A 72,089-nucleotide genomic window follows, 5' to 3' on the forward strand; every position below is an offset into this window, starting at 1 on the left:
AGCCCTCTACAAGTTGAGAGAGGCCTCAGGAGAAACCAACCCTGCTGGCATCTTGATCTTGGACTTACAGCCTCTAGAACTGTGAGAAAATCAATTCCCATCATTTAAGCCACCCAGTCTGCAGAATTTTGATATGTGAGCCCTTGCAAGCTAATGCAGATTTTGATACTGAGAAGTGGAGTGCTGATGTAGCAAATATCTAAAAATGTGGAAGTGGTGGAATTGGGTAATGGGTGGAGACCGGAAGAGTTTTTCAGGTGCATATTAGAAAAAAGCCTAAATTGCCTTGAAGAGATTGTTGGTAGGAATATAGATGTTAAAGATGATTCTGATGAGTTCTCCAGTGGAAATGCGGAAAACGTTATTGGAAACCAGAGGCAAGATGATTCTTGTTATAAAATGGCAAAGAACTAGGTTGAATTGTGTTCTAGTATTTTGAAAGGTAGAAATTGTAAGTAATAAACTTGAATATTTAGCTGAGAAGATTTCTAAGAAAAATGTTGAAGGTGAAATAGTTTCTTCTCGCTGCTTATAGTAAAATGCAAGAGGAGAAAGAGAAATTTGAGAGAAAGGAATCAGAACTTGAAGATTTGGAAAATTCTTACTCCTCTCAACAAAAGCTAGGAATAGAGATAGAATTATAGCAGCAGAAACACTGACCATTTGGATTAAAGGGGATAGAGATGGAACAAAAGGGTGTAAGGCTGTTGGCCTTCTGGGATTCTACAGGCTGGGATAAAAGAGCGATTTGGTTGTACACATGTGTTATCTTTCAGGAAAAGTGAAGAATGACCCCAGAGAGAATTCAGAGATCAACAGGGCTGCCATTCCTACCACAGGCCCAGCGTGCATAGGCTTGAGGTAGACAGGCAAAGGTTCTCTCCTCTTCAGTTTCAAAGGGTGAGACCACCTCTTTGGTTTCAGCAGGCCAGGTTAACCCTGCCCAGGGCTTTAGCGGCAAGGCTACTACCCAGAGCTGAGGGGAAAGGACCACTGCCTGTGGCTGAGGGGGCCACACTGCAGACACATGGGCCTAGAAGGCAGAACTGACCCCCCAATGGATCCAGATGCAGAACATCAAGCCAAAAAGGATTATTCTGAATCTTTAAAATCTAATAGCATTTGTCTTGGTAGGTTTTGGATTTGCTTGGAATCCACTATCCCTTTACTCTTTCTACTTTCTTGCTTTTGGAATAGGATGTCTGTCTTATGCGTGTTCTGCCATTGTATCTTGGAAGCATAAAGTTGCGTGGTTTCACAAGTTCACAAGTGGAGGAGAATTTTGCCTCGGGATGGATCATAGCTTGAGTCTCACCCATACCTGATTTAGATGATATATACATATACATATATATATTTATTTTTTTGGTGAGGAAGATTGACCCTGAGCTAACATCTGTTGCCCATCTTCCTCTTTTTGCCTGAGGAAGATTGTTGCTGAGCTAACGTCTGTGGCAATATCCCTCTATTTTGTATGTGGCACACAGCCACAGCATGGTGTGATGAGGGGCGCATAGTTCCATGCCTGGGATCTGAACCTGTGAACCACAGGCCTCCAAAGTAGAGTAGATGAACTCAACCACTACTCCACTAGGCCGGGCCTATGATTTAGATGATAATTACATGATGCTTCAGACTAGGAGTTGATGCTGGAAAGAGTTAAGACTTTCGGAGCTGTTGGGATGGTGAATGTATTTTCTGTGTGAGAAGAGCATGGATTTTGGGAGTGCAGAGGACAGAGTGTGATGGAAACAACTGTATCCTCCCAAAATTTGTAGGTTGAAGCCCTAAGCTTACCCAATGTGACTGTATTGGGATATAGGATCTTTAAAAAGGTAACTAAGGTTAAATCAGGTCACCAAGTGAGGCCCTAATCCAATGTGACTGGTGTCCTTACAACAAGAGGAGGAGACACCAGGTGTGTGAGCACATGAATAAAAGGCCACATGAGGACACAGAGAGAAAGCAACCATTTCTAAGGCAGGAAGAGAGGCCTCAGGAGAAACCAACTCAGTACCTTGGTCTTGGACTTCTAGTCTCCAGAGCTATGAAAAATAAATTTCTGTTGTTTAAGGCACCCAATGTGTAGTATTTTGTTACAGTAGTCCAATTAGACCAATGCAGCATGATAATTTGACTTATGAGATTTCCCTGGAAGGTTTGCAAGAGGAAACTAGCCATCAAAAAAGTTCAAAGAGGGACAAAAATAGATGGAATACATTATCCTTTTTTCTTCAGCTTCCTATGGGTTATTATTTACCCTGTGGGGTGCTAATTGCCACACATATCTGGGTTTCAACACATAAACTCTTTACCTGGAAGCTAGACTCCCTTGCCCCACCTTGTGACATTTCATCAATGTGCAAAAGTGAGTGACTAATTTGGTACAAGATTGGCACTGAGCAAAAGAGGAAAATGAGTAAACAGTGGAGGAATCTGAGAAGGCTCATAAGGATTGTGTCTAATACAAGACGTGAATGTGTTAAACAGATATGCCATTTACATGAATAAGACTCAGTATTGGAAAGATGTCATTATTCACCAATGGGATTCATGAACTTTAGCAGAATTTCTTAAAAGAAACATAAGAAATTAATTTACATTTCAAAGGAAAATATAAATAGCCACAAAAATTTGAGGAGAAAGTATGAGAAGGATAAAAAGCACACATTTTATATTGTTTAATTTAATAAATTTATTTGGAAATTTGGTTTAGTTACTTAGGTTTTAATTACTGTTAATTAGGTTTTAGGATAAATTAAGGTAAATTAGGTTTTAATTACTGATAATCAATAAATGAGTAAAGCAGAAAGGAGATAAAAATACCTATCAGATCGGTTTAATTAGTATCTAAAATAAACAAAGTGTTTAATATGGGAAAGGCTATTTCTCACATATTCCTACAAAGGGTGTATGTTTGTACAACCAACTTGAACAGCAATTTGGTAATATTCAGAAAATTTGCAAGTGTTCAGAACTCATAACCAAAAATTCTAATGTAAGTATATAAGAGAAACTTGCACATGTGTGTACACACTTGCGTGTTCTGATAGAAAATATTATTGGAAACAACCTAATTGTCCCCTCAAACAGTAATTAATAAATTATTTGTGCATGTTCTGAAAAAGAGTGTTAGATAGCAGGTTTTAAAAAGGTATGCATGTATGTATGGACAAGACAAAGTTCAAAAACATAATAAGTGAGACAAAAAGTTTCAAAATATACTATTCAACTACATTTTAAAAACCCATAAAGCATTACTATATGTCACTTGTGAACACATAATATGTCATATAATAATACAAATTATTGGGAGGGGAACACATCAACTTCAGGATAACAGTTGCTCTGGGGGACACTGTCAGAGAATGGGATCTGGGAGTGATACAAAGAGGACTTTCATCGTCTCTGTGATGGTTCACTTTTAAAAAGATATTTGGATCCAAAACAATGATAACATTTATTATATTTGACAATGAGTCCACGGATTTTTGCTATTTCTGCATATTTAAAAATTTCATAATTTAAAGAAAAAATATATAATATGTAAACAGATGTTTCTCTATTTGCTGAAAAACTACATGAAAACTAAATTTTACCCTGATATAGCGTATCATAAATATATTAATGAGCCACAGGTAGAATTAAAGTTATTGCCTTTTTGCCAGGTTATTACCTTTAAAGACACATTTATTTCCATTTAAAAGTAATAAATCTTCATTATACAGAATCTGGAAAATAAAAATGGTGCAAATAGACTCAATTACATGCCGCCGATATAAGTAATTTGCATTTTTCCTCTCAGAGTGATAACTAGATGATCTCTTTTCGTTCTCCCTCTTTCTTCTTCTTTCTCTCTCAGGTTTCCGAAAACGAGAAAATATTATATAATCCATTTTACATTTTGTATGCTGAGTTTTGGAAACCAGAATTCAGGTATATACTATTTATCATTTAACTTTTCCTGAACTTTTAAGAATGACGATCGTTATCCATAACAATCATGCTAAACCTCATTGCACTTCAATTCCATATGCATTACTCCTACATGGCATGGTTATGGTTCAAAGATCCGAAACCAGGAACTCCTAGGACTACTTGTTAACTGGTTCATATTCTTTCATCAGTGTTTTCTACAAGTTTCCCATACTTCAATAGCTAGTTTTTAGGACATCCCTGTCTAAAAGACGTTAACAGTCTAGATTTTCAATCTTCATTTGCCTTCTTCTGGCCTGTTAATTTATGTCTCAATTTGAGTCAATCAGATTCTTCATAGAAAAAAAATCTTTGATATTATACAGTTAATTGCATTGATTTTTAAAAAAATTTTATGTTTTTCTCATTTTATATTTCATTTACTTTAATGATTTATATTTATGTTTTATTCATTTTTTTATTTTATATTTATGCATTGTACTTTACTTTTCATACCTTGCTCCAGAAAACTTTCCTCATTCTAAGTACACAAAGATAATTTGCTTCATTTCCTCCTGTTGGCTTTACATTTATGTCTTTCAAATGCAGTTCTTAACTTATGGAAACTGTGAGATGAGGATACAACATTTTTTTTTTTTTTTGATGAGGAAGATTGGCACTGAGCTAACATCTGTGCCAATCTTCCTTTATTTTATATGTCGGACACTGCCACAACATGGCTTGATAAGTGGTGTGTAGGTCTGCACCTGGGATATGAATCCATGAAGTCCGGGCCAGTGAAACAGACCGGGTGAACTTAACCACTATGCCACTGAGCCAGCCCACAACTTTTTTCTTTTTATATATAATTAGCTAATATTCCTAAAAGCAAAGCTTTGTGTCCTGATTACAATCACTACGTCTGTTTTGGGTTTTCTACTCTATCCTACTAGCCATTAAGCTTTTCCTACACTAGCATCATTACTATGTTTTTATTATGTGACTTTGCAGCATTTAATAATATCTGGCAAAGTCCATCTTTTTATTTCTTTCAAAGTAAACTGCATATGAATATTTATTATTCCACACAAATTTTGATATAAGCTTGCTGAGTTGCTCAACAATTCTACAGAAATTTTTATTGGAATTGTATCGTATTTATTATTTTGTTGAGAATTCTCATCTTGAAAAAGGCTAGATTGCCCCATACTTGAAAAAGTATATGACTATATGATTATAGCAGTTGTCTAATGCACTCCTTTGAATTTTAAAATGTTCTCTTTAAGGTCTCGGCTTTATTTGTTTTCCCAGTTTCTAGATGCTTTTAATTATTAATTAGTATGGTGGATACATCTTCTTTTCTGTTACATTCTCTAATTGGTTCCAGAATATTTGAAAAAATAGAAAACCTCATTGTTACAAGACCATCATTACACTGATGCTAAAGCTGCCAAACTAGTTCAAATATACAAATAGAGTCTAAATCTTTCATATGACTTGTATAATCTACACAAATCATGATGGAAATATATTATATGAAATTCAAGATAAGTTAAAAGAAAAATATGCCCTAGCTAAATGAAATTTATTTGAGAAATTCAAGATAGTTTCAATAGATCACTATTCTTATTGATGAAAAGATGGGAAAAAATTCAGTCAATAGCATTGATTAAAATTCAAAGTATCTTATTGAGTTTTAGAAATGCTCGATGATAGTAGGGAACAGTAGAGGAACTTACAAAGTAAAGCAAAAATTTTTATCTCAAAACAAAATCTACTCTCTGGTTAATTAGAGAAATTCTAGAAAAACCCTAACATCGAGAACGAATGAAGATTTCCCACATTCATCACAGCTATTTACTCTTCTTTTGGATTTACTATCAAGTACAATTTTAAAAACAGTAATTGGGGGGCCCAACTGGTAGCACAGTGGTTAAGTTTGATGGCTCTGCTTTGGCGGTCCGGGGTTTGCAGCTCGGTATCCTGGGCACGGACCTAGCAGCACTCAAGTCACGCTGTGATGGCATCCTGCATAACATAGAGGAAGACTGGCACAGATGTTAGCTCAGTAACAATCTTCCTCAAGCAAAAAGAGGAAGATTAGCAACCGATGTTAGCTCAGGGCCAATCTTCCTCACAAGGAAAAAAAACCCCAAAAGAAACAGTAATTGGATATGATTTGTGAAGAGAGGACATGCATACGTTTTTTAAGTTGTGTGATATTAAAACATAGAAAAAGTGACAGTAGTAAAAGCAATATAAAAATTTGCGTGAATAGATACAATCAGTGCGTATATCTCTGGCACATATTTCTGTAAGTGTCATAAACTTTGAATACATGTACAATTATCAGAACTAATTTAATATGCCATAAAGCTAACATTTCAAATTGGTGAAAAATTATTATATTACTTAATGAATCAAATGATGATCCATTAAAATAATGATAGTATTAGATCTCTGACTCACCAGTTTAATCAAAATCTACATAAAAGGATTAAATATGTAAAAATTTCACTGTGAAATAGTAATTTTACTTGGGTAAGGGGAGAAAATATAGATAAATACTTGCATAAACTTGGGATTTGGAAGGTTTTTATAAAGGCAAATTAAAAGTCATAATGATACGTAAATTTTTTACCTAGCAGATTCTAAGACAGAAATAATCACTGAATTTGAATGAGTTGGGAGCACTCTTGTGCACTGACATTATGAGAAATAGGATTTTTTCCAACTCTTTTAAATATAACAATGTTATATCTGTGACTCATAACATATATAGTCCCTAATTAAGTACATAATATTATGGGAATATATTTAATTATAAAGCCAATAGTTGATTATTAAAAAAAAACGCTTCATTACTGCAGATTTTAGTTTGTGGGAAAATTATAAATTTAATGACCTATAATATGGAACATATTCAAATAATTTGGTGCATCCTTATAATGAAGTATTTTTTGGGCATTGCTTTTATAGATAATATTTATTGGCATTGAAAAATGTTTATACTTTTTAATAAAAATAATTGGTTACAAAAGAGAAACAAGACATTTATCTAATTACGTAGCTAATTTCTAATATCAAAGACATTGTTTTCTTTGTCTTCACCCACAGCAAAGAATATAAGAACATATACACTTGAGGGGTTTAGGTACGGGTGAGAGAAATTGTCTATGATATTGTCTGGCTGGAGATACAGCAATGTCCAGTTGAGAAATATGTTTCTTCATGCTTCTTCCCTGAGACAGCTTGTTCTGGACACTATACAATTGCATGTTAATTAACAATTTGGCAACGGAGATCTCCAAGGTACTGAGAGAATCTATATCCTGTGTACTTCTCATTTTTTCTAATCTGATTTTCTCTGGGGACTATTGCTCAAGACATATTTACTTTCACCTAGCTTTTAGGTATTGGGCAGTTATGTTCGCTTCAGGGGAGAAATTCTAATGTGCTAAAGTCATGTCACCAATCTTCTGTTCTGCATATGGACAAAGATAAAAGTCGGAAGAGGGATGACTTAGACGATGTAAGCAACCTGTCTTAATTTCTCATGTCACCACATCTTTCTCCCTCTTGATTTGCCTCTAGTTACATTAGTCAGCGTTGACTGATGAGGCTACTTGAATGAATCACTTTGTCTCTTCTATAGATTCCCTTTCAGGAGTCCTTTTTGAGGTTTGACGTCTATGCATCCATATGTAATCACTGTTCATACCACAAGAAGAGTCAGTAAAATGAAATGGGAAAGACAGTTCTTGAACTTTTTGCCAAAAAGAAAGGAATTTTCCTCTAGATATTTCTTCCTTTTCCAAATGGCACTTAATGGACTTTGTTTTGGAAAGAGTCTTTTAAAATCCTATTTGGGGGTTGAAATTATATGTATTTATGTTTATATACAAACACTAATCTCTGATTATTCTCCTTCTCGGATCCTGTTCAGAGACTCCATTCAAGCTACACACACACACACACACACACACATATATTTATGTCTATATGTATGTTCAGACTTTAATCTCTGATCGCTCTCCTTCTCAGATCCTGTTCAGACCCTTCAAGCCACACATTTCAGATTTGAACTGCAGAGAAGGCAAATGCCTACACATCTCATCTCCAATTTATATGCTGGTTCACAGTGGATGGGAGAGAGTAGAGTTATTCTTCTACACATCTCATCTCCAATTTATATGCTGGTTCACAGTGGATGGGAGAGAGTAGAGTTATTCTTCAACTTAATCAGGACAGAAAGTTAGTATTTAAGTAATGGGTGGGAGTGGAAAGCCCTCCTTAAAGGATTTGTTGTAATCCAAAGGTTTTAAAAACACTTTTGAATTTAGAATAGAAAAAATATGAGAGGAATAATTAGATGGTTTATGATTCTTATATAAGTAGCATACTCATATGCACTTACATTAATGTTATTCTCCTTCATAAATTTGAAAATTAAAAATTTGTTTCTAAGTCTAATATCCTATTAAATTATGTGATTTTGAATTTTAATACCAAATTAAAAAATTGGTAATTCCTAAATTTTTGTGTATATAGGTCAGGAAACATAAATTCATATTTAGGAAGACAGATTCTGAAAGAATTCAATTTTAAGATGAATTCTAAATTTTTTGAAGTATGTAAATTACATTATGTTCTGAAAGTGATGAGAGTAACTTCTTATGCTTGTATTTGATCTGCATATTTGTTGAAATAACTGAAATATGACTTTTAGTGATTAAAATTAAAACACATCCATCTGGGATAAATTAGTATTTTACGTAAAGCAGCATTAGGAATATGCAGAATATGGGAATCTACATAGCATGATTTTCAGGTTTTCTGAGTAGAATTATTTATTTTCTATACAGATTTATACATTTAGCTCTAGAATTTCAAATTTTAAAGTTTAGGGAACTTTATACACTATTGATGGGAATTTAAACTGGTGCAACCATTATGGAAAACAGTATGACATCTCCTCAAAAAATTGAAAATTGAGCTACCATATGATCCAGCAATGGCATTCCTGGGTATATATCTGAAGGAATAGAAATTGAAGGGCTATCTGAACACTGTGTTCATTGCAGCGTTATTCACAAGAGCTAAGATATGGAAATAACTTAAATGTCCTTCACTTGATGAATGGATAAAGAATAATGTGGTATATATAGCAATACAGTGGAATATTATTCAGTTATGAAAAAGCAGGAAATCCTACCATTTGCTACAACATGTATGAATCAGGAGGGCATTATGAAAAGTGAAATAAGCAAGACAGAGAATGACAAATATTATATGGTATCACTTACATATGAGATCTAAAAAAGCTGATATCATAGAAGCAGAGAATAGAACAGTGTTTCCAGGGGCTGGGGTGAGGGGTAAATGGGGTGATGTAGGTCAAAGGGTAGAAATTTTCAGTTATGAGAATAAGTTCTGAAGAGCTAATGTAGAGTGTGGTCACTATAGTTAATAACACAATATTGTATACTTAAAAGTTGCTGAGAGTGGATCTTGAGCATTCTTACCACACGCACAAAAGAGATAACTATGTTCACTATGTGAGGTAATGGATAAGTCAATTTTCTTGATCTTGGTAATAATTCCACAAATTATATGTATATCAAGTCATTACATTGTACACTTTAAATATATGCAATTATATTTGTCAATTACTCCTTAATAAAGTTAAAAAATAAAATTTTAAAATATTCACCCCATTTAAGATGCAATTTTACTTGTTGAAATATAAACATACCTGAATAAAATGACAAATTTAGCTTTCATTATTCCCAAAAGTAAATGATTCAATAAGATACTGACATAACAGAAGAAAATTTGGGGGAATAGATGATGATATTATAAAAAAATATTAAGTAAAGTATTATGGTGGAATATTATAATCCAGACAGTTTTTATTGTGAAGAACAATGTAAAATGGGTAACAAATATGTATTTTGCCTTTTCACGACTTTACCAAATGCCAATACCTTGTCTTTAACTAAATGAGAGTGTGTCTGTGAATTTTTACCTTATTTTTATCTAAATGTTTTTAATAAAAACATTTTGTGCTATCAGTCTGGACAAGTGTGTGCACATCTGTGTGTGTGTTTTTATGTCCATGTATCATAAATATCTTTTTTTCCATAAACCTTAAGAGAGATAAAATTTTTTGGTAAATAATCATGTAATAGTTAAAGAAGTTATAAAATCATTTAGCTTCCCTCTACATTGAAATTCACCTGTTTCTGACCCTTTATCACCCTCTGATCTAATAATTAGGTAGAAAAATTATCATAACCTATCTTCTCTATGAGTCACAGAAGACATAAAATACGTTCCATTTATTTTCCTGACCCACCACCTGACTGTTATCCCTTATTTTTACATTATAATTTTTGTTAGAATGGACAATGACCACATAATCCATTTCATACTGGATATTTAAATTTACCTCAACATTCCTCTTCTCTTTCCCTCTTACTTCTACTAACAGAACTGTATAGCCACCAAAACTGGAAGCTTTTCTTTTCTTCTTTAAGCAAGTTATCTTTAATAATAATTATCAAGAAATGGGGAAAAGAGGATGGTTACATGAAAAAAAGGAGGATGGGTCAAATGTTATTTGAGACAAATAAATGATACAAAAGAATGCTTTTATTTTTAGAAATGCCTTTTTAATAATAACCTTTTTTCTTTCTCTGTGAAACCTCATTAGTTAAAAAAAAAAATATCCATCTAAGATTTTACCTAAAATATTGTAAGTAAATAGTAGTAATGATATTTTCCTTGATTGAACTCCCTGTGTCCATTCTTCTCTTTTATTCTAACAGACAGATGGAACACAACAATAAAACGTCTGGGGGAGATTTTATTTTGCTTGGATTCTCAGACCAGCCCCAATTGGAAGTCCTCCTTTTTGTGGTAGTTTTGATATCCTACCTTCTGACCCTCGTGGGCAACACAACCATCATCCTGGTCTCCTGTCTGGACTCCAAACTCCACACACCGATGTATTTCTTCCTCACAAATCTCTCCTTTCTTGACCTTTGCTTCACTACCAGCATTGTCCCCCAGCTATTGTGGAACCTGAAGGGACCAAACAAGACCATTACACTGACTGGCTGTGCCATACAACTCTATGTTTCCCTCTCATTGGGTTCTACAGAATGTGTTCTCCTTACGATCATGGCATTTGACCGCTATGTAGCAGTCTGCAGACCTCTCAATTACACTGCTGTCATGCACCCTTCATTTTGCAAGGTCTTAGCAGGAATAGCATGGCTAAGTGGAGTAGGAAACACTCTCATCCAAGGAACTATCACCCTTCGGCTTCCTCGATGTGGACATCACCATCTGCACCACTTCTTATGTGAAGTGCCCGCCATGATCAAGTTGGCGTGTGTTGACATCCATGCAAATGAAGTCCAGCTTTTTGTGGCCACATTAGTTCTCCTCCTTCTTCCTATGGCATTGATCTTGGTCTCCTATGGATTAATTTTGCACTCAGTGATAAAAATTAACTCAATACAAGCTTGGCGCAAGGCCCTAGGGACATGTGGTTCCCATATACTAGTGGTGTCTCTTTTCTTTGGGACCAGCTCAGCCATATACATTCAACCAAAGAGATCCTATGGCCATAGCCAGGGAAAGTTCCTTACACTCTTTTACACCATCATAACTCCCACCCTCAACCCCCTCATATATACTCTGAGGAACAAGGATATGAAAGGAGCCCTGAGGAGATTGCTGAGAAAAGAACAAAACTACTGAGGAAAAATTAAAGAAACAATGCCTTTCGGGGCTGGAAAGTTATTTGAGAGACAAAATATTAGACAACTACTCCCAAGTATACAGTATATATGTTACTTGCCTCTCTGTCTGTATTTACATACAATATGGCTAACATGGTTTGGAAAAAGAAGCATATTTTGACTCAACTTGTAAGCTCATGGAGGCTTGTGTGTGTATGTGTTTTAAACATTTTCACACTCTCTCTTACTAAACGTCTTTGAAGGACTGAAGCATATACTAAGACTGAGAGATTTTGTGATCTACCAAACACATATGTGCTAAATATATGATTAGGGAATTAAAATAATGTTGAATATTCAAACAGAAGATTGAAGAGTATATATTAGTGTGTGGAAATTACTGTAGTATTTCCTTTGTAAAGAGCCCTGATGTAATATTGTTTAAAACATTTTGTGCACAGTATCGCAATTCTTTCAAAAAACAAGTACAACAAAACAAAAAAATGTATTTTTTTGTAGTGAAGGACTAGGTCTGTAAATTGAGTTAAAATGCTATTAAGAAAAAATAAAAAATTTTTAAAATAAAAGCAATATAAATAATTGTTAAATAATTATAAATAATTGCTTAGTAATTAATGAAATACTAAAAATTCATGTAATTTCGTTTCAGATGGGCCCAGGGCCTACTGGGTGAAAGCTTGTATTCAATGTTATTTGATGTTTTGTCACTTCCCCCAGCGTCTTTGTGGTTGTTAAACACATGGACTCTGGAGCTAGACTGCCTTGGCTTGAAATTTTGTTCTTCTACTCACTAGCTACACATAACCCTCTGCTCTTTACCCAAACTAAATGTTCCTCAGTTCAATCACTTCATAGCTTTGTAGTGGGGCTTAAATAAATTAATTCATGCAAAGTACTTAAAAATCACTGGTGACACTGGTAAGTGCTGTGTAAATCTTAAGGATTATTTAAAATATTTTTCAAAAATAGTATGTTGTTCTAAAACTCCAAATTCTTCTCACTATTCCTCCATCATTCTCAACATGTGCTTGGTTTCTTTGTTTTGTGTTTTGTGTTGTTGATGCAAATAATCTATAATTAATCTATAAATCAAAATTGGGATGAGTTTATTATGAACCAACCCTAAGGACGATATAGCCTAGGAGAGTACCTTCACAAAAGAAGGAAGCATTCCAGAGAAGTGGGGTGTAGAGAGTGGTTATACACCATCTTGGAACAAAGAGCATATATCACATATGATAGGAATCTCTCTTTTACAATAGTCAGGAGATTGCTTTGCTGACACGGTATGTAAGTGGTCATAAGGTGAACACAGCAAGTCCGCGGTGAGCAGATTATTGAACACAGTAAGCCAGGGATTAATCCTTAGTTCCTAGGAAGAGATGCTTATCCTTAGGGAAATGATGATATGGCTGGAAGCTACATCCCTATCTTTAAGGGCAGTGTTCATGTCTCTGGAACATTGTAAATGTTTAAAGCAGATGCACAATACATGCTCAACAGGACACATCAAGACTTTTGGAAAACAAGATCAGGCCAAATTAGTTTTAAACCAAATGATTTCCTCATATACTCCAATATATCCTATTGCTTGTCATTTATTCATTAGTATTTTACTGTACTTTGTATTTTTTTTTCACTTTGCTGGAAACACTAAGACCAGCAATAATCACTTTTCTTTACTTCACACCTTTTTGGATCAGCACCAATCTTCACTTCTTAAATGCAAGTTTTGACTGTGTAATCTGTGCTCTAAATAACGTGGTTGAAAATTTGAGTCAATGCAATTGAGTTCAAAGCCCAGTACTATCAAGCTGATTAACTAGGGCAGAACTTAAGTACTTGAGTGTGCTATGTCAGGTCACAGTGTCCTCATCTGTACAAGAGTGGTAACAATAGTTCATAATTCACTTGGCTGTTTTGAAAAGTAAATTTGAGTTTAGCCCACAGCCTGTACATACTTAGTAGAAACCACCCAATTATTAAGGCTACTTCTACGTCACTTATGTTATTCCAAACCTCATCATAACATGATAGTCTTTAGCCATTTAATGATCTCCCACATATCTTTAATCACTTTCTAAGATTATTCCAATAACCTTTAAATGTACCAAAGTACCTGCATTCTTTTTGATAACTCTTCTAATTAAGCATAAGATCTAAATGTGGGTCCTGCATTATATTTAGGCCTATATGACCCTCACATACATATAAAAGTCTTCTTAGTCTTATCCCCTATTGTTTTCCTAACTCAGTCCCTCCATCTCATTTGCCTTCCCCTGCCCTGGTTAAGATCCTCTAAGTTGCTCCTAACAAAGTTTGCAAATGTGTGGCCCTGAGTTGAAATGGGTTATGAGCACGTTTGGTTTGATGATCAGAGTTTAATTTAATAACTCTGAATGCCCTCAGTTGTGTAAGAGGCACTCTGCTTTGTAGCAGAACTTCACTTCTGGTCCAAAGAGCTCCTTTGAGACACTTAAAGTCTTGGCATCTGTGACCAAATTTCTAAAATTTCCAAACTGTTTTCTTCCTATCTTATTTTCTTTCCCCATGATAAGTTTGATTATTCTACAAGAATTATTTTCCATAAATTGTTACACTATTCTACTTTAGGTGGCTCAGAACGATTACAGAATAAAGTCCAAATGGCATAAAATTCCAGGTTGTCCACCTTCTTCATCTAATTTATCACTTATCTTCCACATGTCCTCATTCATCCCATGTTCAATTAATATTTAAACACCCAACAGTTCCTGAAAATTTTTTCCTTTTACTAACTTTATGAACTTTACACCATATTTACTTCTCAAAGTCCAACTTAAATTTCATCTTCCAAAAATGTGCCCTGATTGCCCAATTATAACTTCTCCCTCTGCATTGCAATGACATCTTTCATGTACTAGTTAATAAATATATGACAAAAAGGTATCTTCCAAGGAATTCAAATACTCTCTTATAGCTAGGTGAGATAGACTATAATAGGAAATGACAGGAGATACACATGGAAGAGTAAAAAAGGACCAAATCACCAAAGGACCTGTATATTATGCCAAGGAGGTTCGACTTGTCTATGAGCTCTAGGAGAGTATCTTGTATTGTATACGGTCATGGACCCTAGAGTCAGACCAACCAAGGTTCTGATTCCCAGGGCAAGTTATTTAACCCCTAGAAGAAAGTTTCCAGACCTATAGTGAGTGGAATAATAGTGCTAACTTCATAGAGTGGTGAGCCATAAGTGAGATAATTCATGTAACATGCTTGGTAGAGTGCCTGGCACCTGACAAAGCTCAATCCATGTTTACCTATGGATATGTTAACAGTGAGACTACCCATTGAATATCAATAAAACAGAAGAGCAATAACTTTATTTTTTTTTACCCATCCTGCCCATACCATGTAGTGGTTCTTTCCCTGCTCCTAGGTTACATCATTAGAATACTCCATGACCTTTCTGATCATTTACAAGTGGTAAAAATGTCCACTTTTAATAATAAAATATTCTCATACCAGTAATTAAGATTTCCATTGTCAGACAATACTTCTATTTACAGTTAAAGATTCTGTGCTCCTCCAACTTAAGTCTGTTTCAGTCAGAGACCTTGCAGTGGGGATTTGAGAGTTGTAAGGGTGTCTACTTTCCACCTTAGCCTGTTTCTCTATGCCTCTAGCTTGATAAGTAGTTTCTGAACTTGCCAGGGTGAAACTCTGCAGATGGGAAAAGGAGAAGTTAAGCAGCAAGATTTACTTTACTCTGCGGCTAAAGATTGCTTCGTTCAGTTTCTCACATTTGTGTATTTTTAGGCAGTTATTATAAATCCATTCATTCTGTTTACCAAATAGCCATAAACACCTACCAAATCCCCTACAGTTGTCCTATTGAATACCTTTTACTTGATTTGAGGTGAGAAGGAAGAATCCATAACACAATCCTCATCAAACAAATTCTCTCTTCGTTTATCAAACCACGTCTTTCATTTTCCTGAATCTGAATAGGGATAATCAGCTAAGGGCCACCTTAGTAAGTATTCGTGATGTTTTACATGGATTTCCAGCTCTCTGGGTACATAATAGGATTGTGTCCCCTGCCACACACACACCATTTGAGGTGGAGTGGGCCCTGTGACTAGTCTGACTAATGAGTTGTGACCAAAAGTGACCTGTGTTAATTCCAGGCCATAACATTTAATTTCCGGTGCAAGATCTCCTGGAACCATCTTTTCCTTCTTCCAGAATTACCAACAATGTCAGGAATGGTGTCAACTCTGTCAGACTGTGATCCTGAGAGAGGAGACATATGGCAGAGCCCCTAGCTAAACTTAATAGACATATAATATGAGTGAGAAGTAAATATAAACATGGTTTATATTTATTATATAAAATAAGATAAATATTGAACTTAAATATTGAGCTATGGAGATTTTTGCATCTTTTATTACTATAACATCTCCTAGCTTTCTAAATATAGTCACAAAACCAGTTGTCAGTCCACCTCCTTTCAAAGTCCTAGCTAAGTGTGACAGCATCGTCATTTGAAATGTGGAAGTACTTGCTAACTGCTGTTTCATTTTGAGCTTTTTGATGGAGTTTTTAGGATTTTCTATATATAAGAACATATCTGCAAACAGAGACAGTTTTATTTCTTCCTTTCTGATTTGGATGTGTTTTATTTCTTTTTCTTGGTTAATACTCTAGCCACGACTTCCAGTACTATGTTGGATGAAGTGGTGAGAGTAGGCATCTTTGTCTTGTTCCTGATCTTAGAGGAAAAGCTTTAAGCTTTTTAATGTTGACTATGATGTTGCTGTGGGCTTCACATATATGGCCTTTATTATATTGAGGTACATTCCTTCTATACCTAATCTGTTGTGAGTTTTATTTTTATCATGAAAAGATGTTGAATTTTATCAAATTTTTTTATCTACTGAAATGATCATATGATTTTTATTTATTCTGTTAATGTGGTGTATTATATTTATTGATTTGAATATGTGAAACCACCCTTGCATCTAAGTGATGGATTTCCACTTGATCATGTTGTGTGGTCCTTTTATTGTGCTGTTCAATTCAGTTTGCTATCATTTTGTTTAGGATGTTTGCATCTATATCATTAGGGATATTGGTCTATTGTTTTGTCTTCTTATAGCATCTTTGGTTATGGTATCAGGGTGATGCTGGCCTCACAGAATGAATTTGGAAGTGTTTTCTCTTCTATTTTTTGGAGAGTCTAAGAAAGATTGGTATCAATTCTTCTGAGAATATTTGGTAGAATTCATCAGTGAAACCATCTGATTCTTCTTTGTTGGGAAATTTTTAATTCATGATTCAACCTCTTTATTTGATATTGGTTTGTTTAGGCATTATATTTTTTCTTAATTCAGTTTCAGAAAGTTGTCTGTTTCTAGGGATTTACCCAGTTATTCTAGGTTATCCACCTCAGTGGCATATGATTGTTCATAGTAGTCTTTTATAATCCATTTTATTTCTGAAGCATCTGTTGTAATTTCTCTTCTTTCACTTTTTATTTTATTTGTTTGAATTTTCTTTTTATTTTAGTTATTCTAGCTACAGGTTTATTGTTTTGCTGATGTTTTCAATAAAACCAGCTCAGTTTTGTTGATTTTTTAATTGTTTTTTTTTTCTCTATTTGGCTCCTTTCTCCTCTAATTTTTCTTATTTCTTTCCTTCTGCTAACTTTGTGCTTAGTTTGCTCTTCTTTTCCTAGTTCTTTGAGATGTAAAGCTATATTGTTTATTTGAGATTTTTCTCTGTTTTAAATGCAGTTGTTATCACTATAAACTTCCCTCTTAGTGCTGCTTTTGCTATACCTGTTAGTCTTTGGTATATCGTGTTTTCATTTTCCTTTGTATTGACATACTTTTAAAATTTCCTGTTGATTTCCTCTTTGACGCAATGGTTGTTCAAGTGTGTAGTTTATTTTCCACGTGTTTGTGAATTTTCCACTTTCTTGCTGTTATTGATTTCCGGTTTCACATCATTGTGGTCAGAAAAGATACTTGGAGTGATTTCTATGTTCTTAAATTTGTTAAGATATTTTTGTAAACTAGCATATGATCTATCCTGGAGAATGTTCTATGTGCACTTGAGAAGAATGTGTATTCTTCTACTGTTGGGTGGAAAGTTCTGTGTATGTCTTTGGGACCATTTGTTCTATAGTGTTATTCAAATCAGCTGTTTCTTTACTGATTTTCTGTCTGGGTGTTCTATCTATTACTCTAAGTGTGGTATTGAGGTCCCCTACTATTACTGTATTTCTATCAGTTTACGTCTTCAGATCTGTCAATATTTGCTTTATATATTTAGATGCTCTGATGTTGGATGTGTATATATTTTAAAATCTTATATATTCTCATTAAATTGACCCTCTTCCCATTATATAATGACCTTATTTTTCTCTAAAGACACTTTTAGACTCAAAATCTATTTTGTCTAAATATAGCCACTCCTTTCTTTTGCTTACCATTTGCACGAAATGTCTTTTTTTATTCCTTCATTTTCAGCCCATGTGTCTCTTTAAATTTAAAGTGGGTCTCTTTCCATAACATGTTGCTAAGTCTTGCTTTTTGCTCCATTCAACCATTCTATTCCTTTTGATATGTGTGTTTTACCCATTTACATTTAAGGCAGTTCTTGATAAGTGAGTGCTGTACTGATTATTGGCTTTTAGTTAATTGTGTTTTATCTCTATAGGAATTGTTTTGTCCCTCTCCTCCTCTCTTACTATCTTTCTTTGGTTTTTGATGATTTTTTGGTAGTGATTTGTTTTGATTCTCTTCCCTTTATTTCCTTAAATAAGCTGTCTGTTCCTTTCTCTCTTCGTTTTCTGGCATTTCTGTAATGCATATATTGTTCTGTTGTTGGTGTCCCATTTATTCCATAGGCTTTCTTTACTCATGTTCATTCTTTTATCTTTTTATTCCTCTAATTGGTAATTTCAAATCACCCATGTTCAAGTCTGCAGATTCTTTCTTCTGTTTGATCAAGCCTACTGTCAACGTTCTCCTTTGAATTTTTTTAGTAACAATTTTTTTAGAGCAGTTTTAGGTTTACAACAAAATTGAGAGGTGAGGTACTGAGATTTCTCATGTATCCCCTGCCCCTACACATGCAGAGCCTCCTGCATTATTAACATCACTCACCAGAATGGTACATTTGCTACCAAAGGTGAATCTACATTGACACATCATAACCACTCAAAGTCCATAGTTTACCTTAGAGTTCACTTTCGGTGTTGTACATTCTCGGGCTTTGGACAAATGAATAATGACATATATCCACCATTACAATATCACACAGAGTATTTTCACTGCCTTAGAAATCCTCTGGCTTCTGCCTATTCCTCCCTCCATCTCATGAAGCACTGAATTTTCATAGTCTGCATAGCTTTGTTTTTGCCAGAATGTCATATAGGTGTAATCATGCACTATATATATCCTTCTCAGATTGGCTACTTTCACTTAATAATATGCATTTAAATTTTCTCCATGTCTTTTCATGGCTTGTTAGCTCATTTCTTTTTAGCACTGAATAATATTCCATTGTCTGGATGTATCACAGTCTATTTATCTATTCACCTACTAAAGGGCATCTTGGGTTCTTCTAAGTTTTGGTCATTATGAATAAAGCTGTTATAAGTATCTATGTGCAGGTTTTTGTGTGAATATAGGTTTTCAACCCCTTTGCATAAATACCAAGGAGTATGATTGCTGGATCATATGATAAGAATATGTTCAGTTCTGTAAGCTCCAAACTGTCTTCCAAAGTGGCTGTACCTTTTTGCATTCCCACCAGAAATACGTGAGAGTTCCTGCTGCTCCAGGTTTTCACCAGCATTTGGTATTGTCAGTTTTTCAGATTTGGGCCTTTCTAATAATATGTGATGGTATCTTATTGTTTTAATTTGCATTTCCCTGATGACATATGACATTGAACATCTTTTCATAAGCTTAGTTTCGATCTGCATGTCATTTTTGGTGAGTTATCGGTAACGTCACTAGCCCATTTTTAATTGGATTGTTTGTTTTCTTATTGTTGAGTTTTAATAGTTTTTTGTATATTTTGTATAACAGTTCTTTATCATATAGGTCTTTTGCAAATATATTCCCCCACTCTGTGCCAAGTCTTCTCATTCTCTTGTATCTTTTACAGACAGGATTTTTAACTTGAGTAAAGTCCACTTTATCAATTATTTCTTTCATCGATTGTGCCGTTGATGTTGTATCTAAAAAGTCACTACCATATCTAAGGTCATCTAGATTTCTCCTTTGTTATCTTCTAGGAGTTTTATAGTTTTGCTTTTACATTTAGGTATATGATCCATTTTGAGTTAATTTTTGTCAAAGGCATAATGTCTATGTCTAGATTCATTTTTGTGTATGTGGATGTCTAGTTGTTCCAGCACCATTTGTTTTAAAGGAAAAGATCGAATAGTTAAGAAGTTGATTAATTAAAAAATCATTCTTATTATGAGATCATGAAGACATATTTTTTCCTTTCATGACCAGATCTTGATTCATTCAGAAACTGTGTTTGTGGATGATGTGAGGCAGTGGTCAGATTTTACCTTTTTGATATGAGCAATTAATTATTTCAGTACCGTTTATTGAAAAAAAAGTATGCCTTCTCCATTGCCCTGAAATGCCAAATTTGTTTTAAATGAAGGGTCCATACATATGTTGATTTTTTTTCAGGCTTTCTATTCTACACCATTAATTTATGTATCTCTCCTTGTGCTGATATCACACTTTCTTATATAATGAAGCTTTGTTGTTATATCTTGATTGACAGTAGAGCAGGTCTTCATATTTTGTACTTTTCATTCAAGAGTGTCTTGGTATTAGTGGTGCCTTACTTTTCTACATAAAATTTTAGAATAATCTTACTAATTTCCAGAAATAAATTTGTTGGAATTTTAAGTTTGCGCTAAATACAGAGATCAAAGTTGTAATTAATACCTCTAAAATTTTGAATTTTTGAATCCTTGAATGATTGCAATCTCCCTACTATGTCATTTTACATTTTTCTCAATAATGTTCTAAAAAGTTTTGTGTAGATATCCTACACATATTTCTTAATATGTACTCCTACTATTTTATTTACTGATAACATCATAAATTATATCTTTACAAAATAATACCTTCTGACTATTGCTGGTATGTAGAAATGCAAATTGAATTTGTCATACTTACCTTTGTAAACATTTTAATGTTAATTTACATTTTGATCCCCTTGGATTTTCTACGTACAGAATCGTATTATCTGTATTAATGACATTTTTATTTCTACTCCAATCTAGTGTCTTTTTTCCTATCTCATCTTACCCTACTGGTTGTAATCTCTAGAATAATGTTGATTGAATGGAAGTGGTGATGGAAGGTATCATTGTCTTTTCCTCAATTTCAAAGGAAAATTTTTCAATGTAATGTACAATCTTTGTGGAAAGATATTTTAGGTCCTATTTAATCAAAAGTATAGGGTTTTTATTCTATCACTAGTTTGCTAACTGATTATATTGGTTTGTTTTGTGACCTAGAGTTTTATCAAATACTTTATGTCAAATCTAGTGAGATGATTATGTAATTTTCCTGCCTTATTCTATTATTGTGGTGAATTACATTGACTTTTTGGTTCTGGAATAAATTCCATTTGGCTATGTGTCTTACTTTTTTATAACTGACTGACCTGATAATATTTTCATAAGATTTTAAAACCTATGTTAATTAGTGAGACTATTCTGTAATTTCCTTTCTTATTTATTTTCCATAGCTATACTTGATTAAAAAAGAACTTGAAACTTACCTTTTATTTTTCAAACACCTAGAACATAAAAAGATTTCCTACAAATCAACTAAGAAAAAGCCTACAGACTTGAACACATACTACACATAAGATCTCTCAGTGACCTACAAATGTAAGATAATCTAGTCAAATTCAATAGTTATCAGGGAAGCACAAATTAAATTCGTGAGATACCCACTATATGCCACCAGAATGGCTAAAATTAAAAGGAAGGAATACACTGAACTAGCATAGATGTGGATAATTGAAACTCTCACACTACTTGTGGAGTGTAACTTTGTACAACCAATTTTCAGTCAGTGGTTCCTAATAAATCTGAATATGTGCACACTATATGACTGAGCAATTCCACTCCAAAGTATAGTCCTAAAAGAAATGTTTCCATATGCTTACTTGTTCATGAACAGACATGGACAAATATATTCACGGCAGCATCATTCATAAAAGACAAAGAGTAGAAACAACTCAAATGTCCATCAAACTGCAATGGATAGATAACTTGTGACATACTTATGCAATGAAATACAATGCAGTGATAAAACTTGTGCTCTACTGTTACACAGACCAACATGAATGAATCTTATAAACTTAATGTTGAATGAATGAAGGTAGAAACAGCAGAAATAATGCTGTATGATTTCATTTATATATAGCTCAAAAACAATCAAAATAATGGTTCCATGTCCAGGTAGAAATAGTATATGGAAACGGACTTGAGGGTTGGTTTACAGTGTTCCTTATATTTTATTTCTTGATCAAGATGTATTTACTTTGTAATAGTTCATCAAGCTAAATCTTTATAAATTGCTTACTTTTTTGTATATAAAAATTTTATTTAAAAAAATCAGTAGACTTGCATAAGAATCCAAATTGTCTCAAAGATTCTGAATATATTGCAGTTCTTGGACTTAACGTATAGTAATCGGATTAACTGGAGCTGAACAGTTTTTTCCTCTAGATGGGGCCTCTGCTGTGAAATTTGTCAAGTCACCAACACTCTTTTTTTTAACTGAATATAGACCTTAGCTAAACACTTATTGCCATTCATTCTGACATTACTGCAATTGTTTTTCTTATACTTGAGTCGTTATTATCACCCATCTGGAATTTGTATGTGCATGTGTTTTTACCTGGACTCTAAAATATTGGAAGAAGGATTAGCCTTAGACAAACAGAGCTTCTCTTCTTCTATTGAGACATGAAGAAAAGTATGAAGAATGGCTATGAATGCAGATTGGTTTATAGGTGGCGGGAAGGAAATCAATGTAGTTTCCTCTTGGGGCTTCTGTTCTTTCCTGGAAGTTACAAGCAAGATAATCTGCTTGGAAGGATGTAAGACATAGGGAGGGATGATTCAAAAATTTGTTGAACGTTTGCTATGGAGATGGAAGAGACAAACAAAAGGGGACATATAGAAAGATTTCTGGGCAGAACTAAGAGTTCATCTGAAATGAAGAGGTGAGGAATTTTTTGTTTTTCTTCTCCCCAGAGCCACTCCAGTACATAGTTGTAAATTCTAGTTGTGGATCCTTCTAGTTCTGCTATGCGGGATGCCACCTCAGCATGGCTGGATGAGTGGTGCTAGGTCCATGCTCAGGATCCGAACCAGTGAATGCCCGGGCCGCCGAAGTGGAGCGTGTGAACCCAACCACCTGGCCATGGTGCCTGCCCCAAGAGACCAGGGATTTTTAAGGGAATAACTCAATGTATTTGTACATCTATCTTCAGCAATATTAGAGTGCCTATAAGTATTGAGGAAGAAGCCCTGCTGAAATGTTCCAGGCCTGAAGTTGTATAAGTACATGTATCAAAAGAGCAAGGTGACAGAAAATTTACTTATGATGAAAAGCATTTGAAGTGATGAGCAAATGTGGTATATTTATAAATATATACATACTTATGTGTATAATATATTATATTATTGATGGAAATTTAACATGAATACAGCAGATATGAGAAAACAACTCAATGTTGGGAGGTTGTGAAGACAGAAGTTAAATATCATTGTGATTTGGCCTAGATTTAAACAATAGTAAAATAGCAGAGAGGCAAAAGCATCTCTTTCAGCACGATCTCCTGGGACAGTTCTTCTCTGGATGCAACAGGAGCCTAATATTAATTGCCATATTGGGAGCACTGTGTCCCTGAGATCTTTTCAGATTCAGTGTCCTGTGTCCTCTCTTAGTCTCTCCTGACTTGCTGAGCTTCGGGGATCCACATCTGAACTAACAGTCTCTACAACCAGTACCCGGGCCTTAGGCACTGACTTGTCATTTCAAGGTAATAATAACTTGAACTCTATGGCTTAAAGTTCTTTTTCATGTTACAACAAGAAAAAAAAATACTCTGGAAAACTTTCTCTCTTTTAACTTATTCACTTCTATTGATGCCTTGATTTTATATTTACACCAAATCTATGATTCTTAACTTTTAATAGTAATGAGATTCTGGCTTAATGCAATGTTATCTGGGTGAGGGGAGATCATATGATGCGCTTATAATATTAAGGTTTGCCATTTATGGTGAAATACAATTCTTCTATAAGGCTAAAATGAACATATTCTTATAAATAAAGAAGGAGTTCACGTATGTGAATTGGTCTCTCATGGCATTTCTGTTGAGGTATTTGTGTTATGTGTATGTGGGGGGTTAAAACACAGAGGGAATTCTCATTTGACTGGGACGGGTAAAGCAGCAACCTGCAGGCTGCATTACAGAGAATAGGAGAAGTGACATGGGTCTGGGCTTTATCTTATTCCTTTGATGGAAAAAATGAGTACTTTCAGGATAGCTAAATGGATGGGAGTTGACCATGAGTGAGAAAATGGGAAGAGTTATGCATGTCTGTGTGTATTTGTGTTTGTGTGCATGAACATGTATGTATATAATTGTGAATGCATTTATCGGAATTGAAATATATATAAATATGTATAAAGTAGTTTGCTCTTTAGGGGCCCTTTTATATTCTCATTTTACTATTATTTACTCTTGCTATTTTGAGGGATCACTCAGTGACTTCATGCTGTTGTTAGATGTCCGATCCCTCACCTGACCCTTCGCTTGAGTTCATTTCCTTTCCAAAGATTTCTGCTAAGTATCATTTTTACCTAATAAGTTAAGCTAATATAAGGTATTAATCATGGAGAATTACTTAATATGTTTTACTTCCATGATTAATTTTTATAACAAGTGATAAATAATTTCAGGATATGCACTTATTATTAGGGAAGAATTTTGAGTTCTGAGTGATTTTTACTCATAACATGTACAAAGTGCATATTTGTCTTAAATATGAAAGACAGTTATAGTCTTTGGGTATATGTTGTGTCTGTGAATGTGTTTTAAACTTTTGCAATTTATAACTGTTTGGACTTTTAAAAAGCCCCTTAAAAGTCTTGGCCTCTTTAATCTTCTAGATGGTAAAAATTCTGTATGAGTTTGATGTACATTGGGATAGCCTCTTTCACCCCACCAAAGAACCCGCCTTTCCCTAATCCTCATTGTCTCCATTCAGATTCAATCACCTCTTCGTTCAACATGCAAGGCCAGAGAGCTGACTCTTTCTCAGCATCATACACCAAAGAAAGCAAGGAGGTTTGTTCTGAATGCAACGTGTGAATTTATATCTTTAATAAGCTGGTGGACTAAATGAGTTAACTACTCTCTAAAGGAAATATGTTTTTGAAATTATGTGTGCATAATGACTAAACATTTAGATATAAATGTTAATATTATTACCTTCAATAGCCAAATGTTTGCCATGTTATAGGAAAAATAACCTCTATAATCTCCAGAAGCTGGTTGTCATTTATATTGTGAAAATCCTTGGGAAAAAAAACCCAGTTCAAAATTGTGTTTGAAGAATTAAAATGTTATTTACACATATTTTTACACATATTAAACATCCATATTACTGGGTTTTTCCCCCCCATTTAATTTGAATGATTTGTCTGAATCTATATGCTTTTCATTCACTGGACATTCTCTTTCCTCCTTTATTTTTTTCTGTGATAAATTTTATCTCAGCTTCTAATAGTTATCTCTCAGGAAAATGTTTTGCTTTCACAATTAGCCTTCATGTGCCTCTGCACTAAGCCTTATCTTTAATGTCATCTGCTGCAGCTTCTGAAGGACACTGCCAGAATTTATTCCATGGCTCACTGTAATTTCTCTCACTGTTTTAAAGAGTTATTTATAAAAGGTTGCTATTGTAACTGGTGGCCAACACATTATCCTCTCTCCAAATTCTTATAATATTTTCCTCCTCTTTCTGAACAGAGTGATGGGCATGAACAATAGCAATGTCCAAGAAGACTTCATCCTGCTGGGCTTCTCTGATCAGTCCGACCTGGAAAAGATACTCTTCGTGGTTGTTTTGGTTACATATTTCCTGACCCTTGTGGGAAATACAGTCATTATTCTGATCTCCTCCATAGACCCTAAACTCAAAACACCCATGTACTTTTTCCTCACTCACCTTTCCCTACTTGATATCTGCTTTAGCACCAGTATTGTCCCCCAGCTGCTGTGGAACCTAAGAGGACCAGCCAAGACCATCACAGCCCTCGGCTGTGCTGTCCAGCTCTATGTCTCCCTGGCGTTGGGCTCCACAGAGTGTGTTCTCCTGGCTGTAATGGCTTTTGATCGCTATGCTGCCATTTGCAAACCTCTCCACTATGCAGCTGTGATGAACCAACAGCTGTGCCAGGCTCTGGCAGGGATTGCATGGCTGAGTGGAGTGGGAAACAGTGTCATTCAGAGCACTGTCACCCTCTGGCTGCCTCGATGTGGACATCGGGGGCTCCATCATTTCTTCTGTGAGGTACCCTCCATGATTAAGCTTGCATGTGTAGACATCCATGCCAATGAGGTCCAGCTATTCGTTGCTTCATTGGTTCTGCTTCTCTTGCCCTTAGCACTGATATTGATGTCTTATGGACATATAGTTAAGGCAGTTATAAGGATCAAGTCAGTTCAGGCCTGGCGCAAAGCCCTGGGAACATGTGGATCCCACTTGATGGTAGTATCCCTCTTCTATGGGACCATCGCAGCTATCTATATCCAGCCGAACAGCTCGTATGCTCATACTCAAGGGAAATTCATCTCCCTCTTCTACACAGTAGTGACCCCAACCCTCAATCCACTCATCTACACACTAAGGAATAAAGATGTGAAAGGAGCACTGAGAAGACTATTTCACAGAGACCTAGGCTCATAAAAAATGAAGTGGAATACACGGTGGTCAATTTTTTCTGGCTAAAAGGAAGTGAACATCATCTTGCATAATCCTTTACTGAAGAATTTTGCTACCCTATAAAGAATAAATGTAACCTTTACAGTTATGGAAATCACAGTCCCAAAATTACTGTCTTTCACTTGGCATCAGAAATATCTATCCTCTCCAATCTTTTTTCCAGGCTTTTTTTGGGCCCTATGTAAGGCAATATTTCCCATATTCTCTAAATGTCTACTATTCATATCATTTCTGTTTCTTGACCTCCCTCCCTTCTTGTGTTTTTCTTCTGTCTTCCTTCCTTTCTTCTATTGTCTCGTCCTTTTTTCCATTGTTCTTTCCTTTTTTCCCTTTTTTCTTTGTTTGTTTTTCCCTTCCTTCTTCTTTCCTTCCATCCTTTCTTCTCTTATTGCTTCCTTCCTTCATTTTCCACCTTTTATTCCTTCTTTCTTCCCATCTGCAGGATACACTTAACAACCATTTCCCCTGATGCTTCTACATTATATCCCTTCCCATCAATATTCCAACAGTTCCTGAAAACAATTATCTCCAAAAATAATTTCCCATTTATCATAATAAAAAGCTTTCATTTGCCTTGTGGTGTACAGTGGAGACATTAGACTAGAGAATTTGGTTTCAACTCCACAACTTCTTTTCTGATCTTGTGCAAGTTTGATTAACTTTCTGTATCCAAGTTTACTTATGAGTAAAAAAGGAAGAAGCGTTATTATTATGTTGATTAAAAAGGCATTATAAATACAGTGTAAGCCCTGACAGTTGGTTTTTCTTTTGTGTAATGCAAGTATCTGACTTACGCTTTGATTGAGGAGGCAATCACTTTGAAGATGAGCATCTCAAAAAGATACATTGTCAGCCACATGACTAGATAAAGAGCCAGGCTGGCCCCCTCCCTCAGTGTCTTTTGTTTAAGAGATCTTGGTTGATTTAGATAACTGACAAGTTAGGCCACTTGTTTTTCTCTTCCTGGGCTTTTAATTCCCTCTTTTATGTTTTCACCAATAAAGAGTGAACTTGCAAAACCCCAGACCCCCACCTTTGACCCCAGTAAAAGAAGGCTTGTACTTTCCCTCTCTTTCTTTCTCCCCTTGACCTCACTGTGTGACCCCAGACATGCTGTGTACCCTCCTGGACTTGTGAGTAATAAACTTTGTTCTTTTTTCAAAGTTTTTTGATGGTTACTGCTGAGGGCCTAGTGCAGTTGTAATAAGAACCACAAGGGCCAATCCAGCCACAATACTGGTTATTGATAGACTGAGACCAGCACAAAACAATAGGTAAAGCACCTGGCAAGAAGTGATCAATAAACATCAATTAACATATTTTCAATCTTCTGATTCTCTGATCATGGTATTCACCCTATTTTGATCTAATATATGCTTATTACTTTCAATTGTATCCAATAAAAATCCTAACCTAGTCAATGATTAGTTACTCACTTATGTTTCTATATGAATGGAAAAACAATCACCTGAAAATATGGGAAAAACATGTTAATCCTTTTTTTGTTTTATTATATGGAAAAAATATATGATTTATTTTCTCCAATCACTTATAGAAAGTGTGGTAAACTTTATTTTAATAGTGATAACAGAGCTGAAGCTGTAATTTCTGAAAGGCATCTACTCATTGTTCTTGGAATTGCTGTCTATAAGAAAACTGCCCACTACTATTAACTCGGCCAACAATTAATTTAAAATAATCTACAAAATAAAAATATCTTCTCAAATGTTTCCTGATTAAAAACATAAGCTGAAATGTAGTCATTGGAAAATGACTAGCACTATTCACAAATTATATTTAATATTTCTATAAAATATATTCCATGGCTCATGGAACAATTAAAAACCAATTTAAGGTCATAATAGATATAAAATAAAACAAGAGGTCAAGCATATTAAATGTCTACATGTTTGAGAAATTCATAGCAGAAGATAGGTCTACTAGATAGATCTACTGATTACTAAATAGAACTTTGAAAGAAGAGAGAAAACTACAAATACACGTGGAGTAAAGGAAATTGCTTTCTAGGTAAGAATGCCCTGAATGTGCTAAGGAGCAGAGGGTGTCATCTCTGAAGGATGGAAATCAGATCAGTAACTTCCAATGATATATATCAGGAATAAAAATAATATGGCACCTTACATTTTTATAATTATATAAATCTCTATTGAATACAAAGTTAAGGTGCATTTTTTTCAATTTAGGACACATTCTTCTATTGCTTTAACCTCATAACCAGCAACCTAAATAGATTTAAAAAAAAAAAGAGTTCTGATTCAGGATAGTAAATTGAATAAAAACGTTTATCCCATTCCTTTCTAAAAACCATAAAAATTACACCAAATTAAAAATGGTATGAATCTGTGAGGACACATAGAACTGGAGAGGAACTGAGAGCAAAGAAGAGATCAATAAACTTGAGGAAGATAGGAAATAGATGGAAGGTAATAAAGGACTTATAGAAGAAAAGATGAAACCTAACTACTTTTAGAGGATTGGGAGGTGGGGAAGAGCAGCCAGTCACAATAAAGGTAACTTGTTCTGCAGAGCCCTGAAGCAGCAATAGGAGCTTAGGAAGGTAAGCATTGTGTATCTTAAAAGGCAGATGGTAGAGGAAGACTAGAATGAGAACAATTAAAAAATCTGCCTAAAACGTGGATGTACCCCTACCCCACATAACCAGATGAGAGTCCTTCTGATACCAAAGCAGACAAGAGGAGTGGTCACCCTGAGAAGGGTTAAATCAGAGAGCCTCTAGACTGTTACAGCAGGAATGGCTGAGATCTGACTGTGTCGCCACATCAAAAGCAAGGAATTCTGTTGGGGGCTGCATGCAGCATCCCTCCCTAAAATTTTTCCTCATTCTGCTCCTAGAACACTGGCAGCCAGCCTTATAACTCTCTAGGCAGGAAAATAGAAGTATAACAAACAAAATAATGACTCCAAAGTGGAATAATAAGAAAAAAAGGTAGTGATTCTAGCAATAAAAAATATTTGAACAGTAAAAATAAGTTTAAAAGAGAGAAGCATTCAAAGATAAACTTGAAATTTCTTAGAGAGTAGAGGGGAAAAAAAGGAGATAAAAAATAGCAGAAGAAATTCAAGAAAAACCAGAGGATGGATCCAAGTGGAACACATTCTAGGGAAAGGAACTTTAGGCAGAAAGAAAGAAGCAAAATTGAGAGGAGAAAAACATTTTTAAAATATAAGAATTTAAAGAGCTCACTCAGCAGTGGTCTACCAAGGTAGGCAGTGGGAGCAGTCTGCCCAGGTGCAGACAGGAAAGGGGGTGCACTGTCTGTAGAGAGTTTTAAACAATAATATAACCCACTGAAGTCAGTCTGCTTTTTGTTATCACATGTGGTGGCAATTCTAAACAATGCCAGTGATAACATATACTTCTCAAAAAAAAACCAGAAAAAGTTTTGGATCTAAATTCTAAACAATTGGTGCAGTTTCTGTTTAGTTTTAATAAGTTTTGACTTAGTGGATTTTTATTACTTATCTTTAGTAAGTATTGCATTCTACCTGCAAGTTGAATTAGAGAACTCTCTGTTAAACAGTCAGCTTCTAACACAAATGGACTTAAGAGAAACTTTCTAATGGTTGGAATTATTCTAAAGAGTTTCAAGCACAGTTTGGGACCCCGGCCTCTGTACTACTGCATATTACCGCACTTGAACAATAGATTAGACATAACGATATGAGAGCGACTGCAAAAACATGAGATACTTCAACACTGTCTTCTGATATGACCACTTAGAGTTTTAAATTAAGTGTAAGCTTTAAAACAGTACAACAAAGTGTGAATTAAAGATATAACATCTTTGGTAAATGCAGATTTAGTTCTTATCTAAAATATTTAACTGAATTTGAGTGCTATAATTAAAATTGAAGATTTTATCTTTTGAATTGTTAATTATTTTTCTTGAAACTAAGGAAAAAATAGAACAAATAAAATGTTATGTCAGTGGCGCTATTGTTCCTTTACAGATACTTTAGTTTTATACTTTAATATTTTATATTTTGTATTTTTCAACTGACACAATTTTATATTCAAAGTTCAATGAAAGAAAATAGTCTCTTACTACATTTCTTTTCTGGCTATAATTATTATTTAATTTTGTGACTATTACTGAAAATAATTTTGTTATATAGAAAGTGGGTTAAAATTATCTACTTTAGGTGCCCATGAGTACACAGCCAAATGAAACAAAAGAGATTCACACAAAGGTATAATAGAGTGAGATTGCAATCTCAATGAATGAAAGCTCCAGCAAAGCCCATCAAGAAAAATGGGCTGATAGGCTGTCTGATGTGTTCAGTCATTCTGAGATGAGCTTGACAGTTTTGTGGGATATGTGAATGAAACTACAGAGAAAAATTACACACACAAAAACATTTATTAACTCAATGGACAACAAAAAGCTATGTGAGAAAAGAAATTTAATCACAGTGCTCCATAGAGCTTAGCTGTGAAAACTGTCTTTATTATAACTATAATATAAATACTAGATTATTTAAAATTAAGGTATAATTACACTAGAGGGTTTGGGGAACAGGTGTGTGTGTGTGTGTGTGAGAAGGAATGAAACATGCAAAAAAACCCTAAATTCTTATCTCTCATACCAGGAAGCTAATGATAAACATGAAATGAAAAATAAAATGAATAGATAGCAGCCTACATCCAACCCCTCAGTAAATCCTGTTACCTCCAGCCTCAAAACATATCCAGAATTTTACCACTTCTCTTGTTAAGATCCTGCTGAGTCCCCATCCTCTCTCACCTAGATCACTGTTATAGTATCTTTTTGATTTAGTCACTTGCATTCTTCCAGGGAATTCTAAATACAACACAGGATTTCTTCTAAACTTAAGGCAGATCATGTCACTTCTCATTCCCCTGCTTAAAGCCCTGAATGTCCGTTTCATGCCCAGGAAAAGCCTAAATCCTTACAATGGCCTGCAAAGACCCACATGACTCTCTCCTCTCCTGACCTCAACTCCTACATCTCCCCTCTTGACTCACTCTGCTCAGTCCTGCTGGTCTCTTTGTTATTATTAAAACGAACCAGGTAGTCTCTTACTGTAAGGCCTTTGCTGCTCTCTGGCTGGAATGCTTTATCTTAGATACCTGCTTGGCTAACTTCTTCCTCCCCTTCAGGTTTTCAAATCTCAACTTTGCAAGGAGAGCTTCCCGACCACTGGGTTTAATTCTGCCATCTGCCCATCTCACCCACCTGAGAATCCTTACCCTACTCTATGGTTTCCTTCATCCATAGCACTTATCATCTTCTAACACACTATACAGCATAATTTATTAGGCTTATTATTTATTATCTGCCCCCTTTACCTAGAATTTTAATTTCTGAGACAGGGATCTTTGTTTTGTTCACTGACGCATCTCAAGTGCATGGAGCAGCACCTGGCACTTGTAAGCACCAAAAGAGTATTTTTGCAAATGTTGAATTAAGTTAGAAATATTTTAAAAAATGCTAGATAAACATCAGAAAGAGCTGGAAGTGCTTCCCTTGTGAGAATAGGCAATGAAAGTGGAGAGGGAGCGGTATACTAACCACTGATTTTTTTTAATCCATGTAGAACCATTTGATTTAAAATTACTTATGGATATTACTTTGAGAAATCAATTTGAACTTAAAAACTTAAGTTTAAAAATAAAGAGATCCATTTTAATGAAAATTTGATTAAGGTAAATGTTGGTTTACTTGTCAGACTTTAAGTGCATTTTTTCCATGGTTGTAATCACATTCTATGTACTGTACGCTCCTCAGGAAACCTCCCACCAAGAACATCACGGTGGTGGTAGTCTTGTTTTGTCCTCACTATTGTTAAAATACGAAAAATTTAATAATATAAGACAGGAAATAGACATAATAAGGATGTTCATGAGGCAACCAAATCTCTCCACCACTCCTAACGCCATCTCTCTATTCTCTCCTCTTCCCAAGACATTCGGTACACACACTAGGATACGTGGGGTATTTGAAAATGTGTTTTTATACATATATTTATTCATATATGTGTGTTGACATGTGAGTAGATACATAACATCCTGTGTTATTCTCTAACTACCTTCCTATAGCTTTTTTTCTCCTTAAATGTATCTATCTTGGAGATCATTCCAATTTTGTAGCTATAGAATTGCCTCATTATTTTTAATGACTGCATAATATTACATCATAAAGATGTATTTAACAACTTCAGGACTGGTGGTCATTTACGATGTTTGTAGTCCTTTTCTACTGCAACCAATGCTGCAATGAAGGTCGTTGTACATTCATCTCTGCACGCATACATGAGAATATCTGTCAGATTAATGTCTAGAAATGGAATTGGTGTGCCAATAGACGTGTTCATTTTTACACGTGATATATAAATCTAAATGCTCTATAAAAAACTAAAGTGGCTTTTCAACATGATATAAAATATATTATTCTTGACCAATTTGATACGTAAAATTTATATCCCATTGTGATTTAATTTGCTTTTCTTGTATTTATAAGGATAAACCATTTTATCGTATATTTGAAAATCATGTAAAAGCCTCTGTCTTGATCCTTTGCTGTTGTTTCAATCAGACTGTGGTCTTTTCGATACTGACTTATAATAGATATGCACATGTTAAACACTTTAGCCTTTTGTCTTTCACATGCTTCATAAATATTTTCCTTGAAGTTTGCCACCTGTTTTTTTCATTCATTTTGTTTATGATATTAGTCTCGGCAGAAATTTTACCTTTATGTATCAAATACATTAATCATTTTAAAGCCTCTGAGTTTTTATTGAACTGTTGCATGATTGTAGACCTTTTACATAATATTATCTTGGTTCTACATTTAAATATTTTTATTTTTTAATTGCAGTAACAGCTTACAACAATATATAGCTGTCAGGTGTATATCATAATATATTTCAAATTCTGTGTAGATTACATCATGTTCACCACCCAAAAACTAATTATACTCCATCCTCTCACATGTGAGCCTAATCATCCCTTTTGTCCGTCCCCCCCTCCACTTCCCCTATGGTAACCGCCAATCCAATCTCCATTGTTATGTATTTGTTTTTCGTTGTTTTTTATCTTCTACTTACAAGTGAGATCAGACGGTATTTGACTTTCTCCCTCTGGCTTATTTCACACAGCGTAATACCCTCAAGCCCCATGTATGTTGTCACACATGGCCGCATTTCTTCATTTCTTATGGCTGAATAGTATTCCATTGTGTATATATACCACATCTTCTTTATCCATTCGTCCCTTGATGGGCACCTAGGCTGCTTCCAAGTCTTGGCTATTGTGTATAATGCTGAAGTGAACAATAAATCTGTCGTTGTTTTGGGATTAATTTGAAGATAGGAATTTAACATGTATTTTTTCACAGATTTTAAGTCAGTTGGCACAACCATATTCTACTGAAAAGTTCTGATAATATGAAATTCCATCTTTATGATAAAGTAAATCTCCATGCACATTTGGGTTTATTACTGAAGCCCAATATAAAATCCTTTCAGAAATATTGTTTCATATGATAATTTGACATCAAGGTAATTCAGGAATTTTAATAACCAAACATTTTATGATGAGAAGTACAAAGTCTGACATTTAGGGTTATTTGTCCAAGATCACAGATTTGGTATTTATAAACAATCCTTGCAGTTTCATGTCCATTATTTTTTCTGCTACTCCATAGGTATTATGGGAAAAAAAAAAAAGAAGAAGGGCTTGCCACTAGATGTGCATGAAGAGCCAATTATTATGGCATCAGTCTTTGGGAAAAGAAAAATAGCTTTATTTGTGAGATCCATCTGCAAAGAGACAGGATAGAGATGCTTTCATATCTGTCTTCTTGATTTAGGATCTGGGGTGAAATTTAAGAGGTTAGGGGAAACAGGCTGGAAAACTGTCTGGCACACGGAAATGCTGGTGGGGCAGGTTTTGATTGGAGGGCTTCGAGTATTTATGGTAAGGTTTTAAACATTTATGGAGAGATTTTAGATATTTATAGTAAGGTGGGGAAGGGATTTAACTCTGGCTCTTCCTGGACAACAGACCCCTCTCCTCTAATGAACGTCGGACTTTCAAGTTTCGGTCATGTTCCAGTTCTTTGGTCGCGTGGGGAGGAGAATCTTTGGTTCCATGGTCATTTCTGGTCAAGATTTCCTCTTGTTCACATGCTCTGGTTACATGAATTTGCGAGTTTTCTGACAAAGAATTCCTAGTCACTCTGTTGATAAGAGATGGGGTCACTTTGAAGTGGTCCTGGTTGGCCCATGGTTATAATACTGGACAAAAATACGTGTTGAATTTTAATTTTGACATTTAAACTGAGGAGTCTGGATTAATAATGCTCAATAATTTGAAGGAAGAAAAAGTAGATTAAATTTGGAAGCATTGGTTTTGTTCCTGATCTACCTGTCTGTGGTCTTGGGCAAGTTATTTGTTTTCTCTGAGTTTTGGAATTTTTATCAACTAAATATGAATAATTAAAATGTATTTCTCTAATTTGTACAGTTGTTATGACTGCCAAGTGAATAAATACATATCTTCTGTTTATGAAATATCTTATATAATAAATATAAGTATAGAGTGAGAATGAGGAAATATTATGGGGGAAATATGAAAAAAATCATATTTTAGAAAGATTACTTTTGCAATTGTATGAAGTTGTCTTATTTTTCTCATAAAAGTAAGCATATGTAAAAGGTAATTTTAACTATTTCATAATCTATATTATAAGAACCATCTCAACAACAACTAAAATCAAATTTTACTGGAATTGATGTGATTTCCTCTGAGATGACTCTGCAAACTTGCATGCCCAAGGTTTGCATTCTGTTAGAAACACACTCCTAATTACTTCTGAGGTTTTCTTATCTTCTAGTCCCTCTGGTTCCGCTCTCCTGGACATGTTGGCAGCAGCAGATGTTAATTATGCTGAATCTCAGAGGCTTCAAGGGAGGGAAGGAAACAAGAGTAATGGCCTGAAAACTCATGGGAAATCTCCCTGTGGATCTATGGCTTTTGTGGATGGCCATAAATTGAAGTTAGCTTCTTGAAGTTGACCCTTCAGTAGGTCAGAGGGAGCTTGGTTGATACTCTACCAAACTCAGAAGAAATCAAGACAGCAAAGAGTGTCTGGGTATTATGTTTGGGTCACAGGTCAGTCTTCCATCACTCCCCATCTCTTTGTCACATGCTAAACAAACTGATTCATTACAACTAACCATCAGGTAAATACAGAAGGGGTTTTGGGAGGGAAGGATAGTCAAAATGAAAGGTCACCTTGCTTTGCCATTGGTTCCTTCATAAAGTGAGGTAAAGGGAAAATTCAGGGGTAGAAACTTAAAGTAAATTTTCTTTTTAACTTTAAAAGATTGATTCCACAGCCACATACATTTTTGTCGGAGAGAAGAAGAATTATGCAATGGATACTTAGAGAGGATTCAAAATCTTATATTATTCAAATCTTTGCTTCTGAACTTTACAGATTCATATACTTGGGTAAGGCCTATAGCCTCTCGGTACCTGAGTTGCCTCTCTTCTATCATTAAGAAATAATCATTCTTACTTTAGAAGATTATTATGAAAAGAAAACAAATACACAAGTGAGGAAGATTGTATATATGTACAAGCAATCATGCGTATATACACACACACATGTGAAATTATATATATATATGTTTGTGGAAAGTTTGATATAAACATTATGGTATTTGCAAATACTTGTTACACATTATTTTAATATGAAGAAATCTATGGGAAAATACAAATGTTACTATTAGTGTTATTTATCTTTGGAACCTTGTATTTCATTTAAATACTTTTAGGTGTGCCTTTTACTACTTCTTTAGATTGAAACTGCTATTTGCTTTATAAGCAGGTTGTGAATTATAAGATACTGATTTTGTGTAGGAACCAACTGAGCTCTGAAAGGCCTACCATTCAAACAAATCAAAGATTGTTGAAATCTATCATAATTTAAAAGAAGAGAATCCAATAGACAGAAAGCAAGGTATCAAAACTGTAGCAAAGATCCTTAGCCAATAACATTAAGAATATCCAAAGTAAATCAGAGGTGAAATGAACACCTAAATATAGTTTCTATTTTATCTTATCATTATCATATTATATCAGAATCATGTTTACAAAGTTTTAAAGGTCGCGTTAGGATGTAAACATCTAAAATAATGGGCTCCATGTTTTTTTAAGCCATGTAGTCAGACACTTCTTCTCTGCTCCCCTTCATTCATTTGCACCTCCCATTTGCTTGAAAGGTACAGATCCTTCTGTCTTCCCAACTCCAGTTTCTCACCCTCTGAGGGACTCATTAGCGTTCTCTTAAACTTCCTATTTAGATAAATTAAGTTCTATCAATCCCATAATTTTCCTGTACAGCCAGAAAGATAAGAACTCCCCACAGTCCTTTCCTGGCAAATAAACTGAATTACTGCATTTGGTCTTACCCTTTTAATCTTTATTCCCCATTTTATTTCATTTTCTTTCTATATTTACACATTCAACAGATAATTATGTAAGCATCTACAATGTACTAGTCAGAACAATACTATCTTTATATATTTATCTTTTTTATTTCTCATTCTCTTTTTCTTTCTTCATTTTTTTCCTTGTAACTCTATTTTCTGAGTTTATTGCTGTCATTTCATCATTATTCATTTTACCTCTATGTTCTTTAAATCTTCAATAGTTAGGCACGGTATCATGTATTCTGAGAACCAATGATGCATGCTACATATTCTTCTTTAATAACTTTATTGTTCCCCTGGAGTACGTGTGTGATTTGATTTGATTCATAACAGTCCAAGCTTATCTCAGAAACTAAATAGTATACTGTGCCCATCTGTAGAGATCTGGTAGACAAAAATAAAAATTATGAAAATGATATGACAGTAATCTTTGAAACATAAGAAGAGAAAGTCAGCTTAAGATCTCAAAAGACATTATCTGAGTGCAAGAAAGTAATGAAATTATGAATCTTTAGCAAGAAAATAATCCAGATACAGTGAATTCTGAAATTGTCCCCTTTAGGATTCTAATTGGACAAGGAATTACTTGGATGTTCTTTGTTTTTTTCAGTTTATTTATTTATTATTGCAGTCACATTGGTTTATAACATTATATAAGTTTAACGTGTACATCATAAAATATTTCCAGTTCTGTGTGGATTTCATCATGTTCACCACCCAAAGACTAATTACAATCCATCACCACGCATTTGTGCCTAATCACCCTTTTCACCTTCCTCCATCCCCCCTTCCCCTCTGGTAACCACTAATCCAATCTCTGTTGCTATGTGTTTGCTTCTCACTGTTTTTATCTTCTACTTGTGACTGAGATCATATGGTATTTGGCTTTCTTCCTCTGACTTATTTCATTTAACATAATACCCTCAAGGTCCATCCATGTTGCCACAAATGGCCAGATTTCATCCATTTTTATGGCTAAGTAGTATTCTATTGTGTATATATACCACACCTTTATCCATTAGTCCCTTGATGGGCACCTATGTTGCTTCCAAGTGTTGGCTATTGTGAATAATGCTGCAATGAACATAGGGGTGGATATATCTTTACTCATTCACGTTTTCATGTTCTTTGGATAAATGCCCAACAGTGGAATAGTTGGATCATATCTTGGTTCTATTCTTAGTTTTGAGGAATCTCCATACTGTTTTCCATAGCAGCTGTACCAGTTTGCACTCATACCATCAGTGTATAAGAGTTCCCTTTTCTCCACATCTTCTCCAACACTTGTTATTTCCAGTCATGTTAATTATAACCATTCTGATGGGCATGAGGTGATATGTCATCATAGTTTTGATTTGCATTTCCCTGATAATTAATGATGTTGAATGTCTTTTCATCATTTCTGATGGCTGAGTAGTATTCCATTGTGTATAAATACCACATCTTCTTTATCCATTAGTCCCTTGATGGGCATCTAGGTTGCTTCCAAGTCTTGGCTATTGCGAATGCTGTGATGAACACAGGGGTGTATGTATCTTTATGCATTTGTGTTTTCAATTTCCTTGGATAAAAACACAGATTTCCCTTCGACTGTTCTTGTTCTTTTTAGTACTTTTATCTGTTCCACTTGGGTAATTTCCTCTAGTCTTTCATCCAGCTCATTGATCTGTTCTTCAGTATCATCTGCTCTGCTATTGAGTCCCTCTAGTGAATTTTTCATTTCCAGTATCTTATTCTTCAGTTCTGATTGGTTCTTTTTTATATTTTCCAATTCTTTGTCGATGCTCTCACTGTGTTCATACAGTCTTCTCTCAAGATGAGTGAACATCCTTATGAGTTTTTTTTTTTTAACTCTTTGTCAGACAGTGCTTATTTCTGTTTCATTTAGGTCTTTTTCTGGGGTTTTGTCCTATTCCTTTGCTTGGAATCTATTCTTTTGTCTCCTCATTTTGCCTCTTTCTCTGTGCTTATATCTATGTATTATGTGGGTCAGCTATACCTCCTGATCTTGGAGAAGTGGCCTTATGTAAGAGATGCCTTGTGAGGCCCAGTAGTGTGCTTCCTTCTCGTCACCAGCCCACACGTTCCAGGGTTGACTCCTGTTTGGGTTATGTGTGTCCTTCTGCTGCAGTAGGGTTGCTCTTACTGCAGGTAGCCAGGGAGTCTAGGCTTTCCCACCCTGCCCAGCTGTTTGTAAATCAGGCCTAGGGAGGCCCAGCACAGTTGGCTGCAACATCTATTAGCACAATCCTCTTGCAGTTTTTCCGTTAAGTGAGTAGGTCCCCAGTGTCGCTGGTTGCTAGGCTCAGAGGCTTACAATTTCTGTATACCTGAGACTTGCAAGGTGTTGTCAGCTGTCTTATGATTGCAGCTGAGTGGGGCCGGCCCCAGGCACAGGAGCACCCAATTGTTTCAGTTTTTGGAATGTGGGGCCAGTCTCCTTTGTGGCTTTTTGTGAAGCACAGGTCTTCTGCCACTGATAAGTCCCTCTCTCAACAGATCCACACACACCATCAACACTGTCCTGGCCTGTGCACACTTCCCGACCCCCCTGGAGCATACCCAGTTGCCTAACTGCAGGGGCCCCCACACTCTCCACCAATACCTCCCATACTTCATCTTCTCCTCATGCATGCCCTGCCCCACAGAGGCAGACACACTTGCCTGCCTGCAGAGGATCAAGGCACCCAGTCTATGCAGGCTGACCAGTAGACTGAAGGCTTGCTATTGCGTGGGGCCAGTCCCAGGGCTGCCTGTCCTAGCTGAGCTGGGTTAAATTGGTGCTAGTTGGTGTGGCAGACCCCTGGGCTAACAAGCCAGGGGAAGAACTCCAATGGCGTCTGTCAGCATCTGTGTCAGCATGCCTGTACTAGGTCACAACAATGGCTGCCGCCAATGCCTCAGTCTCCAGAGAGGTCTCACCTCTCACCAAGATGCACCCAGAGCCTACTAGGTGAGTCTCTTTGCACCAAAGGACTGTTCAACTTTCTTTCTTGTGATTTTAGGTTTCTTTCTGAGACAGGGAAATTTGTGCATGGGCCCTTTAAGATCTGGGTTTTCATGCTTATATCTCACATCTTTTCTAGGGGTATTCCCTGCTGTAGTTAATAGCCAGCAAAAGCAGATATTATGACGCTTGTCTCAGTTGTGCTGAGTCGGAAGGATGCTTATAGTGGTAATGTGCCCCTGCTCAGGTCCCCACTCTTCCAGGAAGGGCTGCATATCTTAGAGTTGCTCCTGCTCAGCTGTGAAGCTCTGCAACTGGTGAAGGTGGTTTTTTTTTCCTCTCCAGAGGGTATCTCTTCCTCTTCTGCATCAGCCAGCACTGTCCCTTGTTGTGGGGATTCTTTTTATCCAGTTTTCAGTTCTCCCTCCAGGGTGATTTTTCCAAGAACAGTTGTAACCTGGTTGTGTTCATAGGAGAAGGTGAGTTCAGAGTCTGCCTATACTGGCATCTTGATGAGCTATCCCTACTTGGATGCTCTTTAAGGGGACTCCTTCTATAAGGAATCCTGCAGCACAGGAGTGGCCTTCTGTTGACCACAATAGATTAGGCAAAATTTGATTCAGAAATATGTATAAAGATAAAATAATTTCTCAACTTTGAATCAAAATACTATTTTTTTAAATTTCTATAGTCATCTAATCAACTGGCAATGATATCTGTCCCATTTCTTTAGGGATATAGTATAACACAAAACATAATCGTATTTCCAAGGCTCTATTCCTAAAGTCTCCTTGCCACAGGCTAAGAAATAGGAGGAAAAGAGAATCGAATAGTACCGGTTGTAAATGAAGAGTGTCATTGTAGAGACAAGAAATGATAGGGCTTACAAAAGGAGAAGTTTCAAGAAAATAATCAACTTAATTTTCCACAGAAGGCCACAGGAGCTTGAAAATTTTCAGAATCAACCTTATGTAATTTTACCATGTAACTTATCCTACTAACATTTCAGTTACTGCTTCTATTTCTCTTTATATTATGTATTATATTGTATAGTTTTTTTTCTTTAATTCACAAAGTAAATTTTTATCCAATTGTCATGAAAGCAGAATGGAGTTTATATGCAAGTATTTTGATTCTTATTCTCTAGGTGAACAAATCTAGCCACAAGCATATGAAGAGATATTCAAAGTCCGTTGATTTTTAGTAAGTAAAATAAGTGTATTTATTGGTTGACTAGTTACATAATCTTGAGAATTAGCAATAAAATCTTTAAAATGTTTGTGTAAAGAGTAAAGTAGGGTATATTTAAACTCTACTTTTGCTTCTTGGGATTGGAATGGAAAAGTAAATAACGTAACTGAGTTCTGTTGTGATGAAATACTAGTGAAAATAATTGAGGTCATAACTGAAAAGAAGTAATAAAATCAAGATGCTAATGTAATCTAACATATCAGAACACCAAAGGGAAGAGTTTCTTAGTTGCTGGTTTCAATTGAGTTCAAATTAATTAAAATGTAGTAAATACCTATCATGTTTAACATATAATCTTGCTTCTATAAGTAACATGCTTACATTTAAAAAATATATAATCAATCTAGTCAGTAAAATAGGCCAGGTACAGAAACAGAAATAAATACATACATACATATGTATATGTAATATGTATAAATACACATATATATATATAATAAAATCTGAATTGTATCATAAAAGAATTACAAATAAAGTGTTCTGGAGGATTAGTAAAGAAGGTGAGTAGGAAATACTTAAGAACATTTTGTACTTGAAATGATCCATACAGGATACACAGCAACAAATGGAGTTTCATATCAGAATAAACATAGGAGGAAAGTAGGAATCTTGGTTGGGTTAATGGATGTGTCTACATAGTTTGACCCATTACTATGTGAAGTCTTGAGGCTAAGATTGCATTTTAATATTATGTGTTAGAGTATGGAGATCCACTGAAGAATTTTGAGCTGAGATGTGCACGATCAGAATTGATTAGAGAAGATTGTTCTCTTAATATGCTAGGGTGCTTTGAAGATGACAGAGAAATTGTAAGTGGGAAGACCAGTTTGAAAGCTAGAGACCATTGAACATTGAACTATTTTCTATGTGTCTACCTTAATGTTGTTTGGATACGTGTAGATTTAATGGATAGATATGAGCAACAACGCTAAAGATGAATTGGTCCAGCTTGACAACTTGGATGATACATAGACAATTACAGTTCAAAGAGAATGATTAGGTTCCAGGTACCAAAAGACATGTGTTTGTATAAATAAAACAAAGAAATTAGAAGTGTGAGATGAATGGATAATGAGCTCAGTTTTGGATTTAGTAATTTTGAGGTTTGGGCTATGAAACAAGCACTTCTTATTTCTCATCGTCATTCATTCCCCAACACTATTTAATTCATAACTTGATAGCCACACAAAAACAGACCTGGGCAATTAAGTCTACTAATCCTACTAAATTTAAGAGCACAAGAACAATGGAATGTAAGGTTAACTAAGAGTATCAGAAAAATAAGTAATCAAAGAGTCCTGGGCTGTTTTCCTAGCAGTCACATCATGTTTACTATCCCTCAGTAGATATTTGTTAATTATCTATTTGTTACAAATACATTATACACTGTGTATAGATGCACAAATAGAAGACAAATCCAATATTTTTAAGTATTTCATAAATTAGGAAAAAATAATAATGATTAATAGTTATTGAATCATTAGCATGTGCAAAGAACTGAGCTATGTGTGCAATTTACATTATACCACTTAGTCCTAGGAGCTGGGTATAATTACTCTCATTTTAAAGATGAGAAAATTGAAGCACATCTCCAAAGCAGACAGCTAGTAAATGGAATGACTGAGATTTGAAGGAAGAAGAAAAATGCCTTTTATAGAAGAACTAGAGAAAAATACAAGGCAACTTTGCTGTAATATGGGAGTTAAACTGAAAGAAATTTAAGATTTTAGAGAATGGAAAATTAGTCATTGGAGTTCCTCAGAAGTTATATCATAAAGGAATTGTGTGATTCAGATGAGAGAAGAGTAGGATTGAAGCACTCCAGATGGCAGAAATAACATAAATAATAAGTAAGAAATGAGAATAAAAAAGAGAGAGAGGGAGATGATTGAATTTATATGTATTGATAAAATGCTGAGAGATTAGGAATTTATATACAGCCCCAATTTCAGAGAATCAGATATTTGAAACTCTTTTGGATGATTTCACTCAGAAGTTAAAATTCCATCAAATTTATCCAGATATTTTTACAGGAGCATTTTCAGAGCAAGCAAAGTTCTAAGGCCTCACTGTTTTGAGTGTATGTTATCTTGTTTGAGTCTTTGTTTCTTTCTCCTATTTTTAAGTTTTCTGAATAGGATCAGCATTAATGCTTGGAAGAGATAAAAAGAGTCCTGACATTCTATCCTTTCATCGTGCAAATTTTATGAAGTGCTCCAGTTCCCATTATGTTTCTGACCAGAGTTAGTTTGAGGAGGGTGAAGATGCCAAGAAGATGCCTTGAGTTCCCCTCAGCTGATGATCTACCTGCCTTCTTCTTCTTGTCCTTCGTTCAACCTGTATTTGGAGGGCTCTGCCTTCTCCCAATCTGTTTTAATCTATACTCTATTGTTTCCATTAAATATCCATGACATGTAGGATTGATGGTAGTTCTATTGGAAATTCTTAGAAGAGAAGATATCAAAATCCAAAGGGAATGATAACTAACCAGGAAAGACCCATTAGGTAAGCTAAATTTGTAAACTAGTTTGTGGATGATCTCTTTGTTCTTTTCTCAATAATCTTTCAATATTACATTGACAAGGTTGCTCAACATCTTGCTGTAATCAGGATATAATTGTAGATTAAAGCAAAAATGAGGATTTCATCTCAGCATCTCTGGTCCCTAATTCTCGGTGGCTTCCTTGTACTATTGATAGCCATCGCTAGCAGTGGATATTTAGAAATCTCAGCTGGAATTTCACATATCACTGCCAATATGTGGATCAACAATCAGAGCTCACTAGATGATTTTATCTTATTGGGATTTTCTGACCGACCCTGGCTGGAGACACCACTCTTTGTAATCTTTCTGGTGGCTTACATCTTTGCCCTATTTGGAAATATCTCCATTATCCTAGTTTCCCACCTGGATCCCCAACTTGACAGTCCCATGTATTTTTTTCTCTCTAATCTCTCTTTTCTGGACCTCTGCTATACTACTAGTACTGTCCCACAGATGCTAGTCAACCTTAGGGGACCAGAAAAGACCATTAGCTATGGTGGCTGTGTTGCCCAGCTCTATATTTTTTTGGCCTTGGGTTCTACTGAATGTACACTTCTGGCTGTCATGGCCTTTGACCGATACGTTGCTATTTGCAAGCCTCTTCACTACCCCATCATCATGAACCAGAGACACTGTATCTACATGGCCACTGGGACCTGGATTAGTGGTTTTGCTAACTCCCTTGTGCAGTCTACTCTCACAGTCTTGGCCCCAAGATGTGGACAGAGGGTGATGGACCATTTCTTCTGTGAAGTGCCTGTTCTTTTGAAACTAGCTTGTACTGATATTCACATAAATGAAGCTGAGTTCAATGTGCTAGGGGCTTTGCTAATTCTGGTGCCCCTCACCCTCATCCTGGGCACTTATGTGTTCATTGCTCAGGCAGTAATGAGAATCCGGTCTGCTGAAAGTCGCTGGAAGGCCTTTAATACCTGTGCTTCACACTTGCTGGTGGTCTCCCTCTTCTACTTTACAGCCATCAGTATGTATGTGCAGCCTCCCTCTAGCTATTCTCGTGACAGGGGGAAGATCATGGCTCTCTTCTATGGAATTGTCACACCTACACTCAATCCATTTATCTATACACTGAGGAACAAGGATGTGAAAGCTGCCCTGAGAAGGGTAGTGGCTAAGGAGTTTTGGGTCAAAACAAGATGATCTCTGAAAAGGAGACCTAACAAGAGAGGGTGGATGTGTTTGCCTTACAAAGAAGGTGTCAGACAGAAATGGGAGTGATGAAAGAACAGTGTATCAAGTGTCATAAAGTTCACCAGTGGAACAGGACCAAGAAAGAAATAATCAACTCTTGGTGATCTCTATATAGCACTTTTCCACTTATGAGAATATTTGTTTTAAAATATTGAATTCTACCAAATCATGTCACTTTTCTCCCTAACCCCAACTACTATTTAACTTAGTTTCAAGGGGAAAACTGGTATAATATCTAGAGAACAGATATTTAGAAAGTTTAGAAAATATATTTGGCATAAATTATTTTTAAAAGAATCTCAAGTAAATTGAAAATGATTGCATCTTTCAAAAAAAATGTCACTACTATACTGAGTTAACTTAATCAACATGTGTTGACAGCATTTAGTCATCTTCCGACATTCAATATCTGATTATATCATCCACCAAGGGCTTTTTTAAGGCCCCAGACATAAATGAAATCAAGAGACATTTAGGTCAAAAGCACATAAGAGATATATATATATATATATATATATGCAAAGTGAAATCCAGTGATTTTAAATATAAATTATTTCTGCCATAAACCTTAGTCAGTCTTATGCTGCAATGATAAACAGTGAGGTCATGATCAATACAAATAAAACTTACTCTAGAAGGAGAGAGAAAACAGTGGGATGTTTTGAACAGTAAACCGTGGTGGAAAAACCTCAGATGAAAAATATTCTAACTCAAGAAAACTTACTAGTGATTTCCAAGTTTGACAAGATAGCTTCCTTCTCCACTTGACTTAGGTAAGTTACTCTTATTTCAATGTGGGGATTATGAGAATATCACGTTGAATTCGAAGGCTTGGTTGATCTATTAGCTTTATTTATTTTTTAAATGTTTTATGGCCCCTGGCTATAAACTGCCTCACAAATACGTATTAGTCAAAGATACCTAAACAAAATAGAGTGAGTTGAGAAAAAGCTCAATGTCATTGCCTGAAATGTAAATCAAATCTCATTCTTCATTAATGGGCATATGCAGCCCCACCAACAGAGGGATGTACAAGCTGTGTGTCTTTTGGGGAAAACCGTTGATTAACTTTGACTATAGTTTCTTTACCACCAAATGGGGATACTAACATTTGCCTTAATTCAAAGATATGTGAAATTATTTTTCTCTCAGGACATTGAATTTAATATTGTAACTGTGTCTAATAAAGGGAATCTAAATAATAAAAGTTTAATTCTTAATTCATAGAGTTCTGCATTATTTTCTATTTGATAACTTATAAAATCATGAACTAAGCACTCACTCTGAGCCATCAGTATAATTTTTGACATTCTCTCCCTTTTAATACACATCCCCAAGCTTTCTTTATAAAATTATCCTTTCCAAAGTACAATCTGTCTATAAATACACTTAATCAATTTACCTATTCCTGTTCTCTGTAGTTATTTCAAAATAATGGATCAGAGTCCCTTAGTAAGATATGCTCTAAGGTCTTGATAAACATGAACAGTTTTCTGAAAATGCATCAGTGTGTTTCATTAACTTCCTTAATTTGGGGGAATAAATATACTGACTGTGAATTCTGGGATCTGAATTAAATTGGTATATGACTGGGAACGTTAATGATCTATCTGAGTTAAACACTGATAAAAATTATAAAACTTTAGAATTATAAGTATTGAAGATAGGATATAACAGAAGACATGCATAAAATTTCCACCAAAAGATAAAATACTTTAGTAAATTGTGATTACCACATGTCATGGGATATTTCACATGAACATCTCTTTTCTCCCCATACGCCAGCATGAATCCTGGTCTTTTCCAACTCAGCATATTAAACTGCATTTTAAAACTCGTTTTTTGACAACACTAGTTAACCCCAAGCACATCAGTGCCAGCTCCTCAGATGGGTCCTATTTGAACATTTCATTAAGTGCATTGCCTTTCAATATAAGTCCTTCCCAAGCCCATTTAATACTCATATTTGTAATTTCTCATATTTCTGTAGATTTCTCTATAATGCTTTAAACATGATAAAGGTTCAGTAAGTACACCAAGTATAATTGGGTCTAGAGCTCCTTCCTTTTTTTCCCTAAGGACCACTGCAACCCTCCCCTCTCCTCCTAAAAAGAACAGTGCAAAGCTTTACTTTCTTCCAGTGGAGTGAGCACTTCTACTTTCTGTGGCTCAATCATGAGGCAGATGAAGCAGGAAGATGGGGTAAAAGCTTTTGGGAAAAAGAAGGCCCTTGGTTATACAAGAGAAAAAGAGTCTGTTTTCCTCAACTCTAACGTAATCTGGAAAAGAATCTTAAACATTAAAAAAAATTTGATCACAGTGTTTCCTACAACTCATGATTAATTTTTACATGGAACCACATATCATCATCATATAAAATATAACTTAATATGTATTAAGAAAAAATTTTTAATATTATTCATTCTATTAATGCAGTATACTTCTCAGAAGTTTCGTGTTGTACTTCTCAGTGAGTATTTGAGGTCAAAAATACCACATTATTTTGAGTTTGTTAGTTTTGCTTGAAGGTCTAGATAAATTTAAAAATAATTGAACATTGAAACTACTATTTTGAAACTATTTTTCAAACCTTAAAACTATTTTGTATTGGAGCAAAGATGGATATATTATGTTGTGAAAGTTTCATACGTTTTTAAACAAAAACATGGGTCCACATAGAAACTTAGTGCTGACATGAGAGGTTGTCCCAGATATGTACCCTAGGGACATATTTTTATTTATCTTCAATGTTACAGATATATGACAGTGAAAACCTGAGATTTAAACAACAAAAAAATTTGACTTTTTAATTTTATAAATGAAATTAATATTTCTGCATAAGTGCTGTCTGATATTTTAGAAGTTTATATATTTAAATACATAATTAAATAAATTATAGTACATATACTGTCAAGCAGGCAAATCAATATAGCACCATGTTGAAAGCATGATTAATGAAGAAATATTTTTAATATTCCTGAAAGTATAGCTAAAACACTAGTAAATATATTAAATATTATATTAGCAAATTTTACAAATATTGGTAAATCATTAAATAGAAAAATGCTTTGTGATATAGAAGGAACACTAAGGAAGCACATTCAATAAGGTAAAAAATATTTATCTCAAAACAAAGTCTGGTGTCTACTGTTTGTTAGAAAAGCACTAGAAAATTCCCAATAATGTCAGGAAGAAATCAAGTTTTCCCACTCTCTCCCCAATTTTTTACATTGGAGCATCCACTATGGAAAACAATAAGGAGTGTCCTCAAAAAATTAAAAATAGAACCACCATACAATCCAGCAATGCCACTTCTGGGTATATATCTGAAGGAAATGAAACACTAATTAAAAGATATAATGCAGCATTATTTACAATGGCCAAGACATAGTAACAACCTAAATGTCCACTGATGGATGAATGGATAAAGAAAATGTGGTATATACACAATGGACTATTATTCAACAATAAAAAAAGAATGAAATTTTGTCATCTCTGACAATATGGTAGACCTTAGAGGTATTATGTTAAACAAAATAAGTCAGACAGAAAAGATAAATATTGTATAATCTCACTTATATGTGGAATCTGAAAAAAAGCCAAAAAACAAAAAAAAAGCAAACAAACAAAAATGAACTCATGGATATAGAGAATAGGTTGGTGGTTGCCTAAGCCAGGGAGTTAGAGGTGGGTGAAATGGGTGAAGAGGATCAAAAGGTACAAGTTTCCAGCTATCAAATGAATAAGTCATGGGCATGTAATTTATAGCATGGTGATTATAGTTAATAATACTGTATTCAATATTTGAAAGTAGCTAGGAGAGCGAATCTTGAAGTTTTAATCACAAGAAAAAAATTTCTTTTTGTAACTATGTATGGTGACAGATATTAAGTGGACCAATGTGGTGATCATTTTGCAATATATACGGAATCATGTCGCACATCTGAGACTAATATAATGTTATTTGTCAATTATACCTCAAAAAAAGAAATGGGAATTCTGAAGGTGAAAAGTACAATAAAATGAAATTTAAAATTCACTAGAGGGGCAAGAAAGCAGATTAGAGCTGGCAGAAGGAGAAGCAATGAACATGAAGCCTGATAGAAATTATGCAGCCTGAACAGCAGAGAGAAAAAAATTTTAAAAAATGGACAGAGCCTTACAGAAATGTGAGACACCTTTAATTGCAACAACATATGAACAATGGGAGTAGCAGAGGAGAGAATGGGAGTAGTAGAGGAGAGGAGAGAGAAAAAAGAACAGAACAAATAAGGGCTCAAAATTTCCTACATATGGTGAAAAACATTACTCTATGCATCCAAGATGCTCAGTGAATTCCGGGTAAGATAAATGCAAAGAGATTCACAGTCAGCCACATCGTAGTAAAAATTCTAGAAGCAATGACAAGAAAAAAATCTTGAAGAAGAAAGAAAAAAAACAACTTGTTACTTACAAGGGAATCCCAATAGGATTAAGAGCTGACTTCCTGACATAGCAGTGGGATGACATGTTCAAAGTGCTGAGGGAAAGACTTGTCAATCAAGAATACTATACGTCACAAAACTGTCTTTCGAAAATGGAGGTGAAATGAAATTCCCAGTTAAAGAAAAACAGTGTTTGTGCTAGTAGATCTGCCTCCCCAGAAATAATAAAGAAAGTTCTTTATGCTAAAATTAAATGACTCCATAAAGTAATTCAATCCACATGAAAAAACAGAGTGCCATAAGGATAAATATATAACTAAAAACAGTACAATTGCATATTTCTTCTTTCTCATCTCAATATATTTAAAAGTAATTGCATAAATATATATATAATTGTATCATTGTGTCTATAACTCATAGAAATATAATATATTTGACAATTTCACCACAAAGAAGGCAGGTAGGAAGAAAGCTACATTGGAATAAGGGAATGACACCATATGATAACATAAATATATAGGAAGAAATGAAGAGACCAGAAATGGTAAATGAAAAGGTTAATATAACAAAATCTATAAAAATATATCTGCTTTCCTTACATCTCTCAGCTTCTTTAAAAGCAAAAGTATTGTATAAAGTAATCATTACAACAATGTATTGCTGGGTTTGTATTCTATGTAGACAAATACGTATAACAATAATGGCAGAAAATGGAAAAGGAAATAGAGCTATATAAGTGCAGAGTTTCCATATCTCGTGAGAATTGTTAGTATAGATTTGAAGTAGATTCTAATAAGTTTAGATATATATTATATATCTCAGCCATTAATATACCAAATGTATATTATACATCTCAACCATTTTAAAAGAAGTAAAAATGTATACTTAAAAATCATTGAAGGAATTAAAATGTTCACTAGAAACTATCCACTTTATACAAAAGAAGGTAGTAAAGAAGGAAGAGAAACAAAAAGGACATGCCACTAGAGAAAATAAGATGCAAAATGGCAGATGTAAATGTTAATAATAACATTAAGTGTGAATAGATTAAACAATCCAATAAGAAAATGGAGACTGACAGACTAGATAAAAATCAAGATCAACTATGTGTGTCTACAAAAGACACATTTTAGATGCCAACATACAAATTGAAGAATTCCATAGAATTAAAAAAAGATACATCACACAAGCAACAAGACCTTGAGGGTCTATTCTAATATGAGGCAAAATAAACTTCAAACAAAAATGTTACTTGAGATAAAGAGGAACAATTTTATAATGATGAAAGTATTGATTAATCAGGAATATGTAGAACAATTATGTACACTGAATATATATGCACTGAAAAACAAAGCACTCAAACACATGAAGCAAAAACTTGCACAATTGAAGTGAGAAACAGAAAATTCAAACAGAGTATTTGGAGAACTCAATACTCCATTTTCAATAATGGACAGAAGAACTAGAAAGAGCATAAACAAGGATATAGAAGAACTGAGGAACACGATATACCTCCTAGACCTAACAGACATCTACAGGATTCTCTACCTAAGAAAACAGAATACACATTTGTCCAAAGTGCACATGGAATATTCTCCAGGATAGACCATTTATTAGGCCATAAAAGAACTTCAATATGTTTAAAATAATTGAAATTATACAAATTATATTTCCTCATGGCAATGTAAATAAAATATAAATTAAGGAGGCCAGCTTCATGGCCTAGTGGTTAAGTTAGGTGCACTCCAATGCGGCAGCCCAGGTTCATGGGTTCTAATCCCATGTGTAGACCTACACCATTCATCAATCATGCTGTGGCAGTGACCCAAACCTGAAATAAAGGAAGATTCAAGTGGATGTCAACTCAGGACTAATCTTCCTCAAGCAAAAAAAGAGGAAGATTGGCAATGGATGTCAGCTCAGAGTTGATCTTCTTCAGCAATAAAATAAATAAATAAATAAAAGAAGGCAATTTAGGAAATTCACATATGTGTGAGACTCCGGAAGGACCAATGGGACAATGAAGAAAGCATGGGGAAATTACAAAGTACTTGGAGATGAATGCAATAAAAACATAACATATAAAAACACATGGATGCAGCTAAAACAGTGGCTAAATACATATATGAAAAACTCAAATTACTTACTTAAATTTCCAACTTAAGACTAGAAAAAGAAGAGCAAAGTAAACCCAAAATAAGTATAAGGAAATAATAAAAATTAGGAGGAAAGGAACAAAACAGACAACAGAAAAACAATAGAGGAAATCAACAAAATAAATAGTTGGTTTCATGAAAATTTCAACAAAATTGGCAAACTTTTACCTACTCTGACCCTTCCAAAATGTAGAAAGGGAGGGAATAATGACCAACTCATTCTGCGAAGCCAGAATATCTTTATACCAAACTGATAACTACATCACAAGAAAATACTACCATATACCAATATATCTTATGAATACGGATGCAAGACGTTTTTAGTAAAATATTAGCAAACTGAATCCAGCAAACACATAAAGGGAATTATACACTGTGATCAAATGGAATTTATCCCAAAATTGAAAGTTTGGTTTAACAACCAAAAATCAGTCAATGTAATACACAGTTACATAATAAGTTAATGTAATTACGTATTAATTGAATAAAGGACAAAAACCACACAATCATCTCGTCTCAGACAAAGACATAGGACAAAATATAAAAGCCTTTTGTGATAAAATATTCAACAAAATAGGAATAGAGAGGAACTTCTTTAACCTTACAAAGCGCATTTACAAAAAACCCCACAGCAGACACCGTACTGCATGATGAAAGATTGAATGTTTTCTTCCTAAGATCAGGAAGAAGATAATAATGTCCACTCTTGCTTTTTCTATTCAGAATTGTACTGGAGGTTCTACTCAGGGAAATAGGCAAGAAAAAGAAATAAAAGGCATCCACATGTAAAGTAACAAGTAAAACTAAGTCTATTTATAGATGACATAATTTTCTATGTCGTAAGGAATATAAATATCTTAAGGAATCCATTAAAAATCTGTTAGAAATAATATACAAGTTCAGCAAGTTTGCAGGTTACAAGATCTATATACAAAAATTAATTACGTTTCAGTACACTATTAATTACATCTGAAAACAAAATTAAGAACACAATTCCATTTATAATAACATCAAAAAGAATAAACTAAAAAAGATTCATGGAAAAAATTAAAGATCTAAATAAACGGGAAGACATTCCATGCTCATGGATTGGAAGACTGTATATTGTTAAGATTTCAACGTTCCCAAACTTATCTACAGATTTAAAACAATTCTAATGAAAACCCCAGCTGACATTTTTAAAAAAATTTTCAAGACAATCCTAAAAATCATACAGAAATGCAAGTGACCCAGAATAGCAAGATAATCTTGTAAAAAACCATAATTGGACTATTCACACTTCCTGATTTCAAATTTGCTACAAAGCTACAGTAATCAAGACACTGTGTCACTGCCATAAAGATAGACATATAGATTTATGGAAAAAAATTGATGGTCCAGAAATAAACATTTACATTTATGGTTAATTGATTTTCAACAACAGTGCCACACAATGTAATAGGAATGAAATAGTCTTTTCTACATATGCTGTAGTGTCAACTGTATATACACATGCAAAAGAATGAAGTTGGACCCCTACTTGACACTACATGTAAAACATTGACTCAAAATAGTTCATAGACCTAAAAGTAGGAGCTAAAGCTATAAACCTCTTAGAATAAAACATTGCAGTAAAACTTTTAGAATCTTCCATTAGGCGATGATTTCTTTTACATAATATCAAAAGCACAAATGACAAAAGAAAAAAAATAGATAAATTGAACTTCAACAAAATTTAAAACTTTCGTTCTTCAAAGGACATTATTAAGAAAGTGAAAAGACAAGTCAGCATGAAAGAAAATATTTGCAGATTATATATTTGATAAAGGACTTGTATTCACAATAGATAAAGAACTACCACAACTCAACTATAAAACAACAAACAGCTGAACTAAAAAACAAGTGAAAAATCTGAATAAACATTTCTCTACAGAAGACTCGCAAATAACCCAATGGGACATGAAGATATAGTCAACACTGTTAGTAGGCAAATGCAAATCATGCCACAGTGAGATTCCATTTCTCAACCACTGGAATGACTATAATAAAAACATGGGCAGTAAAATGTGTTGACAAGGATGTGAAGAGATTGGAATCCTCTTACATTGCTGGTGGGAATGTAAAATGGTGCAGCTACTTTGGAAAACAGGCAATTTCTCAAATTGTTAAATACAGAATTCCCTTGTCATTCAGCAATTCCACTTTGAAGTATATACCCAAAAGAAAGGAAAACATATGTTCACATAAAAACTTGTACATGAATGTTTATAGTAGTAGTATCAATAATAGTTAAAAAGCGGAAACAACCCAAATGTCCATAATTGATTAATAGATAAATAAAATGTGGTCTGTTCATATGTTGGAACAGTGTATTCTGGGATATAAAGGAATGAAGTGCTCAATGTTATCACATGGATAAAACTTAACAATATTATGCTATGTGAAAGAAGCCAGTCACCAAAGACAGCATATTTTTATTCCACTTATATGTAATGTCTAGAATAGGCAAGTATAGAGAGTTCGAAAGTAGATTAGTGTTTGCCTAGGGTAGGAGGGTGATGGGGAATAGGGAGTGACAGCTAACGAGTATGACATTTTTATTTTTAATTTTAAATTTTTCTTATTGTGGTAAAAAGTGCATAACATATAATCTACCATCTCAACCACTTTTAAGTGCACAGTTCAGCAGTGTTAGGTACATTCCCATCGTTGTAAACAGATCATATCTTTCTCATCTTGCAAATCTGAAACTCTATTCCCATTAAACAACACTTCCCTTTTCTGACATTTCTTTTCAAGGTGATAACGATGTGCTAAAATTAGATTGTGGTGATGAGTGCATGACTACGAATTACTAAAAAATATTGAATGGAATACATGAAATAGGTGAATCTTACTATGTATAGGTTATATTTCAACGATGCAGTTAAAAATAACACTGCATAAATTTATATCAAAATGACTGATATGTGTGCTGTCAGGGAAACTCCTCTTTAGAACTTAGAGAAATCCTCCCACAGAGTAGAAGGAAAATTCTGCTCTCCCTTTTCAATCTAAATTCTGAGATATTCTATTAGTAACAATTAACATATCCTCAAAACATCGGTAAATATTAGGTGTGCTAAAGTCAAAACTTAAAAATGTAAAACATAACTACAATTTTATGAAACAATAAAAATATAAAGTATTTAAAATATGCAGTCCTCAGAAGTACAATTATCACAAATGTCCACATTTAACTTGGCATCTGCAGCACTTCGGCTTTGTGTACCTACCTCATTTTCTGCAGGGTTGCTCTCATCCTTACTGGCCAACTTCAAGTTTCCCTTTGTACCCTTTGAATAACTTCTTTGTTACTAACGCCTTCTAAGGAATAGGATCTAGTTTTGAAGGAAATGATTTGACAAATAATCATGCCAAATTCTCCTGTGGTTCTTTCCTCCACCTTTAGTATTTCCTTTAAACGTTTTCTCAGGCATCATGGCAATGACTGTAGGGTGCAGATTTGGTGCATGTGCCTAAAGTGACTTTAGAAGCTCATTCAGTTAGTCTTGTACATTCTTTCTCTAAATGTGTGTGTGTGTGTGTGTGTGTGTGTGTGTGTGTGTGTTTTAAATGAAGACAATGGAAAAAATTAAGTCCAGGGCCATGACAGAATAAGAAAAGCTACCTTACCTGATTGCAGCTAAATGCACCATCTGTAGGCCATTGGTGGCTGACTCCTAACCCACACACTTTTTTATATCTATGCATTATTTCAATCCATCTGTACGTATTTTAGTTTAGGTAATGTGGCACCACACTGTTTCCTCTTTCTTACCACATGTAATATCTCATTTTATCATCTACCTTCTAATCATATTGGGACCACACAATTCAGAGAAATAAAATGTAAGTGTAAATGATGAGTGTCTTTTCTGGGTTGACAGTTAAATTTTTTTCCTACCTCTTGCACTCCTTCTGTGCTTCATCAACCTTGAAAGCCACATTTTGAGATGGCTGGATCACAAGATACATGAAGTAGAAGGGTGAGAGCCAGAAAAATATTTGATGAAATAATGGCTGAAAATTTTCCAATTTTGGACAAAGACATACCTATAGCTTCTAGTAACTCAGTATACCTCAAACAAAGTAAACCCAAAGAAAACCATGCCTGGATACATCATAATCAAACTTTAGAAAAATAAAGACAAAAAGTGACTTGAAAGCAATCAGATGAAAATCAAGGTGATATTTTTAGAGGAAAAAATGAGACAAAACACTACAGAGTTCTCATCAGAAATCATTGATGTCCAAGGGAAGGGGAACACCATTTTTTAAAATGATGGGGAAGAGAACTATCAACGAGAATTGAATATCCAGGAAAAGTGCTATTCCAGGTACAAGTGAAATAAGGAAATTCTCAGATGAAAATAGAAGAAAATCTGTTGTCAGCAGATCAGTTCTAAAAAAATTGCTAAATAATGCTAGGAGGAAACTTTGAACATAGGAATAAAGGAAGAACAACAGAAATGGCAAGTGTTTTGGTAAATGTAATAGTCTATTTTTGTTTTTTGAGTTCTTTAGAGATATATTGGATGGTTAAAAGCAAAATTTATAATAGTTATCCATTGGGTTTTGAGTGTATGCAATTACAACATAAAGGATGACTACAACTGAGAGGAAAGAAAACAAAGGAACCTATGCAGGGTTTTATATGCAGGTTTGTATAATGGAATGCTAGTCAGTCATAAAAAGAAACACATTTTTGATACATGTGGCAACTTACATGAATCTTAAAGGCATCATGTTAATTCAGAGTAGCTAGACTCAAAAGGTTGCATACTATGTGATTTTATATTTATCACATCCTTGAAAAGACAAAAATACAGTGATGGACAAAAGATCAGTGATTGGCATGGATTATATTTGAATAGGGGGAGGGTATGACTACAAAAAGATAGTATAGAAAAGTTTTGGGGGTTGACGGAACTCTTCTGTATCTTGATTGTGGTGGCTGTTATGGGAAATTATACATGCATTAAAATTAATAGAAATGCATACCAAAAAGTCACTTTCATTGTATAGTAATTAAAAAAATAAATCTCCGTGGGTATTGGGGAGGATGCCCTTTAAATTTGATATGGACAAGTTAGCTTCTTTGTTATGACTTGTCAAATCAACATTTGTTAACTGGAGCACAGGATGCTGGATGGTGAGTTGAGTGAGGTTCAATAAGCGATGACAAGAGAAATTGAAACAGAGAAGTTTATTACTCACAGGTCCTGGAGGGAGCACACAGCATGCCTTGACAGGCTACAGGGGAGGTCAGAGTAGAGTGCAGCCAGAGAGAATGATAGGATCTGGGGCACATGCCCTTATTAAGGTCCATGAATTGAGTACTTTGGGTTTCCCAGGCTAAGGCCAGATTGGTCAATTCAAACTGAAAGAGTGAGATTTTGGTAAGCTCCACAAGGGTCTTATGTAAGGGGCACACAAGAGGAAGGCCCAGGGACACAGAGGAGAGACTGTTGATCACAGACTGTTATGAAGTCATATCAGGAAGTTACATTTGCTTGTGACTCTGAGAGCTGTTATCTAAAGCGTACACTCGCCTGAGGGGGCTAGCATCAGTTGAAGGTCCCTGTAGGCCACTTAATCAAACAAAATGGATGTCAAGGCACCAATACTTTGGAGCAGCTTAGATAAACTATCAACAATCTTATACTTTAATGGTTCACTATTCTCCAAATGAAATAAAAAAAACTTTATTGATACCAAGGGGAAGAGCAGTGATGACTCAGTTCCTTCTGTTTTATCATTCATCTTCGTAGACAATGGGGAAACATCAAAAGTAGAGTGAGGGGCTTGCCCCGTAGCTGAGTGGTTAAGTTCACGTGCTCCAATTCGGCAGCCCAGGATTTCGCTGGTTTGGATCCTGGGCACAGACATGGCACTGCTCATCAGGCCTCGTTGAGGCGGTGTCCCACATGCCACAACTAGAAGGACCTACAACTGGGATATACAACTATGTACAGGGGGAATTTGGGGAGAAACAGCAGAACAGAAAACAAACAAACAAACAAAAGATTGGCAACAGTTGTTAGCTCAGGTGCCAATCTTTAAAAAAAAAAAGTAAAGTGAAAACCAAATTTTTAATGGAAAATTCTTTCCATCTGAGCCTTATAAGCAGTTTCAGATCATCCAACGTTATCAATTAGATTATTGATAAAAAGAAGTTATAGGCTTTCTGCTAGTCAAGGGAAGTTATGGAAGAACATCTTCATGGCACGGATTAAGAGCTGGGATCTTAAAGTTCTAGATGCATGAATTAGAAATCGAACTATAGATGGAAAAGAAGAAGAATTTTACAATAACATTGCAATTAAATTTTGACTGATTTCAAAAAGGTCTACATGAAATTTCTTGTACAAAATCCAAAATCTTGCTTAAAAAAAATGCTTCCTTATACTAGTGTATTCGTTGTATCTCCAGGAATAGGGTTTGAAAATTATCTTTTATTTTGAGAAAACTTCTATCTGAATATAACTAGTACCAACTTTTCCTAGTTTGATCCCAGGGACATATATCATAAATTTAAATTGATTCATATAAGACAACCATTTTTAAAATATATTATTAAATTTCTCTTGGGATTTCTTCTTTGGTCTTGTATTATTTAGAAGTGTATTGTTTAATCTCCAAGTATTTTGGGATTTTTCAGTTATCGCTCCTAATTTTTTCCGGTTTTATTGAGATATATAACATTTTATTAGTTTTAGATGTACAATATGATGATTTGATATGTGTATATATTGCAAAATAATTTTACCACAATAAGCTTAGTTAACATTCATTACTTCATATAGTAACAATTTTTTTCTTGTGATGAGAAATTTTAAGATCTACACTCTTAGTGACTTTCAAATACACAATGCAGTATTGTAAACTTTGGTCACCATGTTGTACATTACGTTCCCAGAACTTGCTTATCTTATAACTGAAAGCTGGTACCTTTTGACCACCTTCACCCACCCACCACTCCCCCACATCTGTCAATCACTAATCTGTTCTCTGTATTTATGAATTCATATTTTTGTCTTTTTAGATTCCACATATAAGTGAGATCGCACAGTATTTGTCTTTCTCTGTTGGACTTATTTCACTGACACCATTTATAATGTTTGAAAATATAGGTCCTTTCTGAACTTTCTGGTAATTTGAATAAATGATATCTAATCACTTTTGTTGATAAACACACTCATTTGTCTACAATCTTCTTAAAGTATTCAATTTTGAATGATTAATTCAGCGTTGGTCTGATAAGAACAGCAGCTATTATTTTGAGTTTTTTTGAGTGTTTATTTTGGTAGTCATTGGAGGTTTTTGACATATATTGATTGGATTTATCTATTTTTTTAAAAAATAAAAAACACCTACACACCTCTCCAATTTTTATGTAATTTTATTTCTAAAATATATTTCAGTATTTTATCCTATTTGAACTATGCCACAATTTTCTTTGAATTATCTCACTATTTTAATATGTTGAAATCTTTGGATATATTCATCAGATCGCAACAAAAACCTATGTTAAATTAGAAAATTCTCTCCTCAAAACTGAACCTCAGAATATCTTTTTTTATCACTTATTAGTTGTTTTCTTTATTCTTCATAATAGCCTTGTAAAAACAAGTGTGATACTTATTGAGATACTTACTGTGATACTTGCGCAGTACTATTTTAGTCACTGGGAATCAAAACTAGGCCCACTGGTTTACAACTTTGAAATTCAATTTCTTAAGATTAAAAAATATGAAATATTTTTATTAAATTTAAAAATAGAGATATTTAGAGCCATTCTTAAATGGTTTTCAATTGGAATATAATTTACATTGAATTTTTGATATTTAGGAGTAGATGGAAAATTTAAATTTCTTTTTTAATTTCTTTCATTGCTAAGGAGGTAGATCTTACATTAAATGTTCATACCACAGTATAAAAAATGTCTTTCTCAAAATCACAGTTACTTGAAAACTGAATACATTCATCTTTGGATGAAAATTACTCATCTATGGGACTGTTAAAAGGGTAACTGGACTATCAGGTTCAGAGGTGTTTTAGAAAAGATATAGTGTTGGATGAAGCTTAGACTCAATGACCTCTAGGGGTAGTTTTAACTCTAAGATTCTTTGGTTCTGTGATTATGTATGAGTTTATATAAACACATGCTTACTGGACGTTCTGTTTTTACCTGAGGCCCATACAAGTACCTACAATTTTATTGGTGACCAATAAAGTTGAAATTGTTAATAGATGCAAAAATACTTCTTACTAGGGAGACCTAAGTCTGGATTTATACTACAGAAAATGTTGTGTACAATATACTTGTTTTCCTCCCTGGAATGCAGACTACAAGATTCAGTTAAACCAAGATGATAATTTACTACCTTCCACTGAGGCAATTCCTTGAGGGAGCGCTCCAGGAAGTCTCATGCTTTGAACTCACTGTGTTTACCTGAAACACCAACTACACTGAACAAATTTGTTCCCCAGTGCCTGGGTAGTCCTGGCTTCATTTCAGGTGTCACGGGCTTAGCGGGAAGTTAAAATGTCCTTGAGTCTATGCTTTCTGTTCAGTCTTGTAGGAAAGCATCTTAGTCCTCTTCTTACATGAAAATTTGAAAGACTGAGCCACCAGCTAAATTTTGGAATAAAGATGGTCAATCTTAGGACTAAATAATATTTGTTTCTACTGACTAAGATCAACTCTGGTGAGTGAAATTTCTCATTTTATGAAATTTATAGCTGTGTTCCATAATTTCTGTTTCCTCTCACATCTCATTCACTCTTTGAATCATGTTTATCATAATTCTGTATCTCTGAGTCCTCCCAAATGGCTCTAGAAAATCTACAAATGAACTTCACAATGGCATATTCAATGTGCTCCTTTTGTTATTTTAAATTTCCTTTCTTAAATATATGACACATTTTTTTTCTTTCTAAAGCCTCTATCTTCAATTGGCTCTATGATGCCACTCACTGCTGCTTTTCTCTTTTCTCTGTGAATATTCTTTTTCAGTCTCTTGGACTGGGTCTTCTTCTGCACATCTATTGAAATTTGATGGTCTCTAAAAGTCTGTCTTCAGACCTCTTTTCTGTCCTTTTTTTACTCAAAAAATATTCTTGTAAGTGCCATTTAAAGGAGCAAGGTTAACTGCTTTTCTACGTGATTTGCACATTCTTACTGAACTGGTGGTGTTTTCAGAACTACCATAGGTCAGATCCTCATATCCAACTTTATGTTTGGCACACAATCACCTCAGACTACTTTTCCCATCAGAACTCATCTCTTCTCTCAACCATCTCCCTGTCGCTGTCACCTATTTCAGAGAATAGCACAACTTCTCTTTCATCTGCACATCTGTCAACCATCAAGATTTTACCTGCTCATTCTCTCTTGTAATTATTATCTCTTGTTGTCATACTTATAGATGAGTTCAAATCTTCACCATCTCTGGCAGTATTTTATTCTTTAGTTTTATTTTCTTCCATGCTGTTGCCAGGATGTTTCCTAAAAATTAGTTTCAAAGTTCTCAAAATAAATTACAGCAAAACAGAAAGGTACTAGCTCAAGTAATTTTCAAACTCTTTCATTTACTGAGGGATTAATAAATGGAATAAAATAATATCTGATGTAGTAACTCAAGTAACTTGATACTTTTTGTCTATATAAAATTGAAGTCAATAATGTATATACTAAGTTAAATAAATATTTACTTAGTGCTTGTATATTAGATACCATTGCCAAAGGTAGGGAAATGATCAGAGATGGTGAAGGAATTGTCTTGAGACAACTCAGTGAAAATGGATTGACCTTTCAACAAATCTACAGGCTTTTTTTTAAAGAAGTAAAAATAAGTTATCAGGGTGATTCTGATACACAGAGTGATTTTATGATTTTACAATAACACATTTAACATAAAAAGTAACGCCAGCCAATCTCCCTAACAATTACGTTACATCTGGCATTAAGATTTTGCTTGTTTGGTTGGTTGGTTGATTATTTTAAGAAATGGGCGCTCACTGTCTAATATATTTCAAGTCCTAGAGAAAAAGAATAAAGAATTATTTATTCTTACTGGAGAAGTCACAATGTGATATAATACTGGAAAGTCATACACTCTACTACCTAGCATTCTGCCTATCACACAGTGAGAATAAAATACATTTTAGAAAATTATCATTATCTGTTTAAATGAATTTGATTGAAAATGTCCAAGTCCAAGTCATTCTAAGGATGATAACAATTAAAAGGACGAGGTATCATCATTTGCAAGATCTATCAAATTCCAAACCTCAGAATTCAATGCTTGGTATCAGTGGCATCTGCATCTTACAATTTTGAGTCATTTCACTATTCAAGCTTGCTCTGGGAAGTTCATTCCAACTAAATTTTATATTTTAAAAATGTTAGGAGCCTTTCAGAGTCAAGAAATATGACTGTCCTTAGAACTAACATTTCCCCTGTGCGTGTCTCCAGTCTGTTTCTAGATCCACTTACAAGGTAATAAGAACAACTTTATTTTAAATGGTTAACAAAGGAAGTTTTAATGCATCCTTGCAATGCTAAGATATCATATGTAAGATGTAATGATACTAGTATATAAGTACCATTTTCACTGACTTTGTTGCAGGGAAAGACTTTATCGTCTCCATTAATTTCTACCTTTGAGAATCCAAACTCTGCTCCAGAAATTTCTCACAAATTTTCAACCTATGTGAAAGTGTTGATCACATTTAGGAGTTCTATTTCTGAATAACCGCTAAAGATCTTTCTGAATTAAATGTTACCTCTAGAGGTATGGAGATAAATTCACCTTGATTTCAGTAGCTATATTCTGAGTACACTGAGTTACTTGACATTATAGATATATTAAATATCACACTTTCTTTTCCTACTGTTCTTTGGCTTTCTAAACAGAATCATACTTTCTATCTTCAGAGTGACCATGGCCAACTTGACCTCAACGAGTGGATTCCTCCTCATGGGGTTTTCTGATGACCGTAAGCTTCAGATTTTACATGCACTGCTGTTTTTGGTGACATACCTGCTGGCCTTGATAGGCAACCTCCTCATTATCACCATAACTACCTTGGATTATCGCCTCCATTCCCCCATGTATTACTTCTTGAAGCACCTCTCTCTTCTGGACCTCTGCTTCATCTCTGTCACAGTCCCTCAGTCCATTGCAAATTCACTTATGAATAATGGTTACATTTCCCTTGGTCAATGCATTCTTCAGGTTTTCTTCTTCATAGCTCTGGCCTCGTCAGAAGTGGCCATCCTCACAGTGATGTCTTATGACCGGTATGTAGCCATTTGTCAACCACTGAAATATGAGACCATTATGGATCCCCATGCTTGTAGGCAGGCAGTGATAGCTGTGTGGATTGCTGGAGGCCTCTCTGGGCTCGTGCACACAGCAGTTAACTTCTCCCTATCTCTCTGTGGGGAGAGAGTCATTCACCAATTCTTCTGTGATGTTCCTCAGATGCTGAAACTAGCCTGTTCTTCTGAATTCATTAATGAGATTGCAGTGGCTGCATTCACAACCTCAACAGCATTTATCTGTTTGATCTCCATTGTGCTTTCCTATGTTCACATCTTCTCTGCTGTGCTGAGAATCCCATCAGCTGAGGGCCGGACCAAAGTCTTCTCTACCTGCCTGCCACACCTATTTGTAGTCACCTTCTTCCTCTCAGCTGCAGGCTTTGAGTTTCTAAGGCCCCCTTCTAATTCTCAATCAGCCATGGACCTCATGTTCTCCATATTCTATACTGTGATACCTCCAACACTCAATCCAATTGTCTATAGTTTACGGAATGAAGCTATGAAGGCAGCTCTAAGGAAAGTACTGTCAAAAGAAGAATTTTCTCAGAGAAAAATGTATTTAAAAGCCCTTTGTAAACTCTAAAGAACCATACAAATAAACGGTATTGCTATGATGTTTCAGATTGTTAGAGGGGTAAATATTTACAATTTCTTCTCAGAACGCCTGTCCAGCTTTTCTATTATTTATATTCTTCTCAGAATAGAATTCTTCAAAATTTAAGATGTTATGCTTCTAATGATATTAATTTTTCTTCCTTCAATTCCATTGTTATTTTAAGGTATATTTTAGGAATTTTTCTGAAGTCAAAGGGAAAAGGCAATTAGTTTGCAACCTGGCCAGCATAATTTGAAGTTGACTTTTAACAAATAAATTCCAGACTGATGTCAGCTAGGCTAACTGTGATTATCAGATAATATATTAATAGAGTTTTTATGTGATTTCTCCAAGTTTCTTACCTATATTAAGTATCCATATTAATTTTCCTCTTCTATTATGTATTGTAATAGCTTTTCCCTCAAGTTTTTTCAGTCTCTAATAAATGTCAGGTGCATTATTCACATTTATCTTTTAACTCTATCAAACAACTCTTCTAGCTGTGCCACATTGTTGCCATTCTATCAATTAGGACACTAAATTTAAGGCAAATTAATTTTCTTGAGATTTCTCAAATTAAAAATAGTAAATATATGATTCAAACTAATATTTGTTTGACTCAAAGCTTATTTGCCTCTACTCATTGCAAATGCCTTGTTTCTCAATATGTGTACGTGTGTATGTTTATATATATATATATATATATATATATACATATCATCAATAAAAATAAGCATAAACTACCATAATTCACTAATGAAATAGCCATCGGGCATCTACTTTCCCATTACTGGAGATGTTTATATTAATTCATTTCCTCTTCGGATCTGAAGAAGAGTTTGACAAGATGGTTTTTAGAGTTAGACAGGGATGCCTCCTGGGTCCACAAAATGGAACAAAGATGAATGAAACAGGAAAAGCTCAAAACTATCAGTATGTGAATCACAGGTCTTGTATACACACGCATCACATCACATTCCATATCTTTTTTTAAAATTTATTGAGGTATAATTGATATACAAAAAAATTTCACATATTTAACGTATATGTCTGGATGAGTTTGGACATATACAAACACCTTTGATACCATCACCACAATCAAGGTACTGAACATATTCATTCTTTTCAAAAGTTTCCTAGTATTCTTTCGCATTATTCTTTTTGTGCGTGGTCAGAACACTTAACATGAGACCTATTTTCTTAACAGATTTTAAAGTGCACAACACCATATTGTTAACTCCAGGTAGTGAAATAAACCAGTCAAAGAAAGACAAACACTGCATGATTCCACTTATATGAGATATCTAAAGTAGTCAAATTCATAAAAACAGAGAATACAGTGGTAGTTTCCAGGGTCTGGGGAGTGGGGGAAATGGGGAATTGTTGCTCAATGGGTATAAACTTTCAGTTATGCAAGATAAATAAGTTCCATGTCCTTCTTGAATTGACATTCTACAAGATATATTATCACAATAAAGCATGTGTTTAAATTGCCATATTTAACTATATGTCAATACCTTACAATTCTGTTCTTGAAGACCTTAAATAAACTTGCATCATGCAATTCCACTTTGATGTCTAAATGGACAGGAATATATGAGTAAAATACTATGAGAATAGTGCAATAAGGATGGGTTCCTTTTTGTGGGTCTATTCAATTTTTTCCTTTTTTTTGTTGCAGCTTTTTTGAGGTAAAATTGACACGTAAAAGTGTCATATATTTAAAATGTACAACGTGATGATTTGATATACATATACATTGTGAAAGAATTCTGACAACCAAGTTAATTAATGCATTCGTCACCTCATATAGTTATGTTTTTGTGTGTGCATATATGTGTGAGAATGTTTAAGATCTAATCTCTTGGCAAATTTCAATTTTACAATAGACTATTATCAATTATAGCCACTACACTATACATTAGATTCCCAGAAGTTATTCATTTTATAACTGAAAGTTTGTACATGTTTACCAATCTCTCTCCACTTGCCCCATCCCCCAATTCCTGGCAACCATGATTCTATTCTCTGTTGCTATGAGTTTGTCTTTTTCTTTTTTAGATTTCACATATAAGGGATACCATTTGTCTTTCTCTGTCTGACATTTCATTTACTATAATAACTTGCGGGTTCATCAGTGTTGTTACAAATGGCAGTATTTTCCTCTGTGTTTTTAAGGCTGAATAATATTGCATTGTATACATGTAACCACATTTTCTTTATCCATTCATTCATCACAAGTGCTTACACTGTTTCCATATCTTGCTATTGTGAATAATGCTGAAAAGATACTTCAAAATAGTGATTTCATTACCTCTTGGATATACACTCAGAAGCGGGATTGCTAGGTCACATGGGAGTTCTATTTTTAATTTCTTGAAAAACATTCATACTGTTTTCTATAATGGTTGTGACAGCTTACCTTCCTCCGAAGAGTGTACAAAGGCTACCTTTTCTCTGCATTTTTGCCAGCGTTTGTTATCTCTTATCTTCTTGATAATAGCCACTCACAGGCATGAAGTGATAAATCGTGGTTTTGATTAGCATTTCTCCAATGATTAGTGATATTGAGCATCTTTTCATGTATCTGTTGGCCTTCTCTATGCATTCTTTGGAAAAATGTCTATTCAGGTCCTTTGCCCATTTTTTAATAGGATTTTTTGGGAGTTTTTGCTATTGGGCTGTATCAGTTCCTCACATATTTTGAATATTAACCACTTATTGGATAAGTGTTTGCAAATATTTTCTCCCATTCCATAGATTGTCTTTTCATTTTGTTAATGGTTTCCTTTGTTGTGCAGAAGCTTTTTAGTTCAATGTAGTCCCATTTGTTTATTTTTGCTTTTATTGCTTGTGCTTTTGGTGTCACATCCAAAAAATCATTACTAAGACCAATGTCAAGGAGATTTTTTTCTTTTGTCTTCTGCGATTTTTAGGTTTCTTTTCCTGTATTTATCTCTTTAGTCCATTTCAAGTTAATTGTTGTTAACAGTGTGATACGGGTTCAGTTTCTTGTTTTTGCATGTCGATATCCAGTTTTCCCAAGACCGTTTATTGAAGAGACTACCCTTTCACTATTGGGTATCCTTGGTGCCCTGGTCAAAGAATAGTGGACCCCCCCCAATACTAGTGGGTTTACTTCTTGGCTCTCTGTTCCATTGGTCTATGGGGGTTACCATGAGGCTCACATATAATGACATATCTATAAAAGTTGATTTTAAGATAATTAACTTAAGTTTGAATGCATTTTAAAGTTACATTTTTACTCTCCCGCCCCATGTTTTATGTTTTTGATGCTACACTTTTTGTCTTTTTATCTTGTGTATCTCTTAACTAATTATTGTAGTTATAGTTATTTTTACCACCTTTGTCTTTTAAGTTTCATGTTAGTTTTATGTAATTATCCCATCATGTTTACGTTAGATTAATCTACATTTTACTATATATTTACCTTTACCAGTGAGATTTATACTTTCATACATTTTCTTTTACTAATTATTGAACGCTCATTTCAGCTTAAAGAAATTCCTTTAACATTTCTTGTAAGGTTGATTTAGTGATGATGAACTTCTTTAGCTTTTGCTTGTCTGGAAAACTATCTCTCCTTCAAATGAGTGATAATTTTGCCAGTCAGAGTGCTCTTGGTTGGAAGTTTTTTTCTTTCAGCCATTTGAGTCTATCTTGACACTCCTTTCTGCCCTGCAAAGTTCCTACTGAAAAATATGCTGATAGTCTTATGAAGGCTCCCTTGTACATAACAAGTTGTTTTCTCTTGCTGCTTTTAAGATTGTGTCTTATTTAACATTTTACATTTTAATTACAATGCATCTTAGTGTGGGGCTCTTTTGGTTCATGTTTTTTAGAACTCTCTGGGCATCCTTGATCTGGATGTCTGTTTCTTTCCTTAGGTTAGGGAAGTTTTCAGCCATAATTTCTTCAAATAAGGTTTCTGCCTTCTCTCTCTCTCCTTTCCTCCTAGGATCCTTATAAGATGAATGTTGGTCTGCTTGATGTTGCCCCATAAATCCCTCAAGCTATCTTCACAATTTTTCATTCTTTTTTCTTTTTTGCTGTTCTGATTGGGTAGGTTTCACAGCTCTGTGTTTGAATTCATTGTTCCTTTCTTCTGCTTCATCTAGTCTGCTGCTGAAATTCTCTACTGTATTTTGGAGTTCAATTATTGTATTCTTTTCTTTGTGATTGTATTTGGTATTTTCTTATATTTTATAACTCTTAGTTGAACTTTTCTCTATGTTCATCCATTTTTCTCCTGAGTTCAGTGAATATCTTTAAGATCATTTATTTTACTCTTTATCAGATAAATCACTTATCTTTGTTTCCCCAAAGACTTTTTCTGAAGTTTTATCTTGTTCTTTTGTTTGGAACATATTCTGATGTTTCTTTATTTTCCTTGACTCTCTGCATTGGTTTCCATGCATTAGATAAAACAGCCATCTCTCCCAGTCTTGAAGGGGTGGCCTCACATAGGAGATGAACTTTGTTGTTCAACCCTGCCCTAGCTCTTGGTTATCTCTCAAACTTTTGTGATTGTCCAAGCAGCCTATTTTACTTTTAGTGGCTCCCAGTAGTTGAGAGTTTGCCAAGACCTGTCAGTGTCCCAAAGGTGAGGATATAGATTCACGCTGATTGGAAGCTAGACTCTCAGGCAGCAGCTTTTAAAGTCTTGTGAAACGGCAAGAGTAAGTCCCACTGGCTACCAAAGCCAGGCAACCTAGAGGTGTCCCCTGACTGCAGCTATAAGAATCAGGGTGCCAGAGGAGGGTACAAGCTTATATCTGGGAGATGCTGGCAAGGTGAAGTAAGGAAGAAGGAGAAGAGCACAAAGATGATGTCCATTGGCTTTCATCCCCCAAGAGAACCTCAGTAGGCCTCTATTTGTGTGCCAAACCAGATGCCTGCTCCTCAGGCTGAAGTTCCAGGACAGGAAAATAGGCCTCTTTCACACACAGACTGGGGCTGTGTCTCAGGCTGATTTCCATGCAGTGCCCTGAGGGTGGTAGCTGGCTAAGAATATGAGTTTAGTGTTATCCCATTTTGAAGTTTATATAAAAGAAAGGCACATTATATGCATTCTATTCTATGTTTGCCTCTTTCTCTCGATATTATGTTTGTGCATTTTTGTGTTGCTCGTAGCTATAATTTATGTATTATCATTTTTGTATAGCATTCCTTTATACAAATATGTGAAAACAGTTTTACCTATTAAATGGATGAGAGACATTTTTGTTCTTTCCTATTTGGTGCTATCATAAAAAATACTGCTTTGAACACTCTTGGACACACGTGCAGGAATGAAATTGCTGGGTCATGAGTATTGCGCATTCTCAGATTATAGATAATGCAAAATTTCTCCAAAGTGGTAATAGCAATTTATATCCTACCAGCAGTATACGCACGTTTGTAATAGTCCACATTCTTTTCAACACTCAGAATTGACAGATTTTTACATCTGGGGCCAATTCTGCTCAATGTGCTTTTTTATAAACAAAATTTGTAGCAGTTCAGTGCAGATATTGAGGCTGAGTGGAGTGAGAGAACATCCGCCAGGGGAAAGGGTGGTGGCATCAGCTTGGAAAATGTGTATTTTCTCCCTCTTTATTTGTTTCCTAACATATCCTAGGAGAATGCCTTGCACATATATTCCAGCTCAGTAATTTGTTCACTTGGCTGAGCTAATCTATCGAGTTTTTGTTAAACAGTTACACCTTCCAGACAAGTTATTTTAAAGATTTTATTTTTTTCCTTTTTCTCCCTAAAGCCCCCCGGTACATAGTTGTATATTCTCAGTTGTGGGTCCTTCTAGTTGTGGCATGTGGGACGCTGCCTCAGCGTGGCTTGATGAGCAGTGCCATGTCCGCGCCCAGGATTCGAACCAACGAAACACTGGGCCGCCTGCAGCGGAGTGCGTGAACTTAACCACTCAACCACGGGGCCAGCCCCCAGACAAGTTATTTTAAAATGGCTCTTATTTGTAATTCTTAGTTTTTGCTTTACATGAGCAATATTTTTACCACATTGAACATATTTATCGTACTATTCTAAATTATTTTCTTTTCTGGACCATTAATTCTGTCTCATCTGCTATAAATCACTCACCTTGTCTTTCTTATTAGTGGGTTCATTTCTGAGATATTATTTGTTTCAGTGAACTCATCCATCTGAAGGGATGTTATCTTGACTGGTCATATGTTTGGGAGAGGAACTAACAGCTATACCTCACTTTGCCTGCTACCTACTGAGTTCAGATAGTGGTGGGGACTGCACAACTCAGGGTGTGAGCTCCTGCCACCAAAACATGAGATTAATCAGACTCCACTTAACCCTCCTCCCAGTTGCTTCTAACCCTCAAGGAATCTCAGTCCCTTTTACCACCCATTGCTCTCTTTTCAGAGCTGCCTCCCTTAGTTTGTATCGTCCAGGCCTCAGGGTTTTGAAGGAAGAAATAAAAAGCCCAGGGCAGATATCTGTACTCAGCAACTGCTACTGTCAGCTGTCATTGACATCCAGGCTTAGGTGCTGCCCCCATTTTTTCCCACCAACCTGACCAAAACTGGGCTTCCATCTGCTCTTGCTAGCAATTGGAAAAAGATAGCCAACGATCAGCCAAATTTAATTTGTAAAAGACTTTCAAAAAAGCATAACTGAAAGCTCTCCTCCAATCAGGAGGAGACTCAGATATAATGCTTGGACTATTTTCCAAAACACTACCCATTCTTTTCCCTCCCCAAACTGACATTCCACACAAACTAGAAACCAATCATTTCCTGTCTTCCCAAGAATCTGTCTTTTAAGTTTCTTAGGTCCACTCCTTTATCCTTTTATGGAGTCTTTATAATAGAGTTCTAGAGAAGATGCTAGCAAACTATGTTATTTTGCCCTAATCTCACAAAAATTCAGATCTTTATCATGTATAAAATGAGCCACAGATATAATTCCATTTTAAATGTAGAGTCCACAAAATATTGGATTTATTCCTTTTTTCAAATTTATTTATCCTTTGTTCCAATATAATAATAACTACAATAATAACAACAATGTCAATGGTTTTTTTTCTTTCAATCTCTCCTAATTTTCTTTCCTTACTGGATCTTATAATTACTTTAAGTGTGATCTCCAGTCTTCTCTTATATAATTTATGTGCAATGTTGTTATAAGTATTAGAAGTAATATGTGTAAAATTCTTGGCACAGTGCCTGTTAAGAGACCCTGCCCACAATTGGGACGCTCAATAAATGGTAATTAGTAGTAGGTGTATCCTTTCTTCCTGCTTTCTCTTTCTCTTTCTCCTGTTTTCACTTTGGTCCTAAAAGTTACCCCAATGGTCACTGAACAGCTGAAGTGTGTTAAAGTTACCTTGTATTTATGCTCCCATACTCCCTCTTTCCTGTGTGTGATGACCAGGGAATCTGCTCAAGCAGGATAATTTCTCTATTTTTAAAGATCCAATGGGGAAGTAATTATGGCCTCATTATATATCTCAATGCTTTCTGTCACTGATCATTTCCTTGCTCAACCTGCCCACATCTCCTTCTGATTTTACTCAGTTCTGTAAATCAGAATGACTCACCTAATTCCAAAGATTATATTAAAAAAAGTTAAAATGGTGATTTCACTCTTTCAGTAGTAACACCAAGGAAAGTTTTGATTATTTCATTTTACACAGTGTGGAATGAAATAAACTCTGCCTTGTTTCCAATTGGTACAAAGAATAGTATCTTTCTGGTTGAGTGCCAAGTGTCTACCCAACAAAGTAATTAGTTTCTGGTTTAATAAGTGCCCAAGAGAAAGAGACGGTCACTGATTCTTGGATACAGGGAAAATCAGGGTGAGGAGATTAGGCAAGCAATTTACTTTTAAAATGTCATGTATCAAACCTAACAAAATAAAACATAATTTCTAATCCATGAATTGGACTAGAAATTGCTTTTTATATATTCATTTCTCCAGGAAGTTAAAACAGAAGACTAGAAGTTCTGGGGGAAAATAGCTTTATTTCCCTTTTTTCTTGTGGGTAAATTGGTTGAGTAATGTTACATAACTGATAAGTGCAGAGTCTACTCCAAGCTCAAGTATTCCAACTCCCAATTCAGTACTTTTCATGAAGCTATCATAGCCTAAATAAGCAGTTGCCATGAGGATTAAAGAGATGATTCACATACATAATTAAGTGAGATGATATAATATGAGAGATGATATATATGTAAGGTGCTCTGCAATTTAAGACATGATTATTTACACCATTTTAAGATGCTCGCATGCATACAAACACACACACACATACACCTCTACAGGAGCAGGTCTCAAGCTTTCCTTCTCCTTGTATTT

At 34.8% G+C, this 72,089-nt stretch overlaps 4 protein-coding genes across 4 annotated transcripts; all 4 read left to right on the plus strand.

The window, feature by feature from the left end:
• Positions 1-10,749: 10,749 nt before the first annotated feature.
• LOC103545616 (olfactory receptor 2G3-like) lies at positions 10,750-11,685 on the plus strand. Its single transcript, XM_008512221.2, has one exon. It carries the CDS (start codon positions 10,750-10,752, stop codon positions 11,683-11,685), a length of 936 nt encoding a protein of 311 aa, XP_008510443.2.
• Positions 11,686-25,785: 14,100 nt separating this feature from the next.
• LOC103545227 (olfactory receptor 2G3-like) lies at positions 25,786-26,721 on the plus strand. Its single transcript, XM_008511926.2, has one exon. The coding sequence runs from the start codon at positions 25,786-25,788 to the stop codon at positions 26,719-26,721; it is 936 nt and encodes a 311-aa protein (XP_008510148.2).
• Positions 26,722-44,219: 17,498 nt separating this feature from the next.
• Positions 44,220-45,164, plus strand: LOC103542924 (olfactory receptor 2B2-like). The gene has a single exon (XM_008509843.1). It carries the CDS (start codon positions 44,220-44,222, stop codon positions 45,162-45,164), a length of 945 nt encoding a protein of 314 aa, XP_008508065.1.
• Positions 45,165-62,765: 17,601 nt separating this feature from the next.
• Positions 62,766-63,731, plus strand: LOC103542923 (olfactory receptor 14J1). The gene has a single exon (XM_008509841.2). It carries the CDS (start codon positions 62,766-62,768, stop codon positions 63,729-63,731), a length of 966 nt encoding a protein of 321 aa, XP_008508063.2.
• The last annotated feature ends 8,358 nt before the right edge of the window (positions 63,732-72,089 follow it).

This window comes from Equus przewalskii, chromosome 19 (genome assembly GCF_037783145.1).
Source record: "Equus przewalskii isolate Varuska chromosome 19, EquPr2, whole genome shotgun sequence".
Lineage (NCBI taxonomy): Eukaryota > Metazoa > Chordata > Mammalia > Perissodactyla > Equidae > Equus > Equus przewalskii.

Coding starts and splice junctions, on each gene's coding strand:
- LOC103542923 (XM_008509841.2), top strand. CDS start 62,766: ATGGCCAACTTGACCTCAACGAGTGGATTCCTCCTCATGGGGTTTTCT.
- LOC103545616 (XM_008512221.2), top strand. CDS start 10,750: ATGGAACACAACAATAAAACGTCTGGGGGAGATTTTATTTTGCTTGGA.
- LOC103545227 (XM_008511926.2), top strand. CDS start 25,786: ATGGGCATGAACAATAGCAATGTCCAAGAAGACTTCATCCTGCTGGGC.
- LOC103542924 (XM_008509843.1), top strand. CDS start 44,220: ATGTGGATCAACAATCAGAGCTCACTAGATGATTTTATCTTATTGGGA.